The sequence below is a fragment of the Vigna angularis genome, chromosome 3 (assembly GCF_016808095.1).
Source record: "Vigna angularis cultivar LongXiaoDou No.4 chromosome 3, ASM1680809v1, whole genome shotgun sequence".
Taxonomy (NCBI): domain Eukaryota; kingdom Viridiplantae; phylum Streptophyta; class Magnoliopsida; order Fabales; family Fabaceae; genus Vigna; species Vigna angularis.
This window is the reverse complement of record NC_068972.1, coordinates 13,541,853-13,610,965: the sequence shown is the minus strand read 5'-3', so window position 1 is coordinate 13,610,965 and position 69,113 is coordinate 13,541,853. Positions and strand designations below refer to the sequence as shown.

The 69,113-nt window shown below is 31.2% G+C and overlaps 6 protein-coding genes across 18 annotated transcripts; 4 read left to right on the top strand and 2 right to left on the bottom strand.

The window, feature by feature from the left end:
- Positions 1-1,359: 1,359 nt before the first annotated feature.
- On the bottom strand, positions 1,360-4,690 carry LOC108322795 (heavy metal-associated isoprenylated plant protein 30). The gene is made up of 3 exons (XM_017555040.2): positions 4,423-4,690; positions 3,620-3,695; positions 1,360-1,816 (listed from the first exon to the last, which is right to left on the bottom strand). Exons 1-3 carry the CDS (start codon positions 4,579-4,581, stop codon positions 1,494-1,496), a joined length of 558 nt encoding a protein of 185 aa, XP_017410529.1. The 5' UTR covers positions 4,582-4,690; the 3' UTR covers positions 1,360-1,493.
- Positions 4,691-13,621: 8,931 nt separating this feature from the next.
- On the top strand, positions 13,622-24,201 carry LOC108322806 (putative lysine-specific demethylase JMJ16). Of its 6 annotated transcripts, none has more exons than XM_052874368.1 (13): positions 13,622-13,912; positions 14,751-14,812; positions 14,903-15,269; positions 15,399-15,470; positions 15,896-15,973; positions 16,075-16,587; positions 16,696-16,920; positions 17,978-18,139; positions 18,375-18,743; positions 20,229-21,651; positions 21,749-21,852; positions 22,503-22,700; positions 23,420-24,201. In XM_052874368.1, exons 3-13 carry the CDS (start codon positions 14,952-14,954, stop codon positions 23,726-23,728), a joined length of 3,771 nt encoding a protein of 1,256 aa, XP_052730328.1. In that variant the 5' UTR covers positions 13,622-13,912; positions 14,751-14,812; positions 14,903-14,951; the 3' UTR covers positions 23,729-24,201. The 6 variants fall into 6 exon arrangements, with proteins under 6 accessions (XP_052730328.1, XP_052730327.1, XP_052730329.1 ...); XM_052874367.1 differs by having other exon boundaries at positions 14,898-15,269; XM_052874369.1 differs by having other exon boundaries at positions 14,894-15,269.
- Positions 24,202-27,860: 3,659 nt separating this feature from the next.
- LOC108322811 (uncharacterized) lies at positions 27,861-31,922 on the top strand. Its single transcript, XM_017555070.2, has 5 exons — positions 27,861-28,399; positions 28,473-28,649; positions 28,744-28,827; positions 29,771-29,852; positions 31,152-31,922. Exons 1-5 carry the CDS (start codon positions 27,995-27,997, stop codon positions 31,589-31,591), a joined length of 1,188 nt encoding a protein of 395 aa, XP_017410559.1. The 5' UTR covers positions 27,861-27,994; the 3' UTR covers positions 31,592-31,922.
- Positions 31,923-39,283: 7,361 nt separating this feature from the next.
- On the top strand, positions 39,284-43,996 carry LOC108322804 (granule-bound starch synthase 1, chloroplastic/amyloplastic). Of its 4 annotated transcripts, none has more exons than XM_017555056.2 (14): positions 39,284-39,387; positions 39,625-39,956; positions 40,921-41,001; positions 41,096-41,194; positions 41,297-41,386; positions 41,700-41,763; positions 41,855-41,955; positions 42,050-42,159; positions 42,254-42,497; positions 42,601-42,777; positions 42,885-43,076; positions 43,182-43,268; positions 43,355-43,483; positions 43,582-43,996. In XM_017555056.2, the coding sequence occupies exons 2-14, from the start codon at positions 39,636-39,638 to the stop codon at positions 43,696-43,698; spliced, it is 1,812 nt and encodes a 603-aa protein (XP_017410545.1). In that variant the 5' UTR covers positions 39,284-39,387; positions 39,625-39,635; the 3' UTR covers positions 43,699-43,996. The 4 variants fall into 4 exon arrangements, with proteins under 4 accessions (XP_017410545.1, XP_017410546.1, XP_017410547.1 ...); XM_017555057.2 differs by having other exon boundaries at positions 39,304-39,387; positions 39,628-39,956; XM_017555058.2 differs by lacking the exon at positions 39,284-39,387 and adding an exon at positions 39,468-39,540.
- Positions 43,997-48,431: 4,435 nt separating this feature from the next.
- Positions 48,432-51,912, top strand: LOC108322805 (glucan endo-1,3-beta-glucosidase 11). 2 transcript variants are annotated; one of them, XM_017555060.2, is made up of 4 exons: positions 48,432-48,767; positions 48,842-49,950; positions 50,997-51,063; positions 51,716-51,912. In XM_017555060.2, the coding sequence occupies exons 1-3, from the start codon at positions 48,713-48,715 to the stop codon at positions 51,048-51,050; spliced, it is 1,218 nt and encodes a 405-aa protein (XP_017410549.2). In that variant the 5' UTR covers positions 48,432-48,712; the 3' UTR covers positions 51,051-51,063; positions 51,716-51,912. The 2 variants fall into 2 exon arrangements, with proteins under 2 accessions (XP_017410549.2, XP_017410548.2); XM_017555059.2 differs by having other exon boundaries at positions 48,435-48,767; positions 50,921-51,063.
- A 1,134-nt stretch (positions 51,913-53,046) lies between these two features.
- On the bottom strand, positions 53,047-67,044 carry LOC108322802 (ubiquitin carboxyl-terminal hydrolase 9). Of its 4 annotated transcripts, none has more exons than XM_052874237.1 (14): positions 66,829-67,044; positions 66,513-66,751; positions 60,573-60,827; positions 59,947-60,091; positions 59,084-59,143; positions 58,881-58,976; positions 58,209-58,595; positions 57,523-57,663; positions 56,869-57,039; positions 56,231-56,488; positions 56,014-56,156; positions 54,199-54,732; positions 53,819-54,089; positions 53,047-53,717 (listed from the first exon to the last, which is right to left on the bottom strand). In XM_052874237.1, the coding sequence occupies exons 2-14, from the start codon at positions 66,665-66,667 to the stop codon at positions 53,559-53,561; spliced, it is 2,775 nt and encodes a 924-aa protein (XP_052730197.1). In that variant the 5' UTR covers positions 66,668-66,751; positions 66,829-67,044; the 3' UTR covers positions 53,047-53,558. The 4 variants fall into 4 exon arrangements, with proteins under 4 accessions (XP_052730197.1, XP_052730198.1, XP_017410540.1 ...); XM_052874238.1 differs by having other exon boundaries at positions 66,513-66,710; XM_017555051.2 differs by having other exon boundaries at positions 66,513-66,697; positions 66,829-67,043.
- Positions 67,045-69,113: the final 2,069 nt, after the last annotated feature.

Sequence of the window (69,113 nt, the reverse complement as noted above, 5' to 3'; positions counted from 1 at the left end):
CTCCTCTAACCACAACTACAGGAGATCAATTATTACTAATCTTTAATGTTATTTTATGTTTAAAGATTCATCTTCAAGAATGGTTAAACCCAATGTTAAGTAAGAAAAATATCCACAATTTCATTTTCAATTGTTGGACACTTGAACAGAAAAAATCATAATAATTATTTTTTACAAGGTATGACGCTTAAAAGTCTGAAATATTGCTCACACAATAAATTTTTCGTTCAAGTAATTATATAGTTTGAGTAAAAATAAGTCGTTAATTTTACTTCTTTTAAGTGAAAGAATATCGTTCAGGTGAACTATCTCTCAAATAAAACTTTAAAGTTAAAATTTTCCTACTTTAATAGATGAATGATTTATAATCAAGAATTAAGAATGGGAATTTTTCTACAAAATATATAAAAGGTATTGCGATTTTTAATTGATAAAAAGAAAACTTACAAAATTATCATTTTAGTAATATTCGAAATGAGATATTCTCTGTTATGAATTGGCAAAATAATAATGAGTTGTGTGACTCTAATATTTAAAATCTGAGTATCTCTTTCATATTATTGTAAAAAAATCTCATTTCTTTTACAATATTTAAAAAATTATAACATATAAAATACAGTGTGAAAAAAAAAATGAACAATCCTGGAAATTATTTAGGTTTATTGATGTACAATATACACTTAATTAAATCTGTATTTTGATTTAAACTTAATTGAGATGCAACTTTATAAAATGTTAATGGTTATATAATTATAAAATATTAGTAATCATGGAATTATATAATAAAACTTATATTTACTTATAAAATAATTCACTTTATTATTTTTGGATATTTTTGTTTTATTACAACAATCAAAATCGCAATTCATATGAAATATTACTCGATAATATAAAATTGATGAGGAAAATTATTCAAAAAAAAAATAATATGAGAATTTTCCCTTTTCAAATATAAAATAAAACTTAAACTAATACACTATATGTGTCTCCATAGACTTTTACTATACACTCACTTGTTTAATTCACCTATACATAAAAATTATATATATATATATATATATATATATATATATATATATATATATATATATATATATATATATTCGTCAATAGACATTATTATTATCAATAGAATAATAACTATCGATAATGTGTGTTTACTACAAAATTTGATTGTTTCCCGACAAAACCAGTTGTTTTAATTTTAATGTGTGTATGAACAATGACAATACAAATAAGGATTTTATAGCTATTCAATTTTATTATAAAGTAATACTAATTAATAAAATTAACAGATAAAGTATACTATGATATAATTTTTTATTTGAATCTACGTTATTGACAGAAGTACAAACTACGTTTGACGCATACATATGATAGTATATTATATATACATAACAGTCTGTGGAAATTTACATGAAGTGTTGTGGCGATTAGGTATAGGTATTAGGTAGTAGCAGAGACTTAATTATATATATATAATAAGATGATGATTACATGACAGAACAAGCATTGACATTGTCATCGTTGAACATGTTGCTAACGTTGTCGTCTCCACGGTGAGAGACATGAACGGTGCCGTGTTTTTCTGGGAGGTTATAGCCATGTCTGTAGTAGTTATAGGTTTCTTTGAAGTCATGGGTGGTGTCTTTGAAGTAATGATCAGCAGTGGTGAAGTAAAGCGGTGGGTTAGGGTATGGCCAGAATTCTGCCCTCTTCCCAGCCCTCCTCACAGCCTTCAGCACCTTGTTCCGATCAACATATCCACCAACCGTTACCCTTTCCATCTCCAACTCAACCTCCACTGAATCAATCCCTATAAATAATTTTCAACACTCTTATAACTAATTTTTCCTTTACATTCTTTATATACATATGGGTAATTATTTAGAGAAATGATACAGACACAATTTTTTTAAATTTTTTATTTTTTATATAGAATAAAAAAAAATTATGATATTTTACGTATAATATCAAATAAGTGTAAATTAGTATCATTCTATCATTATTTAATATTTTTTTACTATATATGTTAAAATGGTTTATATTGTAAAGTTTTTCGAGAAGAGATAAAGAAGAATTTGACATTAATAAATTATGAACAAGAGATCAAGATATTATGTTAAATCTAAATCTTAAGAAATTATAAATAATTTTATTTATATATCACTCATTTAACTTATTTTTAAATAATATGAAATTTTTAACTTGCACTCCTAATACATGTTCTGAAAACTTCTTTAACATTGTTTCACATTATTTTTTCTTATTTTTTATTCTTTTAAAAAATACAAAAAGTAATATCTTTTATGATTATTTTATTTTTATAATATATGTGAAAATAAATTAGTATCAGTCTATCATTACTCAATCATTTATTTATTTTCTTTATAATATATGTTAAAATGATTTATGTTGTAAAGCTTTTTTAAAAGAGATAAAATAAAATTTAACATTAATAAATTTACAAGCAAAATAATCTAAATCTTAAGAAAATATAATTATAAATAATTTTATTTATATATCATTCATTTCACTTATTTTTAAATAATATGAAAATTTTAAATTACCTTAGAGTCCTAACTCATGTTCTGAAAACTTATATATATATATATATATATATATATATATATATATATATATATATATATATATATATATATATATATATATATATATATATATATATATATATATATATATATATATATATATATATATATATATATATATATATATATATATATATATATATATATATATATATATATATATATATATTTGATCATATAAATGTCTGCGGATTCACTTTCTTATCTTAAAACAATAACTTTTGCTATCAATTTTCTTTCTTTTCCTCTCCCATAAAGAGGACAATTAAATACAAATTCCAAAATAAAATAAAGTAAAAACATAGTAAGTTAATTTTTATTTTAACTAATTCATCAAAATAATAATTCACTGGTTTCTTTTTTAGTGAATATAATATAATATATGCTGATAAAAAACACACTAATATAATTATTATGAATTTTAGTGTCATAATTTAATAAAAAGTTATTATTAATTCACATGTTTATTCACATGACTATATATATATATATATATATATATATATATATATATATATATATATATATATATATATATATATATATATACTGTGGTGTTTTTAATGATTGAAAATGGTATAAAAATTTATGAAATTTGAACTTTTTTATTTTTCTAATATACACGTGTGTTTGTGTAAGAATGAGAATACGTAATGGAGAATTTGAATTGGATTCCAAAAATATTTTTTGTCCTGTCCAAATGTTCCTATCATTATCATTTTTCCTTAGCCCATTTGAGCCACGAATAGAATATGTTTGAGGTATGAAAGAGATTGCCGAGGGAAAGGGGCATAGTATATATTTTGTTTTTATTTATATTACCACAAAAGAAAATTAGGATTTTTATAGAATAAATTAACAATTTGATAGCTTATATATATAACGGAAAATTCTATTTATTCATTTTTCTAATTCTCTTAATTGATTAAAAAAACTTATTCTTTCTTCCATTTTTCTTCAAAAATACATAATCCAAAATTATGAAGAACTTTTAAGATTAGACATACCTTTGAGCTTGTAAATGGCGTTTTTAACAACTCTCTCGCAGCCAGTGCAGCACATCCTTACTTTCAGCTCAACTGTCTGAAAAGAATAAGTATCTCATATGTCAATTTCAGTTCGCATCTCACTTTTTTCCTAACTATATTGCTCATATACCTCATATTCTGATTCTTTCATAAATCAAAAACCTCTCCAAAATTCAGGTAAACAATGAATTTGAATAGCTATTTTCTTAAGTCATTACCAGTTACAGCTTTTAAAGCAAGTAATCATCAAAATACTATTGACAAGTTCAAGGAAAAACGAAACTCTGATGGTTCTATTTTCATATATTCTCTCACATGTACTGATCTGAAAAGTCACTTTTTTTCACTCTTCTACTTCGTGTCTGACAAGATCATTTAACCAGTCGTATAATAAATTATATTCTTACTCTCTTTTTTTTCTTCGCCTTCAATTTTTTAATCAAAAGGAGATGAATTCATGTATGACATATCGCTTTCTCTTGTACCGATGAAAGGTTAATTTTTGCAGTAAGTTTGAATCCAAGACCTTACATAAACTTTAAAAGTTTCCAAATATCATTAAAACCAAACTCTGATGAAACTAATTATTATCATCATAATATTGAGCACCCAGATGCGAAAAAATCTCAGTTTCATCAGTTTCGCTACTGTTCCAATATATATTTATCTGATAACATCCTATGATCGTGTCCAGAAATGAAGAAAAACGATCGATGAGAAAGATTGAAACATCTAACATGAAACATCCTTAACAAACAAAGTAATTAATGTTGAAAGTGAACCTGTAAGGAAAGTGGACGACCCTTCTTTGGCATGTTGAAGTTTCTGTGAACGTCTTTGCTGTGATGACGATGGTGATGATGATCTTGATGATAAATGAAAAAGCGATATATAAAGGAAGAGATGTCAAAGCGAAAAGCTTTGTCTAGCAAGGAAGCCATGGTAGATAAAAGGAAGAAAAGAAGAACAACTAAGGAAGAAACCAGCGATGGAATATATTCCTCTGGGGCATTTACATGTCTTAAAAATGATAATGTTTTGTAATCAAGGTGAAGCTATTGAGTAGAGTAACATATATAAGGAAAAGTAATGGGACGGAAAAGAGTATAAATTCTTTTTTTCATGTGTAGTGTAGATATTTATATAAATGGCATTTTGTGAGCTGAACTAAACCAAGTGATGTTACAACCTTTCAGACAGGAATGGTATCTAGGTGCATGGTTGGTGAAATGGGAATAACAAGTGTCGTGGGATATGGATGAGGTTATAGAAAAGAAAGAAGATTTTAGATGCTAAGGAAAAATATATTCTGGTAATCTTCTTTTTTTAGACACCATCTTTGAAAATGGCTAAACAAAGTTATATTCCCAGATTTCATTTACTTACTCTTTCAACGCCGTTTCCCATATTTTACAGGAGTTTCGAATAAAAGAATATATCTTTACCTCCTCTGCAGTATTTTCTGGATTATATCTATTACATAATTTCATAGTTTTCACTTCACTTGCCATGCTGATTAGAACAACTCGTAACAAAACATTATTCTCTAACTTCTAACTCTTAGCCACACAACCATGCATCAGCCTTGTCTTCACAACTCTTGATGCCTTTGCAAGATTACTTACAGCTGTAGGTTTTTTCATAATATTATTGCAATTTTTTATAAAATTATCGAAATTGAAAAGGCATATTTGTACAACGCAATGACAAAATCATGTATTTATGGCATGACTTTAGACTTGTAAAACTGAACTCCTATTAGCCCTATAATATTTCCTAAGAGAAGTCCTTTGGGCCGAAGATGATTTAGTTATACTTAATTCTATTTTGTTAATTTTTTTTAATTTAAATTGAAGTCTTACACAGATGACTCGATTTGCGTATATCACTTATGTCTAAATCAAATTATACTTTAAAAAAATTATTTTGATACAAATTTTTTACATTCATTTATACTATCATTGTTTTATTCTCTTCTTTCTTCAAAAAATATATAAAATTTTATTATTTTATGACCAATTTATCTTTATAAGGTGTGAAATGAATATAAAAGTGTTATTATCTACTAAAGTTATGTCATTTTTATAAAACCCAACTTAAATAATATGAAGTTCTATCATTTTTATCTTTAAAATAATCGATGTTGTATTTACATGGCGTTGTTTTTCAAAGCTAAAATCGATATAATAATATTATTTGAAATCATGAGTCATAAGAAATAAATCAATTGTCTTAACATATATATGGAGTAAAAAGAACATGATAAAAAATACATTGTTGATATTCATTTCTGATCTTGCATTTTAGAGAGCTTAAAGAAAGTACACACCATAATAATTTGCTTCTAGCACCTAGTTGTATATTTTAAAAATAAAAAAAAAAGTTATTATATATTAAAATATAACCTTATGATCGAGGATCTGTCCAAAACTATATGAACTTGTGGTGGTCTAACTTGTTTTCCAATTTTTTTTTACAATAACTTATTGATTACTTTTTAAATAATTTAAAAAAAAAATACTATTTCAAGAATCCATGTGTTAGGTTGTAAATCTTATATATAGTGAATACGAATTTATAATTTAACAGTTATACTTAACGAGATTTAACCTAACAATAGTGGACCTAATTACTATAAAAAAATAACGAAAAAATAAAAATAATCCCCCGTTACAATTTAGTTTAAAAGTTGGAGACTCCAACAAAAATAAAAAGATGATTATTATTGGCTACAGATAATTGGCTTGTTTTTATTCGTTGTTGTTGGTTAAGAACGTTTTTTTCTCTTAGTATGTTGTGCACATACTCACCATAATGTACTTAGCGCGACGTGTCGCCATGCGAAGTGGCTAACATTATCATCGTATAACCATTGCCACAGAAGTCTCCATCTAAACAAACGAGGTAAGTTAATTCAATTCATGTAATAATATTATTAATTCAATATTACCATGTTTGATTGCTAATTATATTATTTAACTCACAAATGCTTGGTTTCAATAAGTAATTAAAACCAGCTTTAAACTAGTGATATATATATATATATATATATATATATATATATATATATATTTTCTGATTTTGTTAAAATTATTATTAAGTATCTGAAAAAAATTATGCATTTTTATTGATTAAGTGACTATTTGTGGATTGATTGATGAAAGCTTCTAATAAGATAAAATTATTTTAGCATTTTTGTATTTTAAACTTTGAATGAGAGTATTGATAAACACTAAGTAATTAAATGGAGATATAAAGTTGACTTATTATTAAAGTTAAAAGGAATAATGAAAAAAGATCATAGGTTCAACTTTTTCAACTAATAAATATTAATAATTAACATTATTGATAAAAAAACAAATAACCTAATGTCCATGCTTTGTTCGAATAATGATTGTTATTATTTGAGTGATAAACCGATAAAAAAATTAACAAAATGTACAAATAAAATACATAATGTGCTTGAGAAATATTTAAAATGAAAACCTTCAACTTTTATTACACACAATTTTGACAATAAACATGTTTCCAAAATTTAACTGGTAAAATCAATACATGCACTTATTCAAACATAACTAACACATTTCACCTCTTTAATTTAAGCAAACGAAATATAAACCTTTCATATAAAAAGAAAGGAAAAAGAAAGTAAGGATGAGAAACTTGTCTATAATCTACTTTATTTCAAATATCACAGCAAATGTGTGACATAATAGTTAAAAAAAAGGATAAGTTGCAAGCAGATAAACTAAAAGACTACAAAAAGTTTACAATTCTAGAAACACGAAATTTGATAATAAATTAAAAATATAATATTTTTAATTTTTTTAAACACGTCTTCATTCTTCTTCAATTAGGTTAAACTTTATTATTATTTTATTTTAAATAAACCAAGTCCTACATTATACATAAAAATAATAATTAACCTTTGACATTAGTTTCATGGAAACAGATTTAACTAAATTAAGTCTCAGTAGAAATTGATAATTAAAAAACAGTAATTAATCTGTGAGATTACTTTCAAACCTACATAAACACTAACATAGGTTAATTCAAAATTGATAAATAATAATTACTTTCAAACCTTCAAATTTTGCAGTCTAAACAAGTGTTATTTGGCCAGCAATTGACTTGAAATTTTGTCATTTAGTATAACACTTTTTGGTGACATACACTTTTGATGTCTATATGTATAGGTTTGTTCAAAATGTTGCTAAATCAATAGAGACTACACACATGGTTGGTCACAAAAGCTTTGAGTAACAGATGTCATTCAATTAATCATTGTGATTTATAATTGGATTATCTTCTTCTTTTTTTCTTAGGGACCACACATAACACGTTTTCATAAGTCAAATATGATTTTAATAAAAAAAAACAGTTCAATGACTTTGTATATTAAAAAAATATAAAAAATTAATAATTAAAAGTGAAAGATTTTTCATAATATATAATTAGTTAAAGAACCAAAAAAGTATTGTATCTTCATTCATTAATTTTCTATTGATTTATACTTTTCTAAACTTTTACACAATAAGCAACAAATTCAATAATTAAAGTTTTAATTTATCATTGTCTTTGAATTGAAATTTTTTAGATGGATGGGTCTATTATAGATTCAATCAAAGTTGGAATGCAGGTAGGTCAAATTCACCATAATAAAATTTTATGTCATTTTTCAACTTGATTTCACTCGGACATACGTGAATCAAGTTGGTCCACTTTATTAAATCGATTTCAACGAGTAAAGTAGAAGTAAATGAAATATACAATAATAACAAAAAAGTACTAAGAAATTGTTTTGAAAAATATTTATCATCATGAGACAAAAGTTCATAGAGTATTAATGGACGGGAAATTAAAAGTTCAAAATAACTATACTAATGTTTAAATTCAATTTTTGATTTTTATAGTTTTATTAAGTATGGAATATTGGTTCTTATTAATTTTTAATTATTGATTTAGTCCTTTAGTCTTCTAAAATTAGACAAATATATTTAGCTTAAATTATTGAATGTTTTTAACTTAGACTTGTATATAGCTTTAACAAAAGCAATTGGTAATAAGAATAGTATATGTACGAAAGTGATAATAATTTCAATAATTAACACTTGTTAGTTTGACAAATATATTAATATTTTATGTTATTATATATCAATGGTAAACCAAAATTATTTAATTTTAAAAAATTAAAAAACAAAATCTACAATTTAAAATTTTATAGAAATAAAATCTACAAAGCTTTTATTTGAGAAACATTTGAGTACAAAGTTCCTTGTTGTATGGAAATGAGACGATAAACAGAATTACCATAGTCGCGAACTACAATTATTAACAATAGAGATAACAAAAAGTTAAAATGCAGAAGAAATAGAAGGAAAAATATATGTTATTTATAAAAATTGAGTGAAATAAATAATAAGTAAATTATATTATAATGTCCATACATCAATTTATTAGTTGTTTTTTACTCTGTTGTTTAAAAAAGTTTTTTTTTGGAAGATACATACTGTGGAAAATTATTTAATATTTTAAAAATTATTATTTACACGTTCCCTCTCAAATCATGACTAAAGTGAGAATATAATATGATGAAACTCACAAATTTTCCTTTTTTTAACTTTTTGTTCCCTATTCTTCTTTAATAAAAAGCTTCTACATTATTCCTGCGTGAATTATTAAAATTAAATATGATGTAAATGAAGGTATCTCGTTGGGCAAGGTTACAAAAGTAAAATAACAATTTAACAAAGAGTGCTCATAAAAGAAAATCTTTATTTATAACAACGGAATTCCCTTATTCTACATATTTTTATATTTCTATTTTATTTGTTATTATATATAAATTATAAATTTAAAAAAAAAATATCCAAACATGAAAATTAGTTATACATATATGTAAAACATAATATGACATTTCATTTCTTAAAATATTTAAATATTCTATTAATAAACATTAGATAATTAAATATTATGTTAACTCTAATTTATATATATTATTATAATTTATACAAATGTCATTTCTTTAATAAATAAGAAATTGTAAGACTCTTATATATATATATAGTACAGTTATTCTTTAAAATAATACATTAAAATTATTATTTAAACCTTTTTATATGGTATCAAGAGTTAAACATCGATATTCTCTACAATATATAAATTAATGTTTATTTATTTTATTGAATATTTCCAAATTTTCGATAAAAATCAATCAGAGAAACATGATTATGGGACTTTCAAGCTTTGAAAGAGTCATATTTCTACTATTGTCGGATTTATAACCTATTTAGGTACTTAATCTTTCTGTTGTTACTAGGGGTAGTGATTGATAATTGATTCAGATGTTATTGATCATATGACTTGTGATCCTCATAAATTTACTAATTTTTGTTCTAATTGTTCTAAAAATGTTATTATTAATGCCAATGAGGTATCATTTCTTATTGAAGGTTTAAGTATTATATTCTTTCACCCTCCTTATTAATTCTTGATGTTTTATTTGTTTCTACATTGAATTGTAATTTTCTCTTCATCACCAAGTTAACCAAATCACATTGTTGTGTTGTCTCGTTTTACCCAATTCATTATCTTTATGAGAACATTCATTCCAATGAGAAGATTGCTAGTGATAGAGAGAGTAAAAGATTGTATTATCTTGAAAATGTCTCACAACAAACCCATAAAGAAACATTGATTTGTCTTACGAATGAACACATACAAAATAAAATCAAAAAGGAAATTTGATTGTGGTATAGATGGTTGGGACATCGTCCTTGATCCATCAGTTGAAGGGTGGGTAGGGGTTCACTTGGGGAACTTTTCCTTAATCGACCTGTTGATTGCCTTGGCCAAGAAAGTAAGGCTAACAAGGTAAGACCAAGCTTTCAAGAATGAACTCGAGTCAGATATTAAGGTCGAAAGGTTGGGGTTAACTGCTTGATGTCGAATGACTGAACTGAATGGCTAAGCCTGAACGGGGTCGAGCTATCAAGAATGAAGTCGACAGGTTAAGACTGAAAGAGACCAAACTCTTGTTAAGGCTTATTGGGCAAGCTTCCAATATGAGAAGTCAAAAGTTGAACTTAAAATAGGCTTAGACGCTCTTGAGGTCGAACAACCGATCCGTCAAGACTGAAAAGTTGATAGGTTGAGGGCAAAAGAGGCCAAGACATTCTTAAGGCAGAACAGTCAAACTATCAATACTAAAAAGTTGACATGTTGACGCTAAAAGAGGCCAATATGTAGATGAGGTCTAACAGCCGAGCTGTTAAGACTAAAAAGTCAACAGGTTAAGGTAGAAAAAGGCCAAGACGTAAATGAGACCAGAGGATCAAGTTGTTAAGACTGAAAAGTTAACAAGTTGAGGTTGAAAGAGGTAGAAACACTCTTGATGTCGAATGACCAAAAGGCCAAGACGTAGATGAGGTTGAATGACCTAACTGCTGAAGCCAAAAGAGGTTGAGATGATGAAGCCGAGTGAGGCTCTATTGAGGCCAAACGGCCGAGCTATCAAGACTGAAAAGTCAACAGGTTGAAGTTGTAAGAGGCCAAGACTCTCTCGAGGTCGAACTACCGAGCTATTAAGATTGAAAAGTCGACAGGTTGAGGTTGTAAGAGGCTAAGATGCTCTTGAGGCTGAATGGGCAAGTTGTCAATACTAAAAAGTCAATATGTTGAGGCCAAAAGAGGTAAGGACGTTCTTGAGATCGAACAACCGAGCTATGAACTAAAAAATCAAAAGGTCGACATCGACAAAAGCCAAGATGCAAATGAGACTGAACAACCGAGTTGTCAAGACTAAAAAGTTGATGCCAAGACCAAGATGCTCTAGAGGTCAAACAATCGAAAGACCAAGACATAATAAATGAGGACGAATGACCTAGCTATTGAGGCCAAAAGTGGCTAAGACGATGAAGCCAAATGAGGCTATGTTGAGGCCAAACGACCGAGTTTTCAAGACTAAAAAGTTGGCAGGTTGAGGCCAAAAGAGACCAAGACGCTCTTGAGGTCAAACAAGCAAGTTGTAAAGACTAAAAAAGTCAACAAGTTGAGGCTGAAAGAGGCCAGGATGCCTTTGAGGCTGAACAATCAAGCTGACAACTAAAAAGTTGATAGGTTAAAGTTGAAAGAGGCAAAGACACATGAGGCCGAACTCCCGAGCTATTGATTGAGAATTCGACAGGTTAAGATCGAATGAGGTCGAGACGAACTTGAAGCCAAAAGAGGTCATTATGTCCTTGAGTTCAACTAAGACCATGCAGTAGAGGTTGAATAAAGCCAATAGGTTGGGGTTAAATGGTTGAATTTCATTATACAACTGATCTTGTTCCTCCACAACTATGTTACTTGTCATGTTCCTTGTGGCTACCAAAGGTTTTTCAAGTTGATCACTTAGCCCCACGGTGGGCACCAAACTGTTTCAAGTGTGGGGTTAAGGTCAACTGCTCAGTTTTCGATATGTCATACAAAGTCCAAGTCTTGTCCATTAAAAGTCTCATATGTGTCCAAACTACTAGGATAATACCTGTAGAATGTACTTCGATGCTAAAGTCATTACACGCTTGATTGATATAATATTAATGCAATGATGTATGTGTTTGAAAGTCATACCTTTGAGCATTATTTATAGTGGTTATTATGAACTTTTACCTTTTTGTCGGCCTACAAATCAAACATACCTTAATCAACATTGATTCGTGATTACCATTATGTTAATTTGACCATTCTGTAATTGGTCGAACATGGTGGTCGACTATAGGTGATACGTCTAAGAGGTCAGCCAAAAGATAGACGACGAAAGGTGGTCAGCCTAGAGTGATCGATTAAGGATGGTCAATGCCGACGACCAAATGTGATTAGCCAAAAGTAGTCCACTAAATGTGGTCGACCATGAATGCCCAACTAAAAGTATGATAAATCTTGGAGTTAAATCATTTGATTAATAGTTAATGATGGACGACCATATAATATTATTTTATTGATTGTAACTAATATGTAACTCATCCATTTTTATTACATATAAAAATAATAAAAAAGGAGTAAATTTAAATATGACTGCAAATAAACCATAGATAATTAAGTGATATCATTATTAAATTTCTAAACGAGTTTTTTCTTGTAATCATGATTTATTATGATTTTTGCTTATTAAAACAAATCTCAACTATTTATTTTTGTTTTTTAATTTAAAGTAAAATAAAAATAAATATTTATTAGATATGACCATGTTTAATGAAAATGATTTAGATTGATTAATGTCAGGCATTATTGTTTAAAGAGAATGATAATGAGTTTGCATTGCCCATACAAACATAAATGCTGATACAAGTAATATTGTTTAAAATTTGTTCGGTCCGATTTTCAACTTTAAATAAAAACATATAAACAAAAGTACAACATATAGGATGGACTATAAAATTTTCAAAAATTAGATTAAATACCCACTTTAATAAATTTATCATTGGAGTGAGTTTTATTAACAAAAGGTTTAAATGTATATAACATTATTATACCCACGAAATTAAGTTAAAGAATCCATCATAATATGCTCTAAAAGTGTTATTATAAGTAGACTTAATATTCACACACTCACATTACTTACTTAGTGATTCAATAATATGCCACCTTTGATATATTTTTTAAAATAAATATTATACAAGTGAGTAAATTTCTTATACATATGAATCTATAATTGGATACTAGTGTAAAACTATTTAATACTGAATATTTCAAGATTTTATAATTTAAAACTCTAAAATGTTCGTAGTTTTAATATTATAATTAAAAATGTATAATTTATAGTATAAGTAACTGTTTCAAAAGATATACATGAAAAAAAGTATCGCTAGTTATTATGATGATTGGTTAGGCTTAGAGGTGACGGCAAAGACGGAAAGATACAAAAATCCGAAAATGTCCTTGGGCTATACTTTATACAAATTACGCACTATTGCAAGTTTACCCCTAAATAAAGTTGACCAAAAAAAAAAACTCAAAAGATAGGGAAAAAAATTTCATCTAGACATTAATGTAGAGGATACAGATTTATCTATGTTGCTTCCTTCATCGTCTTCTTCCCCCATCTTGTTAGGGTTTGTAGAGTTTGCACTTTGTCTTCAAATTTTCTCGCTCATCGTTCTCACCACCGGCCATCTATAGAACTTCGATTTTTAACTTTTTTTTTTATCGATATTCCATTGTATTAACCCCAATTTTCCATGTATTGAACCGTGCAATAGAAAATCGCAATTCCTCCAAGATTTCGTAAAGGTAACTCCTGATAGGATGTGGTCTTTTCTTTCCTGTAAGGATTAGAGCTAATCACTACAGAATCGCTTGATTAAAGTAAAATTGACTAAGGTTTTTTTTATTAATTAGTATTAATTATTAGTTTTTGATTGGTGTCTATTCATTTAATATTTGCAAATAATATTGTTGCAGTGAGTTTATAATGATGTTTGTTTTAGTCTGTTATGCATCTCTATTGTTAAGTTCAGGTAATGGCAGCCATAGTTTGTGAGATTCTTTTGAACATATTTTACAGGATCTTTTAGGTTATACCTGGAATCCTGTCAGTGATTACTATTTTTTTTTTTCGAAATTATCTCATGATCTGGCTGTTGAAATGTAGTGAGCTAGGGATTTGGTTCTGAGAAAAAGTATATAAACATTCAAAGAGGGATAATTGAGAGAGAGATCAAGAATGCTTGTTGTCACGTGCATTTAGATTATGAACACTTCTACATTAAGCTTGGTTCCTCATTTATCAATTATTATTATTATTTACTATTCGATTCAACAAGAATATTAACAAAAAAGAACATATTGAAGTTTCAATATGCCTTTGCTTTCAGATCTACCGTTCTGTTTGACGAATGCTAATAGCTTTATTGAAAATAGTTAGAGTTTTAGCTGAGAGAGGATAACAATTTTGACTAAATAGTAAATAAAGTATTGAAAGTGAAGATATGTTGCATGATGATTCATTATCTGAGCTGATTCTATTTGTTTATTTTGACTTATTTCAGATTGATGTATTCTAACAATTTATGAAGTTACCGGCACCTTGAATTAGCTTCCGTTGTTTTGATTTCCTGCTACTTTGCAGTGGAAGTGCAGATAACCCACAAACTCTACGTCTTTCACTTCATAAGTACTCTTCTTATCAAAGTATGTTTAATAAAATCCAAATTAATTTTTTTTTTGAGCTGGCGTGGGTGAGCAGATTATGGTTTTATGCTGACTCCTTAGTTAGCGCAGGGAAGACAAACCAGGGACATTATTGCTTATTGCCTTTGTGCATGAGGTTATGATGGGGACTGAGCTTATGAGAATATGTGTTAAAGAAGACAATGATGATTTTCCATCAGTTCCGCCAGGTTTTGAGTCATATACATCTTTCTCTCTGAAGAGGGTAGAAAACAATGAAAAACAAGATGATAAAAACATGATCAGTTGTTCAGCCTCAACAAGTGCTTCTGAATCACCATCAACTCAGGTGGAAAATGATGTTCAAGTTCGTGAAACTGCAAAGGTTCCTAGATCCCTTCGAAGAAGACCGTGGATTAATTATGGACAGTATGAGAACCATTCAGAAGAAGACTCTGACTGTGAGCGGCTTGATCAAGTCAGTCTCAAATTGGTTTATGTTTTTATTTCTATTTTTTATGTCTACATTTTGGATATACAAAGCACAAGTTTTCTTAAATTTCTTACTGCACTGAATTCTGGTTGGTACATACAAATGTCAATGCAGACTTTGTCCTCTAGGGCTTGTCTTCCTCGAGGAGTCATCCGTGGATGTCCAGATTGCAGTAATTGCCAAAAGGTCTATTTATAAAACATACATGATTTATTTCTGTCAGAAATTATTATTGTCCTCATTATTGATGAATTAGCTCTAATTCGACTTCGTTCTCATCTATTACTGTCGTTTCTTCTATTATTGTTATTATGTTAATAACTAAGTATAGACATACATCGATTTCTTTGAAAGATGAATTTATCAAGAGAAAAGTAGTAATAATGACGTTTGTATTGCCAAGTTTTATGAATTGGGATGGTCCTTTATTGAATGTTAAAATAGAAGTGGCTTGGTCTACCTGCTCATCATTGAGCTGGTTATTGTAATAACAGCAATGAACTTGAGTTGGTCATTTTGTCATATATTATAGGGGTTAATTCATCATAAAATAGGTGCTATTGGGCATCTCTCTTGCGTGATGAGTAATTGACAATTGAAGTTTCTGACAGGTTATTGCCAGATGGCGACCTGAAGATGCTCGTAGGCCAAATATTGAGGATGCTCCTGTTTTCTACCCCACTGAAGAGGTCTTGTGCAGTTCCTGTGGCAGATTTGAATTCACTTCTGTTTAGTTCTGTCAGTTTGCTTTATCAGGAAATCATACCTCTGACTTTTCATTTTTATCCAGGAGTTTCAAGATACTTTGAAATATATATCAAGCATTCGCTCCAGGGCTGAGCCATATGGAATTTGCCGCATTGTTCCACCTTCTTCTTGGAAACCCCCCTGTCCTCTCAAGGAAAAAAGTAAATGGGAGGGTTCTAAATTTTCTACACGTGTACAGAGGATTGACAAACTTCAGAATCGTGATTCAATGAGAAAAATGTCAAGGGTTCAAAGTAATATGAAGAGGAAAAGGAGAAGATGCACAAGAATGGGGGTGGATAATGGCACTAGAAGAGGACCCAATACAGCATTTTGTGAAGTGGAAAGGTTTGGGTTTGAACCTGGTCCAGAATTTACCTTGGAAGCATTTCAGAGATATGCAGAAGATTTTCAGCTCCAATACTTCAGAAAAAATGAGAACGTATCTCATTTGGGTGGTAATACAACAATTTTAAATGGTACCTCAGAGCCTTCTGTGGAGAGCATTGAAGGTGAATATTGGCGGATGGTCGAGAGTCCTACTGAAGAAATTGAGGTCACATTCTGTAGAATCTTAATAATTTGCTGCTGCACGAAACTATTATCTATTTGTTGCCCTTATTATATGCTGCGCTGCTTACATTTAATTTTCTATCACTTCCAGGTGCTTTATGGAGCTGATCTGGAAACTGGAATTTTTGGGAGTGGTTTCCCTAGTAAATCTAGTCAGCTAGGTTCTGCTTCACATGAAAAATACATAAAGTCTGGCTGGAATTTAAATAACTTTGCAAGGCTTCCTGGATCTCTGCTCTCTTATGAGAGCAGTGATATATCTGGTGTTTTAGTGCCGTGGTTGTACATTGGAATGTGCTTTTCCTCCTTTTGTTGGGTAAGGACTGCATATTTTCCTTATTTTCTAGCATGTATTTCATTGAATTAATCACAATTTGTGTTTACAGTGCTTGGGACCAAAGAAAAAGAATGGAAAAAATACGTTATTTGTCATTGATTTAACTGTACAAAAGGATACATGGATAATGGAATATATATATACATATATGTGTGTGTGGACACCTATATAGAAACAAGAAGCTAAAAGTAAGAAAAGTATTGAGCTAAATCTAGGTATATGATTCTATTTACATAATTGTTAGGGATCCGTCCCCAAAGTATGGGAGTTGAGTTCCTCATTGGTTGTATCAGATTCTAGAGTGAGGTTCATAAGGCCTTGGGCTTTCCAGCTACCGTAGCTAGCTTTTATGGTGTGGTTCTCCCAAGGTTCTTATGAATTGGTATCAGAGCTTCCACCGTGTTAGTTGCATAGGTTTTCCTTGGATTAGTAAAAGGGATAGTTCATAGCCAGTCCTCGTGGGAGCTTAGGCTGCGATGTCTGATGGGATGTTAGTTTCCAATTGTAAGGTATGGGACTTGAATCCCACATTGGAAATATGAGATTGTAGTGTGAGGTTCATATGGTCTTCGTCTCTCCAACTACTGCTGCTAGCTTTTTTGGTGTGCGGTTTATAATGCACAGTAAATATTGCCAAAATAGGCTATTTACGCAATACGAGTGAAGTCTGATATAAATTGAATTTAATTCAACTAAATTAAATCTGTATCAGATATCTTGGAATGTATCTGTATCTATGTAGTCTATTGATAATAGGTGTCAGTTACATACTTGCGTGTTTTTTGTGTCTTCGAATGTTCTTTGAGGATGGAAAGGATGTGCATTTGTGTGAGAGTAAAGGGACACATAGCATAGGTGATATCATTTTGCTCTGATTTGTTTGCTAAACCAAAATAACAGGACTATTTTTGTGTTGAGTGGCAATTTGTTGATGTTGCATGAGTGTTTATGTGTGGCAGAGTGAGTCCTTAGTTGGCATAGGATCCGTAGTTTGTAACAACTATATATTTTCTCTATGGTTTAATTGTGAATGCAGCATGTTGAAGACCACCATTTATATTCATTGAACTACATGCATTGGGGAGCTCCAAAATTGTGGTATGGAGTCCCTGGGAGAGATGCCTGCAAATTAGAAGAGGCTATGAGAAAGCATTTACCAGAACTTTTTGAAGAACAGCCTGACTTGCTTCATAAGCTGGTTAGTAAAAGTTTTTCTATTACTTGGCAAACAACATTTGATCTTGTTTGTTTTATCTGCTTCAGAGGTGGCAAAAAAATTAAAATTATGTTTTCATTTAGTGGAGTTCCATATTTTACATCTCCATTACCTGTCCATATTTTTACTATTAAGCAGTAAATAATTATGTTGGATGATGTTGTTTATTTCTTTCGGCGAATATTTATCTGCTGCTTGCATTTCTAACTTGTTGCAGGTCACTCAACTTTCTCCTTCTATCCTCAAGTCTAAAGGAGTACCAGTTTATAGGTGTGTCCAAAACCCTGGGGACTTTGTTCTGACATTTCCTCGAGCCTACCACTCCGGGTTCAATTGCGGTTTCAACTGTGCTGAGGCTGTTAATGTAGCTCCTGTTGACTGGCTGCCCCATGGGCATATTGCTATAGAGTTGTACCAGGAACAGGGGCGCAAGACTTCTATATCACATGATAAGCTGTTGCTTGGGGCTGCAAGGGAAGCAGTTCGAGCTCAATGGGAGCTTAATTTGCTAAAGAAGAATACTTTAGATAATCTACGATGGAAGGATGTCTGTGGAAAGGATGGCTTTTTTGCCAAAGCACTTAAGGTATATTATGCTTCTCCCTAGTCCCTGTAATGCAGTACCGAGTGGATGATATTTATGATTTTGTATTAACTTATGTCATGACCATAACAAGGGAGTTGATGTTTAAATAGTCTTGTTTATAGTTATAAGAATCTTCTGGTTCACAGTTTAATTCCTTCAATATGCCACCTATTGATTCATATCTAAAGATGAATTTCAGATGACTTTGAATCTTATGACGTTTGAGTGACTTGGTACAGTTTCATATCCTTGACACAAATCATACTATTCAAAGATTCTTCATTTTTGTTTTCATGTTTTTACTGTTCTTGATTCTCAAGAAAAAAATTGAAAATTGACACGAGCTTAAATTGTTAATGAAAAGGAAATAAAGGACCTCTTCTAAATTTATCCTATTTTATTATTCCAATACTTTGTTGCTTACTCAATCAGTGCATGCACTCTATTAGGCTATTTCATTGTTTAGTTTCCATTTTCTAAAATAGTGGTTTCACATATAAATTATACTTTTTTTGTATGATTCATGTTGTTAAGTCGTTTTATCTGTTTCAAGTTTAAAATTATTACATTGAGCATTGTAAATCATCTATATGATATGTTTGAAAATATTTTTACATTATATTTGAATCATGCCATTCGATACAAATTGTTAATTACGATAAAAATCAGCTTGGCAATTCACACTTTGCTGAAAACCTCACTCACCATCAGTGCTTTTGGATTTTGTCTGTTCATCCCGTTCTCCTACCCCACCTTGGCTTTTTTTTTTCTTCTGTATTGTGTTATTTGATTGTGGAGAGTCTGTAAACTGAAAGCATAAAGTGCTAGATTGAATTTAAATGTTTTTTTATTAAGTTTATTTTTAGAGGTAGAAAGATATTTCCATACAGATGAACAAGGATTGTTACCCAAAATTGCAATAAAAAGAAAGAAAAGGAAAAATCAAAATTCAATGATTCCTGTGTCATTAACTAGTTATCCTAGGAATTTCGGTTTTTATTTGAACATTCACTCTCATCAATGTCATGCACCGCTATAGATGTTTTTAAACTTGAAGTCTAAATAATGCATAGGCCTTCTTTCCTTTTTTGTGAGATTCAAATTTATAAAGAAAAATGGGGGTTGCCAAGGATCAGGCTCCTGAACACTGGAACTTTTGTTCTAAGTCCCCAATATTGTAATTAAATTCTGGAACTTTTGTTCTATTTGATTAACATTTGAGGATCTTGTTTTAATAGGAACCTTTTTACGGTAGAGCAATTATTATCTGTCAATTACAATTTCAAAAAGTAATTGAAATTCATTCTTCTGATTAATAAGTGTTCTCCTTCCCCTTCTCCACCCTGCCAAGAAAAGACTAAAATATTGAAAAAATTAATCAAAGTTAAATGCAAATTCTATAAAATTACATCACCACCAGTACCTTCTATTTAATTTTAATATTAATAATCTCTTTTCCTGTGTTACTTGTGATTTCCTATCTAGATGCGTGTTGAGATGGAGCGAGCAAGAAGAGAATTTCTCTGCAGTTCTCTACAGGCATTAAAAATGGAGAGTACCTTTGATGCTATGGATGAAAGGGAATGTAACATATGCTTTTTTGATTTACACCTATCTGCAGCTGGCTGTCGCTGTTCCCCAGATAGATATGCTTGCTTGGATCATGCAAAGCAGCTTTGTTCATGCTCTTGGGATTCCAGATTTTTTCTCTTTCGGTATGATGTTGCTGAACTAAATATTCTGGTGGAGGCATTGGAAGGAAAATTAAGTGCAATCTACAGATGGGCAAAATCAGATCTTGGGCTGGCACTATCATCTGATGTTTCATCAGGGAAGGAAACAATACTTAAAGAATTGAAACCACATTCATCCAGTTTGTCTCATTCTTCCAGGGCCACTTTGAATAAAGAGACGGCTTTGCATCCACCAAATAAATATATTGATGATTCTCAATTGATTGACGTCCCAATAGAGAATCAAGCAAATAGCAAAGATCAGAGCTATTTTCAACAGAGAAAATCAGCTGAAGCTATTTCATTTTTGAGTTCAACGAAGGACTTGCTAACATTTAACAGCTCAAAACCTACATCTGATATTCCTAATCATAAGATCTGTGTTAGTAAGGAAGAATCTGTCATTTGCAGCTCAAAGAGGCAAACACCTGGTTGTCAATTGTCTCAGGAGGATACATCGTATGCTTTATCTACTCTAGCTCAACAAGGAGGTGAGAAAAGTTCACTTTACAGGCATAACAACGTTATACTTCTTAGTGACGATGAAGAAGACGAAAAGATGTCTGATTCAAATAGAAGGAAGGAACTTTCTTCTATGCTTGTAGGTCCTGGAGATAAATCAAGCCCATTTAACAATATAGAAAGTACAAACTTGACCATTTCTGTGACAGATACTGCTGTGATGGGTGAAAGGGATGCTATGACATTACCCCATGAAAATATGAGTTCTGATTCAATTCCGTCTTTGCGTGTGAAACAAGAATGTCATGAGTACACAGGAACAGTTCTAGCCTCTACCCCACTAGATCTTTCTTGTCATATTGGTCTTACAAGTGCACAATGTACTAAAAATATTTCAGCTCCTTCAAAAGTAGAAGCAAGTGATCATTGTTTGGAAAGTTTGGTGATGTCTCCTCTGAACCTACAACTTTCTGGCACTAAGGTTAAGACTGAAGATAATCACGAAAAATTTGGAGGATGTTCCACTTCTAATGTAGCAGACAATGCGAGAGCTGTTAATGGAAACTTTTCTTCTGGTCCAAACAATTTCCGACAGAAAGGTCCTCGGATAGCGAAGGTTGTCCGGCGCATCAACTGCAATGTTGAACCATTAGAATTTGGGGTTGTGCTTTCTGGAAAGTCTTGGTGTAGCAGTCAGGCTATATTTCCAAAGGGTATGTATACTTGGTTGTAATGAATTGCAACTTCTATGCCACTGATTAATTGAGTCTGTAAGACGTGTATTTATGCAAACTAAATTAATTGATGCAGGATTTAGAAGCCGAGTTAGATACATAAATGTCTCAGATCCATCCAGTATGTGTTACTATATTTCAGAAATACTTGATGCTGGACGTGGTTGGCCTCTATTTATGGTACTTTCACCTCTTTTTCAATTGGTAGCTTTTGTCATGCAATTTGGGCATATACATATATACATACATATACATACATATATATATATATATATATTACTTATGTCTGGGAGGGTATTTCACATATCTGATGTAAATTTGATGTACTTATAATTTAAATCCTTTGTTGCTAATATCTTGCAGAGTTTTACCCCTTTTTAAGTTGGCAAAAGTTTCCTAGATCCTCTACTTTGCACTTCTGAAATGTTGTAGGTTTAGAGCCACGTATGTTTGTTTTTCGGAAGTTGCTCCTTTTGACGTGTAATGTTTTGAGAATTGATTGCGCTTTTATCCTAGTAACTTGATTACCGATTATTCTGGCTTCTGGGCATCTAGTTTTAAGAATGGAGTCATGAAAAAAAAATGCAAACTAGGTGTTTGGTATTGTGGGGGTAAACTTTAATGAAAGCAATCATGTGTTTAACCTTAATAAGCAACTTATTTCCTAATCAAGTTAGATCAAAATGGATATTTTAAAAGCCTTTTAGGTGTTGGATGGATTTGGTTAAAATTTTCTTTGGATATCGAAATAGGTTGGTATGAGTAATTAGTTGACTGTAACTGGGAATAGCTGTTGTGTGAAATAACGAAAATCTTGTTTTACCCCGCAGGTTTTCTTAGAAAGTTGTCCAAGTGAGGTCTTCATCCATATGTCAGCTGCAAGATGCTGGGAGCTCGTCAGAGAGAAAGTGAATCAAGAAATTGCCAAGCAACATAAGCTGGGAAGAAAGGGCCTTCCTCCTTTACAGCCCCCGGGTAGCCTTGATGGCTTAGAAATGTTTGGGTTTTCTTCACCAGCAATAGTGCAGGTAATTTTACTGATAAAACACTTGAAAGAAAATAAAATAAAAAGGTTAAATAAATTGAACGTATCTTATAAGCATAAGCAAAAGTGAACTAATGCATTTCAGATTTTGGATAAGTTATGAAAGCTTTTGTGAAAGTTAAGTATGACAGTTGATTTTAGCTTAATTATATGAGAAGCTCAAACATTATATTATTTTATTTTCTTCTAGTATTAGTGTATGTGTATATAATTTATTTTTAATCCAAATAGGACCTAAAACCCATACATGATAACATGAGCTGAAACAAGTCACCTTCCACAGACCAATATGTAAATTATGTGCGTAACAAATTTTATAGCTTCTTTTAGATGGACATGATAGTGATTCAGGATTGAATTACACCTATGAAGTAGGTATTTATGTTAAAGAAATAACAAAAGGCGTTTTCATGAAAATGCAACAAATAATTTTCTAACTAGTTTTCTGATTTATTGATGCACAAACCAAATACTCTCTTAGCTAATCTCTTTCCATTAGGGCTAATGAACTCTAGGAGTGCGTTACGTCTGGATTTTAAAAGTAGTCTTATTCTTAAAGCCGTGTTTTAGGGATTGTAAGCTTCTTTCTGGTTTTCCATCCGTATAGTTATCTTATGTAACGCATATTTGATTTTGTTTTCCTTGGGCATAGTTTTGAATTTTGATAGCTATAAGTTAAAGATACCTACTTTCTTTGAACAGGCTATTGAAGCGCTGGATCGAAGTCGAGTGTGTAATGAATATTGGGACTCACGGCCGTACTCCCGCCCTTTAGGACAGATTTCACAATCATGCCAAAGCAGTGTTAGTGGTGGCAGTGGTCAAGGTGTTCTCTTGAATAAGCAAATTCCCGTTGATGTTGTTGCAGTATTAAGGAGCCTATGTAAAAAGGCTAATGCAGAAGAATTGAACTCGTTGTACAGCATTCTTAGTGAAAGTAGGCCACAGGCTGACAGGAGCCAAATTGCGCAATTTCTTAAAGAAGAGATGCACAAATCACAACCACCCTAGGTAATTCATTATTTGGACGGAATTGTTCATTCGCCTAACCTTCTCACGTGTATATTGTAGTTCCTCCGAGGTTGCACATGCAATTTCATGCAACCTTAATCTTTTGATTTTTTTTCCCATCTGAATGGAGGTTATAGAGAAAGAGAAAGAAAAAAACGAAAATAAAATTAGAAAAAATGTGGGTGGGGGAAGCCTATTTTTCCCTTCAAAATTTTGCTCTTTACTTGTGGCAGCTAGAAGATGTGGAAAGTTATCAAGTGCCACTATGGCTGTCTCATCTGAAACTCTGAAGGGCGAGGCTACCAAGCCTTTATAATTGATTTTGATTCATATGTTGTACACGCAGTTTTAAACTACATGTAGGTTCATGTTTAGATTTGATTAATTATTTTAGAAAATAGCTTTTTACTCGTATTAAGCTGTTTTCCCCAAAAAAGTACATATCTTACAAAAGGGTTTTATTTATTTATTTATTCCACTGTTCATAAAAGATTATTATCGCCTTTAGAATGTAAATGATTTTAAAAGTTGAGATGTATCCTATTTTCCTTAACCGAAATATTTTTTGCCTAGTTAATGTAATTTACTTAAGTAATATAATTAGCCAGATTGTCTTGAAATCGATAAAGAATTAGCACAAATGGAAAACATTAAAAAATTTATCCTATAGTCACGTTGTAAAATAACTGTTACAGCATATTCAAACAAAAGGGCTTTATCTGTTTTTATTTATTTTGTATTGGTTGCCTTTTTTATTTCAATTTTATGTAAATTTGTTATCTTTGTTAAACAATTTTTTAGTGTGTTCAGTTTCAATAGTTTTCATGTAAATTACACTTATCTCATATAATTATGTAGATTTTCCTTCGGTGACAACTAAGGTGAAGAACACTCACACAAAAGATGCATTCTACAATGACTTTTTTTACGCAAGAATTATCATACTATGAATCAAACTATATCCTTAAATTCTACCAAATATTGGATCAAATGTTTACAGCTATGCAAAAAAAATTTAAACCAATAGTTAATACACAAATATTTCTACTTAAGAGTATACTAACTTAAATGCTGCTATTAAATTATGACTTGATGACATAATTGTTTTACGGTATAGAACAATTGATACGTTCTATAGTAGGTATTTGATAAATCAGCAATTTGTTATTTTTTAGACCATTGTAACATAAGATTTGATCAAGAAACACTAATGCTTTAGAGCTTGATTTTTTGTTGTTTAAGTCAATTGTTTAAGAATACTACATTTGTTTAAAAGATGTTTGATTTTGATACCAATAAAATAATATAATAAACCAAGATGTTTGAGAGAAAAATTGATATTTAATTAATGAATAATGGATTGCACCAATTGAGAAAAGTTCCCTTTAACAATACTATCATTAACGTATGCAAGTAAGTAAGACATAAGTTCCTTAATTTTGTAATAAAAAAAATGGAGAATCGCATTTGTTTGTTTTGAAGCCAAAGTTAACTAACGCTGATTATAGTTGTTCAAACCACTCTTCTAGAGCTTGTTTTAAATAATGCAAAAAATTGTCGTGTTTAAATACTAAGGATTTATCATTTTATTAAAAAAATATGTGATTTTTGTATATATATAATTTAATAAAAAATATTATATAAAAATGCATTATTCACATCTCACATCTAACCATAAAAGACCCCAATTATTAGTAATACTATGTGTGACTTGTTTTACATTAAAGTCAACCATGTTGTTTTTGAAAATCTTTTACTATAATTCTAACTTTATACTTCTTCAAATAACCATTTGCATTTTTTTACTATAAATCCATTTACACAACTAATAGTAAGAAACATTCAAGTATTGTTTTTATTAGGCTTAATAACACTGATGATCCATATTTTTGTCAAGTTTGTTCGAAATGATCCTAGTTTTTTTTTCTGTTCAATGTTGTTCTAAAAAATATAATTTATGTTCAATTTAGTCCTTTTTACAAACAACGTTTAAATAGTTAACGACACATTGTCAAAGTCACCAATAAGTAAATGATGTAAGCTATTTTATCTGACGTGGCTGTCTATCTTCATCTTTATCCTGACCACTTCATCATCTTTTATGTTTTAGAATTTGGGAACCAAGCCTCTTTCACCTTCGCCTTCTTCAAAATTCCCCCCCTTTTCCTTCACGCTCTTTAGACCTACATCCATCCTGGTTCTCAATCCCAATCTAATGGCCTTAGAGCCGTCATCCGTCGCCCTAACATCGATGGCTACCAGCCCCTCTCCTCAAAAATTGTTGTCGAACTCAAGAAGAGGAACAAGTCCAATCACCCCTGAATAATGGGTTCTTCGCCAACGGGTTTTTCATTCTCATTATTTTATCCATTTTGAGTCTTTACATGTGGGGGACGCTGCTCATTAAGGTCACGTTTGAGAGATCCACATCCAGGAGGTTCGACAAGCAATTGAACATTTTTTTTGGGTTTCTGGGGCTTTACTCATGCGATCCTTTATGCAAATCAAGGGTTATTTATATTTGTATCTTTGTTGTGGATAATCCCCTTGGCTGAGATTTTTGTGAATAGTGGAGATGGTGCGACAAAGAGTGGATTTGGTAATGCGGAGAAATTGGTGGGAAAAATGGGGTTCTTGCCTTCTGATTTTGGAAGCTTTAGGAAGTGGTGGTTTGGGGGTTTAGTTTGTTGCATATTGTGGCTTTGAGGCCTAACCTGCAGATTATTGCAAATGGGGATTATCCCTACCCCCATTGAACCACCACCATGTAAGGAATGAGAACTTCGGTGGCCCAAGCTATTGCAACAAGAAGAAGAAGAAGATTGGGAGCAGACATGACTCATCAACCACCAAGATTGGGAAGAAGATTACTTAACCTCGAACCTCACTATGACTTTCACAGAAGAAAAGTAAAAAACCTAGTGGACAGTTAAATTTCATCTCATTTAAACATAAATTACATTCTTTAGGATAACATTGAACAGAAAAAAAAAACTAAGAACATTCGAACAAATCTGACAAAAATAAAGACCATCAGTGTTATTAAGTCTTTTTATTAAAACAATCATTTATATTTCATAACTAAATCTAATGAAGAGTCATAAATAATGTCAAAGAAAGGGAATACAAAAGTTTGTGATTATCCAATACAATAAGCATTAAGAAAATCAATATTTTTACTACAAACAAATCTATAACATTGTTGTAAAGCAAGACCTAATACATGTTGACTTGGATGATAAACCTATAGTGGCAAACTGTTAAAGGCTTATCTATATTTCAAGAATTTTCAAAAACAAAAACAAGAAAAAAAAATTAGAAACTAAGAAACAAAATCTGATGAAGAATACCATATCTTAAGATTTGAAAAAACAATAAATTCATAATTATGTGCACTAAAACTTTAAAACTTTATTTGTGACCTGAGATTTGACATGATAATAAGTGTCATGGAATTCAAAATAGGCATTGTTATCTCTAAAATATTCACTAACAATTTTTCTTTTTAAAATGGAAGGTATGTTAATAAGTTAATTTAACATATATATTTCCACAATTACTTGAAATTCGGGATAAAACCAAATATAGGATAAAACCACGAAAAATAGATAAATATATATAAAATTTATATTTTTCAACTTAAGGTCGGGAGTTGCTAAGCGTTACCCTTCACTGTTCATCATATTTAACATATTTATTAACTGTATCAAACACACTATTCATAAAAAAAAGGAAATTATCGATACATCATTCATATTATATAGTCTTTTGAAATTTCTTAATTAACCAAATCAATGAAAATTTAATTAACATCAATGTACATTTTAAAAAAATGAAGTGTAACTAGCATCTTTCATCAAGTTATTCTAAAAAATTAGTCCATCCATTCATTGGTTGTCCAAAACTGGTCCCAGTTCATCACATAAATATACAAATATATATAAATACATACCTCTTAAACTTATTTGAATGGTTGACATAATGAAATAAAATAGTGAAATAATTAATACAATAATTAAGAAAATGATAATGTTTGTTTGTACTAAGGGTAGGGGCCCTACGATAATCCCGGAAAGTGGCGTTGTGGCCGCTTATCCGGTAATCCTTATCCTGAATGAATCCGTCCGCAACGCAATCGAGTGAGCCCATATCTTTTTCTCTCTCTTTATTTTTCTCTCTCTTTGCCCTTATTCTGGTGGGCATTCATTCATTCTTCTGCTCCAATTCCTGCACCCAAACCAAACCAAACCCTTCTATCCACTCACCATGCCTCTTCCTCTCTTCCCCACACCCACTCTCATCATTCCCATCATCACCGACCTCGCCGTTTTTATCACTCCCCTATGGATTGCAGTCATCGTCGGAGTCATCCTGGGCTGGGCCTGGAAGCCCAAATGGGCTTTCGACCCAAAACACGCTCTCCAAAAGCTTCGACCCCCTCGCTCCCCCAATCCCCCACACCACACTGCATTCACCTACCCCACCACCACTACTGCCGCCACCGCCGCCGCCCGCGTCAAAGACGCCGGCGGGAATGCGGTCGTCACGGAACACGATTTGCTGCACTTGTGGAAGTTGGTTGAGGAGAAAGACGGAGGCCCCGCGTGGAATCAGATGATGGACCGTTCTACCCCCACCATGCGTTACCAAGCATGGCGTAGGGATCCTGAGGTACGCGTTACCGTTTTTAACTTGTTAATTGATTGATTGAACGGTGTGATGATTGAGGGTGTTTGTGTGGTAGAGTGGACCGCCGCAGTACCGGAGCAGGACGGTGTTCGAGGACGCGAGTCCCGAGTTGGTGAGGGATTTCTTTTGGGACGACGAGTTTCGGTTGAAGTGGGATGACATGCTTATACACGCTTCGACTATACAAGAGTGTGCTCTCACTGGAGCCATGATGGTGCATTGGGTGCGCAAGGTTAGCTTCTTCTACTCTCTCTGTCTCTCTCTTTGTAATGCTACCGAGAGAAGTGCTCAAGTTGTTTGTTGATGTTGTGCAATTTTGGCTACAGTTTCCCTTTTTTTGCAGTGACAGAGAGTATATCATAGGGAGGCGAATTTGGGACGCTGGCCAAATTTACTACTGTGTCACAAAGGTTCCTTCCTATCATATTAGTTGCAAATTAAAATGCCTTTTTTTTTCATGAGCCTCTTTCTTTCTAATATTTCTAAGTATTTATTGGAGAAGAAAATAAAAAAAAAGAAATAAATAAGTAAACTTCTCTCTAAACTAAAATAAAATTAAATTTTGGAACAAATTCACGTACTTGCTATTTCATAGAAGTTCTTATTCTAATTTGTAGAAGCTCTTAGGGAATGTTTGAATGAGTTTCTTCGTAAATACTTCTAAAAGAGCAATCAAGAAGAAAGAAGTGAAATTAGTTTCTCCTCAGCTGATTTGTTGTTCTCTAAATTTTTATTTCTATCTTGAGCATAAGTTAGTTTTAGCCTATGGAGGAGTTCATTCCGTTTTTTCGTATTAGTTTTTTCCTCTAAAAGTGGTTATGGAGAATTTTGTCCAAACAAATATTCTAATCTATTGTGTATAAACCAATTTTATCTATTAGAGAAACTTTTTTCTTCTATTATAGTTTATGAAGAAGTTTATCTAATTAGTGTTTACTTTTACTGTTCGCTTATGTCCATTATTAAATTAAGGTTGGATGGGTCAGCTTGGTACTTAGATCATGTACTGCTTAATTTAGCTTGTGGTTTTTGTCGAGTCCATCCTTGATGCTAATTTGTTTATTTGGTTTGGCTTGTGTGTGAAGAGTTATAGGGCTAGTTTTTATTGACCTTTCCGTGGGGCAATTAAATGTTAAACTAGTAGAGGTTTGTGTACACTGCATCGAGCTGTCTTAAAGTTACTTGACTTGAGTCTTTTTGGAAGTATTAATCAAATTTAACTTATGGGAATTAAATAAGCTGTTTTCAATTTGAAACAGTGGTTGCTTGGTAATTATGATAGTTTTCAATTTTTGAGGAACCATCTTTTATCTGGTTTGTGATATTGACATGTGGCTTGTTTTGCTTCTTCAGGGAGTACCTTGCCCCTCCATGCCAAGGCATAACAAACCTAAACGAGTTGATTTATATTATTCAAGCTGGTGTATTCGTCCAGGTAGCAGGCAGTTTAGAGCTTGATTCTTGAAAGTGCTCTTTATTTAACTGACATTTCACTTGTTTAGAAATTATAATCAGTTCGTGTTTGTGGATATCAAAATTATAAGCTATGGTTTTGGGAAAGCTTACCAATATGTAGTTTGGAATCTTGGGGTGGAAGATTTTCCTTATCTATCTTAATAAGGCTTTCAGATATTTTATTTGGAATGGTTCTCTTGTCTTCAGACACGTAGTATAGTTCTACTTCAGAACCGAAATGCTCATATTCAACCCTTTACATATGGTTTACCCTTTTCTATCTCGGTGATTTTGTCGACTGCTGCTGAGCGTTATTTCACCTTAAATTGATTACTCAATGTCATCGAACTCTGTTAAGAAAAATACAATTTATGTGAAACCATTCAGAGCAACATTATTTTAATTGTTTCTCAGTATTTTCTGAGGTCCCATTCCTTTGAATTGTGACCATTTTATTATACTTTTCTCTATGGAGCCTCTTTTTGGTCTTCTTTAATGACCAAAGTACCAAACGTCCTTAGGTTAGTTTGGCATGCTATAAACTTTCTCTCGTTTACATTCATATAATTTGATTTCTCTTTTATTTCATTCTTCTAGCTATACAATCAGCATCCCATTCTATGCTGCATATAGCATTTTTCTCTCTTGACACTTCACTGGCTAAATTTTTCTACCATGCATCATGTTGGTCTTATAGATGTTTTAGCATTTTGATAAGTTAGTCTCAAACTATACTTAAAACGTAAATTGCGTTGTGATCCCTAATTTCAATTTGTACCAACTTGCATCTGACTGAACCCGTGTTCCATGTTCTTTCTACTCCAACTTGAACTCATTTTTTGAGTTTACTCCCTCCTCATAAAAATTCTCTTAAAATTTGAAATCCAACTGGGGTTGGATTGAACTGGTTTTGGTTCATAATATGATGGAACATGACCATAATATTTTTGTTTTCCTTAAAGTAGATTTTTATCTAGGGATGCCAAAGAGATCTTTAACGGGTTTTTCTTCTATTTTTTGCTTATTGGTCTTGGTCTGAAAACATTAAATACACCCTATAAACTGCTTTAAATTACTTAAATATTAAATGTCTATAGGATTTTTTATGTAATAAATACTTTTCTGAGTAAGAAGTTTTTATTTTTGACTTCTCATCTTGTGCCAATGGAAACATAACATCATACAAAAAAACCATCTATAAATTTTGTATCATGTTCATTAATAGTTGTTCTATAGACAATAGATACTTATGTGCATCTTTTTGCTTATCTGGATCCAGTTAAATCAAGGAAAGATGGCCAGCTGACTTCATGTGAAGTATTATTGTTTCATCACGAAGATATGGGCATACCCTGGGAAATCGCCAAGCTTGGAGTTCGACAGGGTATGTGGGGAGCTGTCAAGAAGTTTGATCCTGGACTACGAACATATGAGAAACAAAGGACTTCTGGTGTACCATTATCACCCTGTGCTCGTGCTGCTAACATCAACACTAAAATCAGTATGGACTACCTTAGTTCTCTGGAAAACACGACCACCGATTTGTTGGAGATTGAAAATGAAGATTCTTCTGACAAACCAGTTGGGAGAAACATACCTAAGCTTCTAATTGTTGGTGGAGCCATTGCTCTTGCCTGCACTCTTGATCAAGGACTACTAACTAAGGCAGTTATATTTGGAGTAGCCCGAAGGTTTGCGAAAATGGGAAGGAGATTGTGACATATTATGCTTTTTGCTTTCAGAAATGGCCGGCGAATTCCCTCTTGCAGTGGAATAAGGAATTGAGATGTTACCTCTTGCTTTGGAGCTACTACTGTTTATTGTGGATCTAGTTGGCAGCCATGGTTGAAGAGGATGGTATTATTCTTTCTTCATTTGTTTGATCTTGGAGGCAGCTTTTAACTGGAAATGCGAAATAGGAACATTTTACCTTTATGTCATTAAAGATTCTGGAGCTGCAGGAATAACATCAATATCCAGGTTTTTCTTCAGTTCATGTCCTTTTATAATCACGATTTTATATGTTAAATGACTATTAGTTAATTTATAATCACGATTTTATATGTTAAATGACTATTAGTTAAGTAGTGCGCATATATTTTAGAATTTACCAACAAACATTGAGTTGTATAAATGTTATAATTAGAAAATATTTTATCTTATAATGCAAAAGATAGGACAATTGGTTGAGTTTATTATGTATTAGAAGTGAAAAACATTAAGTCACAAATATACAAGTGTAAGATAAATTATTGGAATTATTTAAGAATTTAAAAATTAATGAATTGTTACGTAGGGTATAGATTCATTCAGGAGTTTTTATTTTGAATCATTGGTTTGATTGAAGTACTTAAGATAATTTAAAAACTGTGACGTTATGGAGAAATATGACATTATATAAAATTAAAAGCTATAGTATTTAGCTGAAATGGACTAATGCGCGTGTAACCTAAAAACAGGTAAGTTAGTACCAAAAATTTTCATCATAACATTTAATATTATATATATATATATATATATATATATATATATATATATATATATATATATATATATATATATAAGTGGCATCTTAAATAATTATAAACCTATACAATCATTCATCATATTCAATTTTAATTCGACTCACAACATCATCAAAGTTTATTCACTCATAAATTAACTTATAAAAGGTCAGGATAACTATTTAATTTACTTTACTTTAATAAATATCTTTGCAGAACTTTTTGACTTCTTATATCTAGTGTGTGTGTGTGTGTGTGTATATATATATATATATATATATATATATATATATATATATATATATATATATATATATATATATATATATATATATATATATATATAGTATATTGGTTATAAAAATCGTTAAGAGAAATATTAAAATTTTAATATTTATATCTAATATTACGATAATTTTTAAATAAGTTTTAATGTTAGATATTATTATGAAGTTTGATATTTTAATTATAACATTTTAAAATTATAAATTATTTGTTATTACATAAAATTTTATCAAAATAAATAAGTAAATAAATATAAAGTAAAGGAAATTTCACCAAAACTAAAATAAAAAATTACATTTCACAAAAATATAGACAGATTATATATATTATTAATTTTTTAAAAACTAAATATATGGAAGTAAAATACTAAATTACTTATACTCTATTAGTAAAAACTAAATTAGTTAACTTATTTTCATAATGAATTTTTTTAAAGAAAACATTCATAAAAAAACATGAGAAACTTTGAATTGTTAAAAAAAAAAATGTAAGTATCAATGTCATTTCCTTTTAACTTCAAAATATCATGACAAACTAAAGTGTAATAACTATTTTTCAGCCAAAATCTCTAAAAGTTCTTTCTTCAAGTGTGTTCTAAAGTATAAACGACTTCTATAAATGTGGTACAAATAAATAAATAGAAGTTTGTATTCTTAAAAAAGCTAAAACATTACTTACATATTCATCTTGATTTTTTTTAAATATTAACACATGTAGCTAAACTAAGACAATTAGTTGTACCATTAAATTCACCTTAAGTCAATTAGTAGATGGAATTTGTCACATTATGTCTGTAAATGAAACTATTTTACCCTTCTTAGTTTGCACATTGAAAAACTTTAACACCAAAAGATCATATATGTTTCTTAGATTTATTCTTAATCATAAGCACTAATTTCTTAATTTGAAAACTAATAGAAGTAAAAACAATTTAAACCTAAAATCTACTATTCATCCTTATATCATGCTAAATTGAAGACGAGGTAAAAAAAATATTTTTAATAATGAAACTTCCAATCTAAATATAGAATATATATTTTCTAAATGAATATTAGTAACATATAAAGTATCATTCACTTTAGAACCATGAAAGATAAATCATTTAATAGTGAACAATCATTATTTATATGTATTCTTAATTTAAACAAAATATTGAGTCCATTATTTCACTTAAAGAAGAAGTTTAATAAGTCATTTATAAACTTGAAAGCTATAAAACAATAAGTCAACAACCATCGAATTTACTAGTTGAATTTTTTTCATACACTAAGCAACTTTCTTTTTCAAGAAGTAAACATATTATGAATCTTATCAAATAGAGACTTAGCTCCAACAAAAACTGTCACATCCAAGTAAGTAAAAAAAAGAAATCCTTGATTACAAAATATAAACATCTTAAGACGTCTAGCAAAAGAAAAAAAACATCAATAATGTAAAATTGAATTTTAGAATGAATCATCCACTAACTAAAGAATGTGTCATACTAATGCAAGAATGATGTCAAATGTTACAAAATTATAGTATCTCTTCTAAAAAAAGATAAATATATTGTTACATAAAGAGTATGAAAAGGAAATTACATCCCTCTAAGACTAACCATAAGAAGCATAAGTTTCTTAAAAATATAATTTGAAATGTCGATAATGAAAACCTCCTTGGCAAAATAAAAAAAACAGAGGAAAAAAAATCTACTATCTAACCCTTCTACCACAAATGAAACGAAAATTTATGTAGAAAATGAAAAGAAAATTTCTGTAATGATTTTTGAAATAAATGAGTTACTGGATAAAAAATATTAGGAATCAGAGAAAAAACATTTGAATTCATATAAAAAAAAATTCCAAATTTGATCTACAATATTAAATCCTCATTTCACACAAGATTGGGAATGAATAATAATTTAAAACTTTTATTATAATAATTTTAATAGTAAGGTAAAAAATAATGTGATTGTGACCATTATATATATATATATATATATATATATATATATATATATATATATATATATATATATATATATATATATATATATATATATATATATATATATATATGGGTTTGCTAACACGCGTTCGCCTGTTTTTCAATTGGTACATTTTAGCAATGTGTACCGGGTTTTAGTAGACAAAAATATCCTTATATATCATGGATTCTAAGTTTTAAAGTTAAGGGTATTTTAATAATTTTAATTCTCAAAACTAAAAAAAAAAAAAAAGAAACCCCCCAAACCCTTACTCACATCTCTCATTCCTCTCAACGCTTTCTCTTTCATCTTTCTCACTCCAATCTTTTCTCTAGTGTAGCCCCAATTGAAAAAATAAAAAACATTTGCCGTTAAACAATCTTACAAAAAAATGATTTTATAATGAGTTTTCATCTTATAATTTTTGTCTTATCTAATTTTATCCAATTTTCACAAGCATAAAGGAATTGGTAATTGACTTGGAAAAAATCAGAAATACTCGCTGTTAAACAATTTCTTACAAATAATGATTTTATAATGAGTTTTTATTTTATAATTTTTGTCTTATCTAATTTTCACAAGCATAATGACATCAAAGAAATTGGTAATTGGCCTGGAAAAAATCAGGAACACTCGTTGTTAAACAATTTCTTACAAAAAATGACTTTATAATGAGTTTTCATTTTATAATTTTTGTCGTATATAATTTTATCTATTTTTCACAAGCATAATGACATCCGAAAGAATTGGTAATTGGCCTGGGGTTTTTTTTAGAGATGATGATTCAACATATGCAGATGATGAAATTAGAGAGGTTAGTGAAGATGGTGAAATTGAAGAGATCTTGAATGAACCTTTGTCTGAAGATGAATATGTCAATGACTCAACTCTTTACGAAGGCAAATTGTTTAAAGGCAAGTGTTTATGATTTTTTTCAATTGGGGCTACAGTATGGATGACAGAGAAAAGGTTGGAGTGAGAGAGATGAAAGAGAAAGGATTGAGAGGAATGAGAGAGGTGAGTGAGGGTTTGGGGGGTTTCTTTTTTTTTTTTTTTTAAGTTTTGAGAATGAAAATTATTAAAATATCCTTAACCTTAAAACTTAGAATCCATATATATAAGGGTATTTTTGTCTACTAAAATCCGATACACATTGCTCAAATGTACCAACTGAAAAACAGGCGTACGCGTTAGCAAACCCCATATATATATATATATATATATATATATATATATATATATATATATATATATATATATATATATATATATATATATATATATATATATATATATATTTGCAAAGTATATCAAGTTTTATCAGACAAAAAAATCTTCATTGATAAAAAAACATACTTTAAACTAAGATATTTTAATAATTTTCATTTTTAATTTAAAATAAAAAAAAAATCAAAAACACTCACATAATACTAATCCACATTCCTCACTTATCCAATTTATTTCTTTCTCACATCTATTTGCTCTTGTTTCCTTTATTTATTTATTGGAAATTATTTTCCAAATTCATTTATTCAAAACTTAATTATAAATTTTAAAATATTTATTATTTCCTTTTATTTAATCTTTAAATCTCTTTTAATAAACACATAAATAAATATCAACCCATATATAAATATGATGTTAAAACTAGTTTATTTTAAGTTGTGATAGGTTATAATTTGTTATTTGTAAAAAAAAAATTATAAATAAGGTAAATTAAAAGCATAGTTGCATTATGGTAATAAATTTGGCAAAAGAATCTGACTAAATTAAATAAGAAGCTGGAAAATTAAAAAATTATTTGGTATAATTATCTTGAAAAGTCATTGATAGTAATGGAATGGATATGTATTTTCCATTTTGTTGTTGAAATAGAATAGAGTTAGAAGTAGAATTAAGTAGTGGATGATGTTATGAGAGTGAGAAGTCAAAATTAGGGCACAAAATTAAAGAGTGGGAAATATGAAGTGGCAACAAATTGTTGTGCTAAAGTTTCTGATTTTTTTAATTTTAAATTAAAAATAAAAATTATTAAAATACTTACTTTACTAAAATGTATCAATAAAAAAGAGTTTATATATTAATATTATTTATTTTGTAATTTTTATTTATTTTTCATTTAATTGTTTTTTATATATTTTTTGAAATATTAAGCCATAATTTTGTGGAAAATGATACCATTAAAGTTTAGTTATTACATTTTTTTAATTATGTCCTTTTTTTTCAATCTGTTTTATGGAATATTTAAGGTTTGATATTGGTTTTGGGAAATGTTATGAATTTTCTAATATACTCTTTGTTTGTCTACTAATTCTTAATTAAAGATAATTCTAAAAAAATATATTTAATACTCTATTAATGTTAAAAAATATAATTAATTTTAGCTTGTTTTTTCGAGAACGTATGGAACTGAGGGAGTATTTAATTACAAGTATGATACAATTTTTTAAAATATCACCTTACTACATAAATTAATTACTAATTGAATGGATAACATAAATGATCATGTATTATAATAAATTAATAATATATTGCTATTTTTTTTAATAGTAACCAAAAGTTATTGAAGTTACACAAAGTATTTTAATAACATGCAATTCAAATAAATTTAAAATTAAATTACGAACTGGGCCATTTGATTGTATTTTCGACAATGACAAACTTGTTCTTAGAAACAATCATTTTTATGTTCATTAGTAATATTGTCATTCAGTGCCATATCAATTATTAGAAGTGTCACCCAGTATACCCTTATTACTATTGTTCTGTTATATTGTGCATGAAAATCACAGTGATAATTATTACCAACATTATTAATAATATTATTATTATTTAAAAACATATATAACATCAAAATAAAATTTAGTATATATATATATATATATAAATATATTTATTTATTGATTATTTTGAAATTTATTATTTCACAAGATATAATTATGTTTAGGGAAATATATATGAGTGAGTAAATTTGGTGACGAATACTAAATAAATATTCTTAATGAATATTTATAAATTATGATATAAATATTTAATTATATCATAATATCCAATTCGTAGATATATACTACTTATTTTTTTATATTTTTTAAATAATATTGTATAACACTGTATAATTAATTAAGTATTAAAAAATGTTAATTGACAATTTCAAATACAACATATTTGTTTGTGGTGATATAATAGCATGTCATACTTAACAAGAAAAGACTCTTACTATTCATAATATAGTTTTAATTTATTATGCTTAAAATAAGGGTAGAAGACTAAAAGTAATGATTTGAAAATTTTGAGAAATGAAAACAAAAGAAAATATTTTATATGGAATAAAATTAAAATTCACATGTCTTATATAAAAATGAAGAATAATAATTTTAAATTCTATAAAACTGAAAAAATAAAGAATTTTTGTTAATATACAGTGTACCCTCAAGCAAATTTTGAACCTTCGGTGTCAATTATCAAGCTTTTTCATCTCATCAATCAGAGACTAATTATAATAATCCATTTATGTATTAATAATAAATAGGATTCCACTTACAAGACTAAAATAAAAATTTACTTATTTTGTAAAGATTAAAAATAATCGTTTGAAATTTTACAAAAAAAAAAACACAAGATACCAAAATTAAAAATTATTATATCTACATAGACCAAAAATATATTTAATTAGTATATAAATGAAATTATCACAGGTTACTTAATTGTGCAGCAATACTAAGATAAGAGCTTGTTGTGCATACATTATTATATTCTTATCCAATTATTTAATCTTAGAAGTCTTTTACTATAATTTCTTTGACTTGTATTTATATGCTTCAAACCGAAAAACTTGTAACAATTAAAAAATTGTCAGACAATAAAAATTAATTATTAAACTATATCTAATATTAGGTAATTGCCTTTTTTATAAATTTAAATTGATTTTAAATTTTTTTGTAATCTAATTTTTTTATATAAATTAAATTTCAATAATAATTATGCAAACAAATATTTTTTATTACAATTTAAATAATTATCATTTCTCAATAATTAAAATATAGCACTGAATCAATAGTTAAAAAAGATGTAGCAGTGAAATAATGATTAAAAACCTAAATAAATATAAATAGACAGTAAGGTTTTACTTTAAGAGATAAAATTAAAAAAATTAATTAAATAAATAATTTTAAGAAATAAATTAAATGCGGTGGCTGAGAGATTCTCTTCACTGTATGCTCTTGAGTTGTATTTGATGTGGGACTCTAAATTTTTTGTTTCATAGCCAACGAATCTCTGTCACACTCTTGTTACTTTCTTTCTGCTCCCTTTTTGATTCCTTTTCTCCCCACAGAAAAATCGAAATCCCATTTCACTTCCATCAGAAAATGAAAGCCGTTCTTTCAGTCAACTAATAATAATTCAACACCCATTGCAACACATTCTTCATTACGCTACACACCTGGCTCTTACGTGTCTCATAGCTAATCAATCTTTTGGTCACACTCACAAAATCAGCATCAACCAAACCTGGGTGAAAATAATCTAATTTTTCTTACCTATACTCGCACGTGCTTGATCCCACATGCTATGATTTTCGCGGTGCGTAAGCGTGAAATTTGTCACTGCCTGCCACGTTTCGCTACACTGCAGGATCAGGAGAGGCTCCACATTGCTACAAATAAACCCTACTCAGATTATCTTCCTTCACGCCAAACACTCTCTTTGCACTAACCACATTCATTCTCTTGTCACTGTTTCTTACAACTCCTCCGTAACCCGTGAGTCACTTTAACTTTCTCTCTAACAAACTCTAATGCTCTTTGTTCATGTTTCACACTGATTTTCTCTACACTACTACACATGTTATTCGATTGTTTAGATCTTGAGCATTTTCTCTCAATACACTGCAATGCTAACGATGTGTTGTTCATGTATATTGGTTTGATCTCTTGGACTAGTTTACTGCCATTGTTATCATTGTGTCGTTAATGATGAATTTCTGGTGTTGCATGCAGAAGGCATTAGCATGGCAACAATGTCGATGGCATCCTACGCGTCAAACCGCACAGCTTGGAGTGTGGAGGCGAAAGTGAAATCATCGGTTTCGGTTCCGGTGAGCCTGAAATACGATGGATTGAGATCTCTGGACAAGGTGCACGTGTTAAGCACGCATGCGACCAAAACGAGAAGCTCTTTGTCTGCTAAGAGTGGGAAAAGTGGACGTGAGAGGGTTTTGGGGAAGATCGAATGCGGGATGAACCTGATCTTCGTGGGAGCTGAGGTGGCACCTTGGAGTAAAACAGGGGGACTTGGTGATGTTCTCGGAGGACTTCCACCAGCTTTGGCCGTAAGTGGATTAATTGATTTATTTCTCTTGTCTGATTTAATTGTTTTGTTATTAAACTGTCATTAAACCAGGTTTTGTGGAGAAAATCTAAGTTAGATCTGTAAAAGGTACTCTGTTAAATCCAGCTCAAAGGCCAAAAACTCTAATAAACTTAGTTAGAAAAAAAAAATTGTACAAATGGAGGAATAGATCTCATAAAATAAAGGTGCTTCCATTATTTTATTATATTGGTTCATGCAACTGATTTCAAGTGTTTAACATAAATAATATTTTAAATGTTTTTCCTTCAATAAAATCTTATTATTTTAAGTTTTTTTTTTTCTGAAATCTTACCTAAAAGTTGCCAATTTGAAAAGGTTAAAAGATCTGGTACCAAACGAAAAGGTTAATCACTCAAGTAAATCTCAAAGAAAGACAAGTCCTGAGTTCATAAAGAGAAACATAAAAATTAATATTATTCTGAATTTTTATTATATTACCTTATGTTAATGAGTTAAAATTTAATATTTATGTTAGTTTTAATTTTTTATATTTATTTAAATATAAATATATGTACTATTATTTTCTATAATCTATAATTTAAATAAAAATAGTGCTAAAAAATAATATAATCCGAAGACTTGCATAAAAATAGACTTGATCATCTATTATTATTTTTTATATTTGATGTGTAATTTATAATTTGAATAAAAATATTATTAGAAAAATAATATAATTTACAGATTTTCATGAAAGAATAAGAAATAAAAAATTACAATTATATTGATATGTCTATATTCTAAGTAGATGAATGGTTTATTTCTATTATTTTTCATTGTTCTATATTCAATATTATAGTTGGTTTGAGGTTTAAAATATTAAAAAATTTAGATATAATTTTAGACAAAATAATAAGACCAACTCTGTGTGTGTATATTTATAAATAATTCACTATTTTAACCTAGTCTTGTGCTATTTGATAAAGGGGCATGGACACCGTGTTATGACAGTGTCACCGCGCTACGACCAATACAAGGATGCATGGGACACTAGTGTGACGGTGGAGGTACTTTTTTTGTTCTAGCAATGTATCTGTACAAATCTACTTAACTCTTGGTTCTTGATTGAACTGTTTCATTTTCTTTTTTCTCTTTTGGTAGGTCAAAGTTGCAGATAGAATAGAGACTGTTCGTTTCTTTCACTGCTACAAGCGAGGTGTTGATCGTGTTTTTGTGGACCACCCATGCTTCCTTGCGAAGGTTATAATATACTTTTGTTGGCATCAATATTTATAGGATAGAGTACTCTATAACACCTTCAAATTAAACTAAGCATTTTTCTTGCATTTTTTATTTCAAAAGGTGTGGGGCAAGACCGGTTCAAAACTCTACGGCCCTAGAGCTGGAGAGGATTATGAAGATAACCAACTTCGATTCAGCTTGTTATGCCAGGTAACTTCCCCTGTAGTTTAACCTGCATAATTTTTTATTCATGATACACTGCATATCCTATAGCTCATAACTAATATTACCGTGGTAATTCGCTTCCCTTACTGCTAACACACGCAATAGTCTGAATCTATTGATTTAATTTCTCAAAGAAATGCCACCTTCTCTTGAGACATGTAACATTGTCGACTACCTCAACGGCCATTTTCAGTTTTAATTCGTCATCGCTGATTACATTTTATGAGAGCATGGATTTGAATTGACTATAAGATTTGATTCTGGATATGACGTTATCATTGCGTTCAACAACTTTCAGGCTGCACTTGAGGCACCAAGGGTTTTGAACTTAAACAGCAACAAGTACTTCTCGGGACCATATGGTATGGCTCTCTGGTTAATTCCTTGATCTTCGATATTCGGTTAAGGAAAACCTTTAAATTTAGTTTACAAGGTTTCTCTGTCTTCGGGCAGGTGAAGATGTGATCTTTATTGCCAATGATTGGCACACTGCTCTTCTTCCATGCTACTTGAAATCAATGTACCAGAACAGGGGGATTTATAGAAACGCAAAGGTAAGGATTTTATTAACTTTCTGAACGCTTGTCTTCATCAATCACCATTTAATCTTTCCAGGGAAACTGACTTTCCTTGGTCCAATCATGGCAGGTTGCATTTTGTATTCATAACATAGCATACCAGGGTAGGCATGCCTTTGAAGACTTCCCTCTTCTCAATTTACCTAATGAATACAGGAGCGCTTTTGACTTTACTGATGGGTAAGACACCCTTATCTGTTCCTAAAAGACTTACATGTTCTAAATTTAGTATTTTACTTATAACATCTTTAATATTCTTATGTTTCATTCTCAGGCATCTTAAGCCTGTGAAGGGAAGGAAACTTAACTGGATGAAGGCTGCAATAATAGAATCGGACCTAGTGCTCACTGTAAGTCCATATTATGCCCAGGAACTTGTTTCCGGAGAGGATAGAGGTGTAGAATTGGACAACATAATTCGCAAAAGGGGCATCTCTGGTATCGTGAATGGCATGGATATTCGGGAATGGAGTCCAAAAACTGATAAATTCATGGATATACACTTCGATACAACAACTGTAAGTGTTATCTTCCCTGTGATTAGATATGGTTTGCTCAGTGATATGGAATTGTGGATCATATTTAGAAATTAGCAAGTCCTTATCAAACTGCCGTTCTTAGGTCATGGAAGCAAAATGCCTGCTGAAAGAGGCCCTTCAGGCAGAGGTTGGCTTACCTGTAGACAGGGATATCCCTCTGATAGGCTTTATTGGTAGGCTTGAAGAGCAGAAAGGTTCAGATATTCTTGTGGAAGCTATCCCAAAGTTCATTGACCAGGATGTTCAGATCATAATTCTTGTAAGTGCCTTGATTAGATCGTTCTTGTGGTATTAATCCATTTTACTAATACAGCTAAAAGATAAAAGTTATATATGCTCATGGTTCTATCCCTTTTTCTTCCCCAGGGAACTGGCAAAAAGAGCATGGAGAAGCAAATTGAGGAACTAGAGGAAATTTATCCGGACAAGGCCAGAGGGATAGCAAAATTCAACGGTCCCTTGGCTCACAAGATTATTGCTGGATCTGACTTCATAATAATCCCAAGTAGATTTGAACCCTGTGGTCTAGTTCAGTTGCATTCTATGCCATATGGAACGGTATAGACTATTGGCCTCTTTTTCTCTATTTCCTTAGCATCTACTACACCTTGGTGTTACGGGACAACATTTTCTGACCCTTTAAACAATAAATGTTTTCAACAGGTGCCAATAGTTTCTTCCACAGGTGGACTCGTAGACACCGTTAAAGAAGGCTTTACTGGATTCCACATGGGTGCATTCCACGTAGACGTAAGTAAAGTAGAAAAATAGTCTTGTCTTGTTTCTATTTTATAGAGAAGCGAATCTGAAAGATTGTTACTGGGGTTTTTCTGTAGTGTGAGGCAGTTGATCCTGATGATGTGGAAAAGTTAGCATCTACCGTAAAGAGAGCCCTTGAAACCTTTGGTACCCCAGTCATGCAAAAGATTATCAAGAACTGCATGGCCCAAGACTTTTCATGGAAGGTAAGCATGTGTGATAAAAAAAATGGTGCATCCTCTAAGGCATAAACCAAGGAGGCAAATTCTGTTTATCTTATACCATTGAGATTATTATGATACAGGGACCAGCCAAACAATGGGAAAAAGTGTTGTTGAGCCTAGACGTTGCTGGCAGTGAAGCTGGAATTGAAGGTGATGAGATTGCTCCTCTTGCAAAGGAAAACGTGGCCACTCCTTGAGCATCACCATTGAGATCCTCTTTCTCAATCAATACTTGCCAGCAATCTGCAATCTGATTATAAACGTAGCCACCTTCAGATATTTTATCAACCATTTCTAAGGGAGGGGCGAAACTTCAATTTCAAGCAAAGTATGAAGCTAACTATCATAAAGCTTTTTCATCAAGGAAATTTGAAGTACATGAGTTTTATAAGTTAAAAATAATATAGTATAAGGTGAATAAATGTCAATCTATGCTTTCAAATAGTAGTTTATGTACATATTACTACAAATCAAATGAGTAGTATGTTTGCCATAGATATAAAGTATTTACATGTGTTCCAATCCCAAATTGACACCTGAAAACCGAAAAATCTTTTTATGATAATTTCTTGTTAAAATTCTTCAACAAACTAGTATCGATTCTCATAATAAAAAATTGAAGTGTCACAATTACTATTTTTTTTATCTACTCTCTATGATAAAAACAATGGCTAAGTGCATGTGAGAGGAAGAATACTAATTGCAGTTTTCTTAATATAGATTATAACTTCACTGTTCGAATAGTTCAATTATATGGGATAACCTAAGACATAATATAAGTGGATGTCTTTGTCTGAAGGCTATATTTGATATTTATGATAAGACTAGAGTAATAATGGCAAAATGATGAACCATATTAAAAAATGCAGCACTATAACAAATATGATATTTTATTCTTCATTTATTTTATTTTATTTTAATCATGCGCCAATATATCTTTCCAGGTCCTTTTTTATTTTTTAAAAATTCTGATTCCTTTATTTCTTTTGAGCAATAGCAGACAAATAAGTTTAGGCTTTTTTGTTTTCTAATAATAAAAAGAAGAGTGTAGATGAAGTCTTGTAGAATCGTGGCTGTAAAGTTATGCATCAAAAACAAAAGGCGTCAGTTTCCAGTTTCCTAGAGGTTGGGTTTGGGAATGCTGATCGCGAAAATGTGAAAGTGAAAGTAAAATAGTGAAGAAGGATTGCTTTTGATCCCTTCTACATTATCCAGAGTTATCGTCCTCATAAATCTATCAGTCTCAAGTTTATTTCAATTTCTTCATTTCTATTAATGAATTTCTTCATTAATACAGTAGGATGTCAAACTATTATAAAGTTAAGACTTAACTTCGCAGTCACATGACACTGTTACTAAATTTTTTCTTCTCATAAATAAATTAATTTTACAAAAAGTTAAACATTCAAATCATAAATATTACTAATTAACTTTAGTATTTTGAAACATTTAATCATAATAAGTATTAACATTATTAATTATTTTCAATAATTATATATAAATAAATGTGTGTATAAAGAAAATTATTCAATGTACAAATTAGATTTAAATTAGAATATATAACTGTATTATCAATTAACATACATTACCATTGATTAATCATGATGAAATAATCACTTTAAAAAGTATTTCTTATAAAAAAAATCACAATTAGTTTATTTATTTTTCACATGATAATTGTTTTATAATTGTAAAAAGGTTTTATAAAATGTAATAAATTGATTATCATATTATATAAAATTATGGTTCATGTACATTTATGTAATTAATTAAAATTATAATAAATATATATATATATATATATATATATATATATATATATATACTAATTGTAATCACCATAAATATTATAACTATATATTCCGAAAATAAAAATTATTGATTTCAATAAATTTTGGTAAAAGAAATCTTCATAATATTATTATATAATATTTATTTACATAAATAAAATTCTTATATATATATAGCTTTATATTTTCATATTTTAAATTTAAAAATAGACAGATAATTCAAAATTATTTTTAAATAATTTTACACATAATTATGGTGAAGTTTAAATAAAGTTTAAACTTTATTTTATATATTAATTTATAAATTGAATAATGTTTAATAAAATTGTATAGTATGAGCCTCACTTGAGAATATGAATTGGTCAAGTAGATACCAATACTTAGAATCGAACTTATCCTCAACAAAAATTATTGATCAATGGTACAATTGGCTTAGTTAAGATTATACGAGGAGATTAGATAAATTAACCTAAAAATTATGATTAAAGTGTGATTGAATCGTAATTATATTGGTGGTAACTAAAATTTCATTACAATTTCTGTAGATAAGGTTTCAAATAGATGATGATTATTGATTGTTGCATTTAATATATGAACATTCAGACTCTTTCTAACTTAAGCATGAAAATAATTTTTATAGACACCATCCGAGTGGATATAAACTAATGGAAGACTTGTATTATCGAACGAATTAAAAATAATTACAACAGAACGGTAGAGAAAGGAGTGAAGGATTGAATTATATTGAAGTTGTTGATAGTCAACCAATCCCCTAAAAACAAAAAGTATATTGAGCATTTCAATTAAATTAATTACATTCTTTCTCGTAAGCATAAAAACTTATAAAAAATGGAGCCTGAAGTGAATGTATAAAGTTAAATAAAGTCTCTCTCTATATATAAATATATTGCAACAAATACAAATTATGTGAGTGGAAGTAGGAAAAGAGATTAATTAAAAATAAAATAATAATAATAAAAGATATGAATAAAAATTGATAGGTTAGAAGAAAATATAGGAGAGTACAAGTAAAATAAGATAAAAATTGTGATTGGTAGATTTTTTAGATACATGTACGCTGGTGTACATGTCCGACTCAAGAATAAGTTTTAACTTTTTATTAAAGCTCAACATTTTTCACTAGTAAACAAATATTTAATGAATATAGTCTGGACTTATTTTATGAGATGGTTATTTGTTATTACTAAAATATTCAACCACAATAATCATATCTCCTAATTTCATATAAAAAAAAATACTAAAATAGAAAAAGAAAGTACTAGGTACATATTCATTCTTCATACTTTACTTTCACTCTAAACAAATTCATAAACTTGTATTTACTTAAACATTGGAAAATCTTTTATATGTGAGTCTAGAACTAACCTATCATCTAAAACCATTTATAGGATTTTGTATGTGTCTTGCAAACTTAGAATTCAAATTCAATAACAAGAATTTGGGTAAAAAAATAACTTTATATTTATATTTTATGTTATTGAATATGTATACATAATTTAAGTAGTTTTTTAAAAAAATATATGTCATTATAATAAATTATAAATAATTACAATATGCACATAATTAATCAATTATATTTATATATAATTATTTGTTATTTTGATTAAAAGAAAGATGATGAAAAATGAAAAAAATATGAAATGATAGTTTATGAAAGTTAATAAATAATGTAATAGGTTTCATAAATTAAAATAATATTTTAATTGATAAAAATAAAAATTATCATGGAGAAAGAGGAATTGATTATCTATTCATATATCACCCTACTCCACAAACAACTCTCCGCTCTCCTTCAACACTTGATTATGAGACTTCGAAACTTCAACTCTTCTATGTTAAAAACAAATTTGATCGTCTCATTTCCTTTCAAACACCTCACCACTTACTCCAACACCCACCAACACACTAACAATGGATCACACCAACTCATCAAAACCAAATAACAAAAGAGAATCGATTATGTAAATTTAAATAAAAGAAAATAATCAATTCTTAAAATCACATGACCATACATTGTATTTTTCTGGGCATACATATCTTTCCTTCAAAATCATATTGTTTCTGCCAATAAATTGCTTACATTTTTCTTTAAATTAATTGAACCAAACAAACTTCTCATTTGTTCTTCCTCACTTGTGATCAGAAAAATAGTCTAAACACCATAAACAAATCATAAAATTTTTAAAAGTCATAATTGATCATCTTTTGTACTAATTTATTATCATTATTATTTTTATATAATTGCATAAACAAGCCTACATTTAATATGTAAAATGTATTATATCTTAAATATAACTGATTATACCTATAAGATAATTAGCTGGTGATAATCAAGTGTTAAATGCTTCAACTCATCTTACATAAACTCATTCCACCCAATCAAAACCTATGATTTAGTTAGTTAGCTGGTGATAACTTATTGGTTTTATGTTTTAACTGAAATTAATTTCTACCTGTAAATCCAATTATCTTCCATCACGCGGTTCCGATTCATCACGAATCACAACAAATTTTAATTAATACATCCAATTTGGTTTTTATTAAATTAAATTCATAATACTCTTTCTTCGTAAACATAAAACAAGTAAAGAAAAATCTTAATATTCAAAAAAAAAAAATATTTGACAATTTTTTTACAACACAGCTTACGTGGTAACTTGTGATTGATCCATTTTAAATATACAGATTAATAAAATAGTAACACATAATCTATTGTTAAAAAGTTGTTAACATGGTCCTTAAAAAAATGGTATTATGATATAATTTTATATTCATTTGATAATGATATAAAGATAAAATTGTCATAAAATGTAAAGTTTTATATTTTTTTAAGAAAAAAAAAAGTAAAAATAGTGTATGAATGTAAAAATTTAGGTACGTGAAATTATATTTTTCATTTTCAAAATGGAATGAACCTGATAAATTTTGAATTGAATGACAAATAAATTTATTCCATTCAATGTTACTTTTATAACTGAACTAATTAGTTGACCTTGTTTTGTCTTATTTTTTCCATACTATTACTACCACCATTACTGCTAATAATAATAATAATTATTATTATTATAATAATAACTTTTGTTTTGAAGAGGAAGAAGTAGGAAACATACATAGATGAAGAGGAGGGTTACATGAGGAAGCATCTTGTTCCTCTTGTTTCTAAACAAGCGAATTTGTTGCTCTTTCCGCGTGTCTCCCTTCCCATACTTTTCCAGGGAATCTTTTTCTTTTATCTGTCATCATTTTTTATTTTTTCATTTCCATTTTCTCTCTAAATTAAAATATCTACCACCTCTTCGTTATCTCTCTCTGTCTCTCTTCTTCCCGAGACTCCTCACTCACACCAAAACACTGTTTCTTTCACTAATTCTCTTCACATTCCTAGTTTATCCAAAGATCCATGGACTACCATTCCACATTCCCTCGCTTCTTCATCATCTTCTTCTTCGTTACCAGTAAGTTAATTAACTAAACCATTTTTTTTTACTTTTTCATCGGAATGGAAATTCACAATGCTGTTGTAATGTAGCCGTAGCACTTCCTGCAACCACCGTCGTGTCCATTGGGATAAACTACGGTCAAATCGCCAACAATCTTCCCTCACCGGACGACGCAGTGGCGTTGGTGAAATGCGTCGGAGCAACCAAGGTGAAGCTCTACGACGCAGATCCGAGGGTTCTGAAAGCGTTCGCCAACACCGGAGTGGAAGTAATGGTGGGTCTGGGCAACGAGTACTTGTCCAGAATGAAAGATCCAACGAAAGCTCAGGCATGGATCAAAACCAACCTACAACCCTACCTTCCAGCCACTAAAATCACCTCAATCTTCGTCGGGAACGAGGTTCTCACCTTCAACGACTCTTCCCTGACCTCGAACCTCCTCCCAGCCATGCAGAGCGTGCACACAGCGCTCGTCAACCTCGCCCTCGACAAACAAATAACCGTCACCACCACGCACTCCCTGGCCGTGCTCCAAACCTCGTATCCTCCTTCGGCCGGAGCATTCCGTCCGGACCTGGCTCCGTGCCTGGCTCCCATCCTGAGCTTCCAAGTGAAAACCGGATCTCCCTTCCTCATCAACGCCTACCCTTACTTCGCCTACAAGGCCAACCCCAAACAGGTTCCCTTGGACTTCGTTCTCTTCCAACCCAACCAGGGGATGGTGGACCCCTCCAGTAACCTCCACTACGATAACATGCTATTCGCGCAGATCGACGCAGTGTATTCCGCGTTGGACTCTTTGGGCTACGGGAAGTTGCCGGTTCACATTTCGGAAACCGGCTGGCCTTCGAAGGGGGATGAAGACGAAGCCGGTGCGAACCTCGAGAACGCAAAGAAGTATAATGGGAATCTCATTAAGATGGCTATGAGTAACAGCAAGAAGGGCACACCGTCCAGGCCCAACTCCGATTTGAACATTTACGTTTTCGCTCTGTTTAATGAGAACATGAAGCCCGGCCCAACTTCCGAGCGCAACTATGGGCTTTTTAAGCCCGATGGGACCCCCGCGTACCCCCTCGGCTTCTCTCTGGCTTCTGCTCCAAACGACGCCGTCAATAACAGTTCCGGTACTGGCACGCCGCCGCGGCCACCCACCTCCTCCACCGGATATTTGTCCATTTCCTCTGCTTCCTCTCTGGTTAGTTACACTAATTCCACTACTACTTTCTGCTTATTATAACTATTGTTATTAAGTTAAAAGTTTTGCATTAGGTTGCCAATTTGATTCCTTATTTAACTTTATTTTAATTAATTATTTGCTTCTTATAGGTCACTATCTTTTATTTTAGTTTTCGTACGTTTTAGTTTGTATTCAAACAGGTTTTGTTTTTTTGTTTTGGTCTACCTTGTGAGAATGAAAATATATTACATAAAAATAAAATGAAAAGATTTTTTTTATAAAAATAAAAATAAAAATAAAAAAATTTAGTACATAGTGGATTAAAATAAAAGGTTAATTAATGTATTAAATCAAAGGATTAGTTAAACTAAAAATTATGTAACCTAACTCTAGTTTTGGTAAGACAGAAAGTATTCTCGGGATTATCAATGAAACTGTCGATTTCGCGTAGACTAAGGTTTTTCTTTTTTTCCTGAATATGATCGTGTTATCTATTTCGTTGATAATTCTAATCTAGAGGCTGAAAATATATACAAGTTAATTTCTTTACCAATCAATATTTATGAGATAATTGTGAGTGGACAAGGCTTTTATATCGATAATGAATAAAAAGTTGTATATGCAATAATTAAATGCTATAAAAATAAAAATTATACAGTTAATTTATCGTTTCTTTATCGAACTTATTGTATGCTTGATATGTGATTGGAATAAAAATATAATTATTTTGAAGTTATGTCCTGGATGTTTATAAATCCATAACTGGGTTCAGGTGTATACATTTTTAGATGAAGTCACACGTTTGCGTCGTTTTCTTTTTTTTCTTTGTTTGCATATTTTTAAGAATATTTTATAATTGTAAAGATACATTATAATAATATTTTACTGACACTTCTTTATTTTTGAACTTTTCAACTAACTAGTTAGTTTTTACTGACAATATAGCCGTTACTGTAATAACGTTGATGTTTGGTTGGGTTTGGGACAGGAGAGATGTTGTTCAGTTTCGTTTTGGTTTTTGGTGACGGTGCTGATTTTGAAGTTTTGAGGATATTTCGGCGCAGAATGGAGAGAGAGAAAGGGTGGTGGCGATGGGGAGAAGAGCAAAGGCAGAGTGAGAAGGGAGCAAAGGTAAAGAAAAAATTATTAATACATTTATTATTTTATTTTTTTCACTTTACTTGTCCCATACTGTTGGAATTATTGTCGCACTCCCCCATAAAGAGATAAAGACCATTCAAATTTTAAAATTTGTCATTGTTTGGGTGGTGCAACTAAATTTGATTGTAAATAAAAACTTATGAAATAATCAAGAGAATTTTTTTAAGTTTGACTGTATAATTTTAAAAAATAATTATTTAACACATCTAAATTTTTTACATTTATTTAACACTAAATTTTTATATTTTATATTTTTTTAAATATAAAAATTTACATTTTTATAATAATATATTTTGTATTAAATAAAAATAAATATAAAAGTATTAAATAAAAATAAATATAAAAGTGTCTCGTAGTATTATTATTGAGTTGGCCTAATATTAAGATTGGATTAGGTTAGCATTAAGTAGTAGTAGGTGTGGGATTAATTTGTTGCATAAGTTTGTTGGTAACATAAGTATTATTGGAAGCGTATTGAGAGAAAGAAAAGACGTGTGAAAAAGGTTGTAGTTAGGAAACAGACAGAATGAGCATCATCAGCATTAGGCACTTTTTTGTTGGCAGCATAAATAAAGAAAGTTAAGCCTTTTTCGTTGTGTGTGTTTGTGTTTCAATTTTGCAGGGAGTAGACGTGATGTTTAGGAATGATGGAAAGTTAGCTGTGGACTTCACTAGCCCTGTCTTGTCACTCCCCACACCCGGGGACTAATTTATTATTATTATTTATTATTACTATTACATTAAATTAGGAATACATGCAATTTGATTGGTATTTTTGTCGGACATTCTTTCATAATAAATATGTTTTGTAGTGTATTCAACTCTATTACTCGTCCACCTCCTCCTCTCCCACTCCTATGCAAATTTTATTTGGTGTACAATTATTTCAATTCCTTAAATAAAATATAAGAACAATACAGCTTTTGATGGAACAAAAGGTAAGCTATTATGCTCCACTTCATCGAAAGAAAGATAAATAAATAAAGAGAACGAAAAAAAAAGTAACAAACAAATGAAAACATAGATTGTTTGACTGAAAAAAAGAATGTAAAGCAGAAGATAAGTTCTTTTGTTATTAATACTTTTATGTATTATTATTTATTACTTTTTAATTATTTATTGTGAAGAGTGAAAGAATAGGCCGGATTATTATGAATATTTTCAGAACTGATGTACATAAAAATACTTAAAAACACGGCACTTTTTTCCTTGCTTTCTCACCACGTCCGTGTGGAAATAACTAATCGAGCCCACAAACTATTTTAAAAAAATCTTTCCAGATTAGCTCAAATAAACCACAATTATCCTATTTATTAACATTCCCCGTTGTCACAAACCCTAAAGTTGGAGTGAGGCAACCTCAAAAGGTGTCATACAGGGCTATTAACCCAGCACTAGGATGGAAAAATAAATATGAATCTAGATTTTCTTGTGATTCACTTTGATATATTTTTTTACATTATAGTTCCTTCTTTAAACAATAAATTGTCAATTTTCTCTTTATAATTGGTATGCTTACAATTACAATAAATCTTGTATTTATAAAATTTGAAATTATAAAGGATTGTATTTTTTTTTTCTGAATTTGTTTTACTTCACGAGCATTAGCCCGTAGAACCACAAACCTCATGGCAAGATAGACCAATTAACAGCCCAAGGAAATACTTTTATCAATACAAGAACAAAATGAAACAAGATAAGACATATTTTACATTAAAATAGTTCTTTTATATTTAAAAAATAAGTAAAATAAGAAACATTAAATTTATCACTTCATTCCTCAGTTTAAAATTATCGGTGTAGGCTGTTTATTAAAACGGTTTGTCACAAACTCCTTTCCAAACTAAAATCTGGTTGCAGAAACGATGTTGCCTACAGGTGCGGGCAGCATAGAAACAGACTTTGTTTTGGAGAAACATACAAAAGCAATAAATAAGAACGTAGACAAACGACTATTTAAAAAATAAATAAATAAATAAATATAATGAGGTGGTGTTCATCTCTTCCACGTGACACAGGGTACTAGAATCCTAACAACATTACGAGGGAAGGAGGGCACCATTGGTTTCTTTCACAAACACATTCGCCGCCCAAGGCACACGATGCGAATGCATACAATACAACATTCAAACAGCAATTATGATGAATTCAATATGATCATCTTTTTTAACCTCCGATGAAATAAAATAACAAATAGATCATAGGCTGCCAAAATTTCCCTATCAAAAAATGATATCATTCATGTAGTGATTTGAACTGATACTACCAATGATATCAAATGTTCTGTCTCATCTAAAACATTGTTGTTTAATAGCTAGCTGTTATGCCAAGGTAACATTCTGTTTGGCATTTTACGTAGCAGTTTTGCACTGCTAAGTAACTATTCAGGACATGAGCTCTGTTTCGTGCTAACTGCTAAAAAGCATACAAGCCAGGCATCAACCAACAAAACGCCCCATCATGGTCTACACTGTATGAACCTGAGATGTCTCTCCATCCAACTGGCCTTTAGTTCTAACTCTTTGATAGAACAACACGTATGCAGCAGAGGATTTAATTTCGGCTTCAGTAGCAGTAGTGACATGACTATCATCGAAATGACACCATTTATTGTCTTCGATCAACTGTTAAAAATTGGAAGAACAATTGAACAATGGATTTAAAACAAACGTCTCAAACAGCAGAATGAATTCACAAATTTAGCAGGTGCATGTTATTAACATACCTTGCAATAAGCAGTGTAATGCCCACCACCTAGACCACCGTAATGGTTGCTGATTGCATAAAGGTCATACACATACGACTGTCCATCTTTGCTTTTCACATACTTGGTTAAATCAAGATTGTGAATGGGAAAATTCACGAAAGTGTCAAGTTTGTTTTTCAGGTATCTACTGTATGAAAATCGTTTTAAGTGAAAGACAAGAATCTCGGGCAACTTCCACAAGTCAAGCTTCTTTGTAGCTTGCCTGTGTTCCTTGCATCTAGGGCAGTACCTAATTAATTTGAAAAGGGAAAAAAATAATTAAAGCGGAAATATCCCTCAAAGCAAAGCTCACGGTAGTACAGTATGAATCCTTTTCAAAAACACGAAGCAAATCTTACCACATGTCATCTGGTCCCAGAGGTTCTTCCGTCAAGAATGCCTCCAAGCAAGAAAACAAAGAAATAGCTTCTTGCCTGGTTTTCTTCGAAGCGAATCCAGTTTTGTGAACTTCCGGGAGATCCTTCAGATAGTTAGAATCATACAATTCATTTTCTCTCTCAGTCCAATCAAGACAAACTCTTATAAGTTTGGTGGGCTTTATAAAAGAAGCCTTCCCAATGGGTTCAGAACTTTCGGTAGTTAAAACAAGTTGGAAAGATGACTCCCCGCATGATGTTCCCGCTTGTTCTTTGCTTCCAATTGTTACACTCTGTGATTCGCTGTGAGTATTGGAGATGATTGGTTGCTCATCACTGCCAGCTGAGACGAAACCATTTTCCTTACCATCATGAGACTTGGTTGAAGAATGTGCTCTTCTTAAAGGTGCCAACAATTGACGTACAGAAGCCTCAATGTTGGCTCCAAATTGAGGATCTTCTGCCAAATAAGTAACCAATGGGGTTCCGAAGGACTTCTTTTCTCCACCCTTCATACTGTCCAATGAACATCAAGGTAATTCAAAAAATCAAATCAAACAGTAATAAAGTAATTGAAATATAATCATAGTTGTCTAATTCAGTGAACCAAGAACAACTTGGTGAAATGTCTATAAGCAATTGAGAAATCATGCTATGGCAGATTGCCTACGCTAAGCCACAAATGGTTATTTATACCATCCTAACTCCTATTATAAGATAGTGGTGATATCCTGAGTAATAGTTACCAACTTGAATGGTACCTGCAAGACTCCATAGTACTTAAATCACCCAATAATGGACAAAATAGAAAAAAAAAACACCACAAAATATAAAGGAAATGAATGCATCCAGAGACAGTTGAAATTAATCACCATTAAAAATCTATGGACTACTCATTCCCATCTCTGGAAGAGATTAACAGATTAATGAAAATTGCGGTGTAACCAATCAATTACTTCCAAGGGGAAAAATATATTTACGCCCTTTTTTTTGCAAAATTGCAACAGAACGAGCTACCAACAATATTACTTTCAGTTAAAAGGGAACCCTAAGAATAAATTGACCAAAAAGTTAGGAAATGTCTGGAAAGATGATTGCAAAAATTCTATCAAATTGGAAATGGATGGATGTATAGTTGCTTCAATTGAAGACTTTTAAATTTAAATACATTTTGTTTGAATAAAACAATTCAAATTCCTTGTATTTTATTCTTTGTCTTGATAAAGTTATATAATTCACATCATATGTAAAATTTCATTTTTAAATATTTATTTTTTAAAAATCCTGTAAAGGATAAATGGAGAGGGAGAAAGGAAGTAGAAAGAGTGGTGTGGAAGAAAGAGAGTACAGATGTGCAGAGACGAGCATAAGATACTAAAGGAGAGTGAGGGTGAGGTGCAGAAAAGAAATGGACAGAGGCAAAAGAGAAAAAGGGAAATGAGAGAGATAACCACAGGAGAGGTTGGGGTAGAGAGCTGCAGAAGAGAGACTTAAGAAATGAGGGAGAGAAAGAGAATCCCAGAAGAGAAGAATAGGACAAAGATGGGGAAGCGTACAGTAAAGAAAGAGGGCGAATCAAAACTTTGAGATGGATAAGTTGATACTGACGTTATTTGAAATCCCTACAATTTACTTTCGAAAAATTCCCATCAATTTCAAAAATGCTTAAGCTTTCGGTATCCATTCTAGTCTTTGGTATGTGAGATTTTAAATCCATCCTACATAAAATTAACTCATATTTCGGTAACCATGAAGCATTAAGGCTTCGTGCCAACACACTAAAAGAGGTAAACTTACTTATCTGCCCGTCGGTGTATTACTTCAAGTTTTGTTTCGCTAGCTCCACTTTTAATTCGATACGCCACGATGTGTTCATCATCCTTTATTGAATTCAATGATTCCGCCGGATCTAGATATCGATAAATCCTATGATCATAAACCTAAGAGATAGACATAAACCATCAATCACTGAAATCAAAACCAAGAAAAAGCAACTTTTATGAGAAGCACTTACTTCTGCAAGCAAAAGCATTTCATCACTCTTCAAGCAACATGAAGTGCCTAATGCTTGGCAAAGATCTCTACAGGAACCATGCTTCAGAACTGTCACGGTGTATGGCATTGGAAGACCACTCCCATCACAATAGAAGACAGTTACTACCATTGTGCGACTGACAGTGGAAGGTAGTGGCAATGATAAGTACATGAATGGATCGAAAGTGATTGAAATTTTTTCACATACTGGACAAACCAACGTTGACTTGTATTGACCCTGATCATTTTATTGTAGGAAAATAAAAAATGCCACGCTTAGTAAAGGTAACCACAATGAAATTAAAGTTGAAACTCCATATTGTCAAGCTTCTATAGAAAATAGAGTTAAAATTGATAGAAATTAGAGAAGGCTTATTGAGAAGGGAAAAAAACTTGAGAACAAAACGAATTATAAACAAAAATTGAATACAGTAAAACATACAAAATATAGTGAGTAATTCATGACTACTTCTCTTCACTTCTTGTGTCAAAACAGGGGAGGGAAGAAAAGTGAAAACAGGGCAGAAATTTAAACAGTTAACTAAGCAAAGAGACGACTAGTGGAGGATCAATTATAATGCAGTAAGTGCCAATGAAAAAACATGGACAAATACTCACCTGGCATACATCAACAATCAATGAATCATTCCGAGCCATATGATTTTTCCAACACTCAGAAGCAACCTCCTCATCTGGCCTACCGTCAGAATCCTTCATTTCAATGTAAGGCTTTTGTTTCACACGATTCAAATCTTCATGCAGACCATCCAATAAAAAGGCAAGCAATTCCTAAAGAAAGAAATCCAATAATCAGAAAACATACAACAACCATAAAAATGCTGAAGTTCATTTTTTTGTGAACAATTTAAACAACTAAAAGCTTTCACTGAACGAAATTCAAGCAATCATCAAATTTTCTTATGTGCAACTTTCACGCTACACCAGATTCCCGGGTAGGATTCTGCCAATGCAAGTTATGCAAAAGAAAAAGATAAATTACATAAGAAAACAAAAATTTACTGAGTTAGTCTCATCCCAATTCTCAACTGCCCCTGAAACAGATGACCAAAGATGTTGTTGCATTACCCATGGAAACAGCGAATGGTCGACATAAGGGATTTCATGTTACAGAAAGATTGGTGGAAGAATGCCTAAGTTGTCTGAATGTTGCACAAGGAGACAACATTCCAGTATTAAGTAATAACAGCACTTGAGTTTATACCTGACAGTAATCACAAAAATAAGGAACTTTGACAATTTGCATAAACTAACCTGAGAATCATGCTGGTTGTAACCACTGAATTGTGGAGCAAATCGGGCCAATTTGCTCTTGAATAGACGGGGTGGAATGACAGTTCGCCCTGAAGACCAAAGTTTTCTCAACAAGTCACCAAACGCAAGTGCTAACTCACCCTGCATACCAGACACATGTAACAATTTCTGAATTAATTTAAATGTTGAAAATGCCTTCAAAGCAAAGTCACCAATGATACATAACTTTTAGACTTAAAACATGTTTTTAGTTCCAGTAAAATGAACGAGTTTCAATTTTGATCCCAAGAAAAAAGTTTGTTTTAGTCCCTCTAAAATTGAAATAATTATTTATGAACCCTACCTAGTACTATATTACACTCATTAACTGCTTATGTGTTGAACTAAATGACAAATAAGCATCCTAGGTGTCACACAATGGTGCATTAACACAATGACAACATACGACGTATCTAAAAATATTTATGATCCCTAAAATAATGTTTTTATCAATTTTTGAAAAGATGAAAATCAAAGAAAAATGTTTTACAGGACTAAAATAAAAACTAATTCATTTTGTAAGAAGTAACAATATAGTTTTAAAATTTTAGAAAAAAAAAAGAAATTTTTCATCTATGCCCTATTTTTATAACCTGTAGAACACTAGAAAAAGAAATACATATAAACTAATTTAAATGGTTGCGTACATGCATTCCTAATGGATTTTCCATGTTGATTTCATCACTGTAATCCTGTAAGAAATATTCAACAAGCGGTGGAGTGTGGACTAAACATTGTATAGCACTATTCATGAAGCAGGTGTTGCCCAAGTTCTGCAGTCCTGCCAAACCACCCCTTTCACCTTTATAGATATCATGTTTATCATCCGTATTGGTCAATGACGAACTAACAGAAGTTCCCTGATACAAACTAAAACTAGATCCAGTTGAGTGACCATTTGACATGGTGGGTCCCCCGGCAATTGACACAGATGACCTAGAAGGTTCTAATGGTACCAAAGCTAGTTCATTTCCCATTGAATCCATGCCAGAATGAGAAGAATGATCTCCATCAGGTAATACTTCTAGAAGAATCTGTGAGCAAGAGATGAATCAGGAGCATCAAGCTTCTATAGAAGAATCAATACCAAGAAAAAAGTTAGGTCTTTGTATCAAAACATAAATTTAGAAGAATGCCATATTACAATTAAGTGTATGCTTGGTTTGGCGTAGGATCAAGTGAAACGTGGATTTGTGATTCACATCCAGGCCCAAGCTACTTTCAGTAGATTCCATTTTTCACATCCAAAACATGAATCCAAGGCTCCAAACGCCAAACCAAACACACATTAAAGATCTACATTACTCAAGGTCACTCACATCATGGTCCATCAACAAGTTAGCCTCCTCCAATGTCTGCTCTGAGGCTGTCAGCAGTGAATGTTTTCTCGAATTGAAGTAATCCCAGATACAGGCCTAAAATAGTTGACAACAAACAAAAAGAAAAAAGACAGGAGGAGAAATGTAAGATTTTATAACAAATGAAATAAATAAAAGCAAAAGGCAACAGGGGGGAACAGCACCTTCTTTTGTTCTACTTGTTTGATTTTGCACACCAACTCATGAAGTTCACCTATGGTAGCCTAAAATATATTACAGGAATAGAAAAAAATAAAAATCAGAATGATGGCTCATTCACACTCAATCATCAAATTATATCATGTTACAACCAAATATAGTACCAATCCAGACAAGAAGCATAATGTGTCAAGAGACACCAGTATAAACATGTAACTGTTGTCGTTTAATTGTATGGTTTGCACTTACAACTATTAAATTTAATTTTAATTTTTATGAGCATTCTTCCACAAAAACAGAGAAGCATGTGTGAAATTTCAATTTAATGACCTTCATTCAACATACAATAATTACAGGAAATAAAAATCAACTACTTTAATATATAGTATGGTAATACTAAAATTTATAGAAAATAGCATAATCAGTTCTTGTAGTGATAATCAAAGACCAACTGTTAGACCGTTATTAGTCTATGAGAGAAGAAAGAAACATAGTTAGTTGGTCTAACTGTTTGGTCAGTTAGGGGGAGCGGGGAAAAGCTTTTGAACTTGTATAAATAGTTGTGATTAGTTTGGGGGAGGGATCTTTTTGCCTTATTGAATTGTTGATCAGGACTCATTGTCCTGAGGGGGAGAGGTTAAGCTCTCTGTATTCTTTCTGTTGATTGAAAGTGAATAAAAGAAGCATTTCTTTGTCGGTGTGTGTGTTTGAAAAGTAAGGAGTGAGTTTTTCCTAGGTTCTTGGATAAAGAACCTATCACCAACATACAGAGCTTATAAATAAATAAATAATCTAGCACCCTATTACGCGTTGTGATTACTGCAAAGCTAACTAGAACAAAAGAAATTGTAATGAAATCAATCTGTACCTTTTTGCTTAATTTTACAATCAGCAAGCTGTTGTCTCTCGCATCAGTAACCTTTAGACTAAGTGGGTAAACCTCAACACTGTATTGCTTACGTCCAATACCCTGAGAAATTAACTTCCTCGGTAATGCTGGTCCACCTTCATACCTAGACAATTGAGAGAGAAATCGTTTTACACATTAAACAAATCAAGCACTTTATTGCATCCAATGACATGTTGAATTAATGTCATACATTTTTCCATCCCCAAAGAAAAAGAGGTTTCCATAATCTTACATAGGTTAGCTTCAAATTTTCAATATTAAATCTGGACATGTAAAGAGTTCAACCAAAAACATTGCTTTCGAACATTCAAGAGGGAAATTTTAAAATTAAACATGTTTTGGGCTCTTCTTTCATCATATTCCAAAACCAGTTCATATAAGCTATTAGGAAATTGCTTCCAATTTGTCCACAAAATAACCATTGCATGCTTAATCACATGTATTAGAGATTATTTTATCACTGTCTTTTCAAAGAATACAGGATCAATATAATTTATGCATGTATGCCCCTTCCTTCAAACTACAAATCACTAGATCATAAATTTTCTCCACATTAAAAAGCAAAATATTATTTTGACAATTACCATTCCAACAGCCTTTCCCACACTTTTTCGGGGACTAAAACATAGTCTGTACCCTCTTCCAACATTCGAGTAACATCTAAACTGTTGCTGTCAAAGTTGTTTCCCTTGGAAATGATATCAGAATTATCAATAGGCCCAGGTCTGTTCGCAATCTTTGTGTGTGTCATGTTGGCATGCTGGCCATCAGAAGATTGTTTGTCAATTGATAGCATACCAACACAAGGCCCAACATAACTCTGCCACCTTGAAAACCAGCTGCATGCAAGACAAGAGGAATAGGTATATATAATAAGCTTTGCACAAAAACATTTCTATTACATATTTGTTTTATTGCTTTTGCAGAAGCTACTCATTCTAGCATCCAAGAAAAGCATCTGGGTAAGTCTGATTGAGTTTTTTTGTGATAAATAATCACTTATTCCTCAAAAGATCTCTTAAAAACTGGCCAAACTACATAATAAGTGAAATCAAAGATGCAGAAACTTTTCTATAGCTTTTGGTTTTTTCTCAAAAAAAAATGAAATATCTAATTATCTTTAAAAAAAATTAGGCATTTTTAATTAAAAAGTCTTTGGAAAAAAAACACAATAAATGAAGCTCATAAAACCACAGCAGAAAACACTTGCTGAAATTTTTACAGAATTACAATGCTCAAAAATACACAAGCATAAATATAAAAATAGAACAAGTCATTCATAAATTGAGTACATGGAAAGATATCATGTAAATTGTGAAGGTCCGTAGTTGTCATCCCAAACAACATGGTGACTATAAATGCTAAAATTATAGCTAACAGAATCTTTCAATCCAATCCAATTTAGATGACTTTGTATCGTATGAAACTCTTTAATGGATCTATGTAATTTTGTATCATCAATAGGATTCATGCAATATTCAATAATTCATATGTTTCTTACTTATTCACCAATTTTCATGAAAAAGAAAAATTATGAAGTCATGTGAGCTTTAATTTGTAAATGAAAAAGTAATTCAAAAGAGCACTTGTAAACTAATCCTATTTTGTTTTCAACCTTTATTTGTCACTCACACATGCATGTGCTGTATTTAGCTATTTAATTGCGTTGTTTCCATTCTTCAAATAAAAAGGGCTTCACAAAGTTTTGTTTTAGATGACTTTGCTTAAATTGTTTAATTAGCTTTTAGTTTAAATTGTTTACTTGAATGCTATACATCATGTATATTATCTATTTGAAGTAATTTTGCATTGCAATTCACAATTTAAAGAATACCCTGGCAATTCATCTCAATCATAGAACCTTTGTTCAAATATTAAAAAATTGCCAAAACCTAAATGTCAACAGCACTATTAATCACTTTAATAAATCTAAGGCAAACTAGAATCACAACCAAACTATGGCAAAATTAAGAATTCAATAACAAGATAAAGAGTTGCATTGGACGAGGTCCAGCCTGCCATAGTGGATGCCCCCTAAGGAAGAAGGCAAAAAGAATAAGAGTTTTGTAGATGGTGATTCAGCTTAAGAGCCAGAAAAAACAAAAGGATCCACAACTAGATATGGTAGAAAATGCCAGCATGAAACATTCCAGGAAAGCTATGCGGCTTCAAGCACTAGAGAATCGCAAGGCAATGGAGGAATTGCGTAAAGAGAACACCAACAATCAGTCCAAGTTGTTTGATCTCCTTTCCAAAAAAATGGACAGCTTGTTAGGAACTCACGAAGAGCAAACAGGGAACCACAGCCAAATGAAATAAAAATTGTTGGAGCAACAAACCAAGTCCATAGAGAAGACACCGAATAGCGGTGGCAGGAACATGATGAAATTACAGGGAGACACACTTGATGAATTTCGCCAATTGGTAAAAAAGGTGGAACTACCCATGTTCAATGGGGAGGATCCAGCTAGGTGGATAATCAAGGCAGAAGTTTATTTTCAAGTGTAAGAGACCAACAATCAGGTCCATGTCAACTTGGCTCTACTATATATGGAAGGTGTATCCATAGAGTTCTTCAACTCCTTGACGAACAAGAAAGGCCATGGGAGCAATTCAAACAAGCTTCGTTGGATAGATATGGTTGTTTGGCCGAAGCGAATGAGTACCAGCTCACTGCACTTCCATAAATTGGCAATGTTGAACAATATATTAAGGATTTTGAATTCTAGATTGCCCAAGTCTCAAAGATTCTTAAGCAACAATATTTTGCTCATTTCCTCCATAAATTGAACAAAGAGATCAAGAGGGTGCAAAGTTTACATGCTTTGAGATCGTTGTCAAGATCACGCATCATTAATGTTACAAGGGCAGTGGACAGATTAGTCAATACACAAGGGAGAAACCACCCGTGTTTGGTCACAATGGACCATGAGGCCCAATTTGACTTTCCTTAACAAAGTTTAACAAAATGTTGATAGGGGTGTAAAAATTTATGGGTCAACAAGAGGTACAGAGAGGCCAAGGCCCAATAAAAAAAATGTTAGAAAGGTCTACAAGTGGTCCAAGAGATAAAGGGGTCCTATGGATACTTGTTAGACCAAAGGCATAAGGGCTTATGTTTTAAGTGCCGTGGTGTGTATACTCCACATGTTTGCCTAGAAAAATAGTTAAAGTTTACATTATCTGAGGAGTTGGAGGATGGCAAGGAAGACCTCCTGCAAAATAAAGGTGATATGTCATCGGAGGAGGCCTATGATGGAGAGTGTAGTGCCATCAGTTTGCAATCCCTATCACAAACAAAAGGGAAACAACCACAAACGTTAAAACTAGAAGGAAGGATTCACAGGCCTAGTGTGTGTTGGTGCATAGTGCAGCAACACAACTTTATCTCATGAAATATAATGGACCAATGGTGTGGAAGAAGAAGGATATGAAAAGCATGCACATCTTGATGGGGGCATCAAGACAAGGCGTATATATCGCAATCTTGTGATGCAGTTGGGTAGTTTGCATTGTGTATTGCATGCTTTTCTAATTGATCTCGAAGAGATTGATATGGTGTTGGATTGGAAGTTACATACCATGAGAGAAATGGTGGTGGATTGGAAGTTACATACCATGAAAGTAAACATGGGAGACACTTGGGTACTGCTGCAAAACAGGGGGAATGTTGTGTAACTCAAACGACTTTACAATATTTGGTTGGAGGAAATTCAAAAAGGATAGAGGGACTTATGATGCCTATTGCTATTTGTAGACCAAAGGAAGAAGAAAATCGATTAAGGCCTCTTAATGAGCAATAGCAAGAAGGATTGGAAATGATTTTGGGTAAATTTGAGCAAATTTTCCAAGAGAAAAAGGGGCTTCCACCATATGAACCAAGTCCCATGGTACAAACTTGTTACACGGTTAAGGGTCAATGAATGTTTGCCCTTAATGGTATGCACATCACCAGAAGGATGAAACAAATAGGCAGGTCAACAAATTATGGGTTAATGGAGTTATAAGGTACAACAACATGTTCTCAAGCCCAACCATTCTTGTTTGAAAGAAGGATTAATCTTGGCTCATGAGTGTTGATTATAGGACATTGAATAAGGTAACTCTCAACTTTGGTAATAGAAGAGTTATTAGATAAGCTTCATGGTTCTAAGTTTGTTCAGTAGCTAGACATAACATATGAGTACTAGCAAGTGCAGATTAGAAAGGAGGACATCCCAAGACGACTTTTACAAGCAATGAAGGACATTAAGAGTATCTTGGAATGTCTTTTGGCCTAACAAACGCCCCAAACACATTTAAGGCATAGTGAATGAGGTTTTTAGGCGAAGCTAAGAAGGTACCTGTTGTTATTTTTTGACGATATTTTAATATAGTCGAAGTTGGATTCCTCAACTAAAGCACTTAAAAAAGGTATGGAGGGTGTTGGAGTGAGGTTGCGAATAAGAAAAAATATTGGTTTGCTCAAAAGAGTGTAATACATTGGACATATTGTATCTAAAGAGGGGGAGACAGTTGAGCCGAAAAAGGTGCAAGGAGTTCTAGATTGGCCTATTCCCAAGAGTATTAAAGGAGTTAGGGGTTACTTAGCTTAACCTAGTATTATAGAAATTTATTCGAGATTATGAGAAAGTGGCCAAACCCTTGACAGAACTTACCAATAAAGATGCTTTTACATGAGATGAGGAGACTCAAGAAGCTTTTGAAGAACTAAAGAGGAGGGTGACATCAGCACCAATATTGGCATTGCCTAGTTTTGAGGAAGAATTGGTGGAGTGTGATGCCTCGAATTTGCAAATGGAGGTCACACTCATGCAAAATAAACACCCAATAGCTTTTTCCTGCAAGGCTTTGGGAGTGAGGAACCTAAGCAAATCAGCTTATGAGAAGGAGTTGATGTCAATTGCTTTGGCTATAAATCATCAGCGTCCTTACTTAGTGAGCCGGATATTTTTAGAGACCACGGACTCACAAGAGTTTAAAACAATTATTGCAGCAGCAAGTCATCACTCGAAGTCAACAAAATTGGATAGCTAAATTGTTTGGATACAACTTTGACATTGTGTATAAACCTGAAATTGAAAATAGAGGAAATAGTCCTTATCCCAGAATATAGAGGAGAGGGAAATGCAAGTGTTGACTTGACATATTTCCCAATGTGGTTGGATAGTCGAAATGTCATAATTGAAATACAAGAGGATACTAAGCTTAAGGAAGCCACTGAAAAGATTTAAGGATAATACAAAAATAAAGGAGACCAAACAAGGATTGAACGACATCTTTACCATAGTGGCTGCAGTTTGTCCACTATTTGTCTGCAATTCAGGTTGCCACCTCTACTCTACATAACTGTTACAAAATGCCCCTTTTATCACAACCAGGCCATAGGACCCATTGGTATAACATGACATTTACTATTCTTTGAACAATCAGATATACAACAATAATTATAAGATGGTGATTACCCCAATACCCATCTTTTTTCTCAAAGGCTTTGGCCCCAAATGTGAGTTGTCAAACTTTTATGGCTTGTTGGTCATATTCAATCAATTTTAAAAAAAATTATGATAACACCAACCATTGTAGTTAATGGCACGTTATAGTAGCATGATTGTGATTATGCCTTCAGGGCCAACCCACTCCTCTCTCCTCTGCTGCATAACAGCTAGGGTAGTGTAATCACAGCCTATGGCCTTCTGTAGGCATCATGGACACTACTGGGTTAGATACATATGGATACGTTTCAGCCCCTGAAATGGTGTCAATCATACCTTTTACAGGGGCAAACTTGTAGAATATCCGCCACATTAAATGTCAGTTCTCATTCATTGTTATCAACTCCTTGTCTCATCACCCTCTTCGTACTCAAGCCTGAACATGCTCCTTCCATATGTTGCACTCGTCCTACTTTCCTCCTGCTTTGTTCTGACTTCTGCATCCTACATCTGTTACACTTCTCTGTCACTTCTATTTTTACCATTACAATCTGTGACCAATTGTTAATCTCTCTCCATTCTCCAGCTTTGAAACAAAAAATGTATAGTTTTTGCTAAAATCTCTGCCTGATCTCCAGCCTTGATTATTAATGATGGTTAGGGCTCAAAATAGCAAGCATCCTGCTACAGCATTTTTGTGTCCATGCCACTATTTAGGACTGAATACCATGAAACGAACGACAATCAACAAACATTTGATAACTTGTATCAGCTCTCATGTGCAGTATGGCTACCCTTGCACGCCCAATAGCAACTACATAACAATATTTTCAAAAGAGCTAGCCTGGCAGTATTGTTGGGAGGGAAAAAACAAAAGATAGGATACATAGGAGAAAACATACTAGCATATGCAGGTTTAGGCACTAGCACAATACACAAAAACATAAGCTAATGTTAGAGACATAAGCTAATCGACTATATACACAAAAACAGGCACCAATAATCATAATTTTCAATTCCATCACGCACAACACAGTGTAGCATAAATTCGTCAAAATTAAAACAAAATAAAATATATAAGGTTAACACCTGTTAGAAACGACGTAATATAAGTTGCCTTCTTTCAAATAAAGTTCTGATTCCTTGATCAAATCTGATACAATCTGGTTTTCCTCTTCCGGAGAAAGCTGTATGCAACTCGCCACATTATCCATGGGAAAAACTGAATCATCGGCGATTGTCATGGTGAATTTTATGAACGCAACAACGGAGATCTTCAATAAAACCCTAATTAGTCGGGATTAAGTGTGCTAAAGCTCCAATCAGCGCTAAATTGAACAGTGTGATCAAACAGAATAACAAGTGAAAAAAGAAAAGAAGAAGATGATTGCCACACGGCAAGTACCTGAATTGAACAGATCGAAGTAAATGAACAGTGACGGAGAAATCAAACAAAAAGAAAGATTAAAGACTAAGGCAAGATACAGAATATTCGAGGAACCCTAGATTGCAGGGAGAGCAAAGACACGGAAGGTAATGTGCAACTCAACTAAATGAAACGATCCAACTCACTGCACAAACTTTTTCAACTGCCTCTTCTCTCTTTTATATTTCTCCCACCTTCATTTCTCATCAATCAAAAAATTATGTTATTTTTTCAAGAAAAAAAAACTTTTACTGAAATAATTTGTGGATTTGCTTTTAGGTAAATAAATAATGTTTTTTTTTCTGTTGCGGGTATCTCAGGTTCAGTTAAGTTCATCAATTCTTGATATAATGTTCCATTCCATGTTTTTATTTTACATTATTAACCTCAAATAAATAACAGTGAATTAGCAAACATAGAATCATGAATCTTCAATTGGTGATATTAGTTAAATATAATTATTAAAAAATATAAACACTTTTATCTTATTTAGGAATGAAAAAATGAGAAAGAAAATAAATAAGAGAAAAATATGATAAGTTTTAGAGATAAAATATACCAAGCCATCACAACCAGAAAGTATACTTCAGGTTAGGTATATCTTAAAACCCAAGTAGAAGCCCCATTACATAACCGCAAAAAGTGATGAATATGTAAGAAAGAATTTTACAAGAAAAAAAGTGTGATATATTTATATTTTTGCCTAAATATTTTTCATCTGAGGTAATGTTTAATATTTTTATAATTAAAAACTTGATTTATTACATAATGATATCTTGAACAATAAATCTATTCAGTATATTTGTTTTTATAATTTAAATGTTTCTTTTGTTTTCGGTTATGTAGAGGAACATAAATCTATTGCATACATATACATAGACATAAAAGATAAAATTGAATAATAAACAATAACATCTGAATAATTAAATAAAAAGTTATATATTTATATCACTTTAAGTGTGTAAAAAATAATATAATATTTTAAACATTTTAAATTAAACAAGTTTTGTCATTTATTAAATTAAAACAATCTCGACGTTTTAAAAAATACAAAACATGAAATCTTTTAATCAATTACATAACTTCTTATTCAAAAAATAATCCCATAACATCTCGATTTATTATTAAAAAATATTTATATCTTATTTTTATAATTTGCTTACATAAAAAATGTGAACAGGCCGAGTCTATGTTCTTCCTGATATATTGAAATGTTGTAATTTATTTAATGTAAAAAAATATATTATTTTTTATAAAAAAAAAGTATATTATTTTTTATGTATTTATGTTTGTACTTTTAAATATTTAAATGTAAAAAAGTTATTTATTATTTTATCTTTGAACAAACTAACTTTAGCACTGTACTATCATCACCTAATTGCTTAATATCAATTGAAAAATCATACCACACAATACCACGGTACAAAAGGTTTAAAAGAGGTAGGGGACAAAACAGGTAAACTTTGAAGGAAAAACACTGGACAAAATATGAGAAATAATAAATAACAATTTTTGTTGACACAGGCAGAGATGGCATCGGGCGGGTCGGACACGGATAGTGCCTACTCATAACTCGACTCACCGAATAAAATCATATACACTACCCGTATGGGTATCTGTTTACAAAATATCCGTAGGTACTTTAAAATTCGCGGGTACCTGTAAATATCTGCATAAAAAAATATATTTAATACATTTTTAAAATAAAATTACAAAAAAAATATATAATATAATATAAATTAAATTTTAATTTTAATTAAATTTAACTTAATAAAATATATTTTTATTTTATTTTTAATTAAATTTAATTAAAAGATATATAAATTATTAATTTCTTTTTAATTTTTTGTGAGTAACGGGTACCCGCGGGGCGGATAGTATATTACACGTACCCGACTCATTTAGAAACAGGTATTAAAATACCCACTACCTGTTACTCGTGTGTCGTAAATACCTACATATAGTAACTACCCACCGGGAATTTTACCCGCAGATACCCGTACCCGCGGGTAAAATTGTCATCCCACACATAAGAGAAAAAAAAAAGGAGAAACTCTCTTTATATTTAATTTTGAAAAAGATATTGATATTGTATTTAATAATGATGTACACCATATTTTATAATAATGAAAATTGTAACATAGATACATAAACATAAGTAAAATTATGCAAAATTTTCAAAACTCCACATAAATTCTTAACACTTATCTTCCACTACAATGAACTTTTCATTAGCAGATTACTTATAATTACTTATAGTTTAC

Excerpts from the sequence above, each read along its gene's own strand:
- LOC108322795 (XM_017555040.2), bottom strand. The coding sequence starts at position 4,581 with ATGGCTTCCTTGCTAGACAAAGCTTTTCGCTTTGACATCTCTTCCTTT. Across the intron at positions 3,696-4,422 it reads GTCGTCCACTTTCCTTACAG|ACAGTTGAGCTGAAAGTAAG; the intron begins GTTCACTTTCAA and ends TATTCTTTTCAG. Across the intron at positions 1,817-3,619 it reads CGCCATTTACAAGCTCAAAG|GGATTGATTCAGTGGAGGTT; the intron begins GTATGTCTAATC and ends AATTATTTATAG.
- LOC108322806 (XM_052874368.1), top strand. The coding sequence starts at position 14,952 with ATGATGGGGACTGAGCTTATGAGAATATGTGTTAAAGAAGACAATGAT. Across the intron at positions 16,921-17,977 it reads GCTTTTCCTCCTTTTGTTGG|CATGTTGAAGACCACCATTT; the intron begins GTAAGGACTGCA and ends TTGTGAATGCAG. Across the intron at positions 21,853-22,502 it reads GTGGTTGGCCTCTATTTATG|GTTTTCTTAGAAAGTTGTCC; the intron begins GTACTTTCACCT and ends TTTACCCCGCAG.
- LOC108322802 (XM_052874236.1), bottom strand. The coding sequence starts at position 66,667 with ATGACAATCGCCGATGATTCAGTTTTTCCCATGGATAATGTGGCGAGT. Across the intron at positions 57,040-57,522 it reads ACAACCAGCATGATTCTCAG|GAATTGCTTGCCTTTTTATT; the intron begins GTTAGTTTATGC and ends TTCTTTCTTTAG. Across the intron at positions 53,718-53,818 it reads ATTACACTGCTTATTGCAAG|TTGATCGAAGACAATAAATG; the intron begins GTATGTTAATAA and ends AATTTTTAACAG.
- LOC108322804 (XM_017555055.2), top strand. The coding sequence starts at position 39,519 with ATGCTAACGATGTGTTGTTCAT. Across the intron at positions 41,387-41,699 it reads GATTCAGCTTGTTATGCCAG|GCTGCACTTGAGGCACCAAG; the intron begins GTAACTTCCCCT and ends AACAACTTTCAG. Across the intron at positions 42,160-42,253 it reads GCTTTTGACTTTACTGATGG|GCATCTTAAGCCTGTGAAGG; the intron begins GTAAGACACCCT and ends TTTCATTCTCAG.
- LOC108322805 (XM_017555059.2), top strand. The coding sequence starts at position 48,713 with ATGGACTACCATTCCACATTCCCTCGCTTCTTCATCATCTTCTTCTTC. Across the intron at positions 48,768-48,841 it reads CATCTTCTTCTTCGTTACCA|CCGTAGCACTTCCTGCAACC; the intron begins GTAAGTTAATTA and ends GTTGTAATGTAG. Across the intron at positions 49,951-50,920 it reads TTTCCTCTGCTTCCTCTCTG|GAGAGATGTTGTTCAGTTTC; the intron begins GTTAGTTACACT and ends GGTTTGGGACAG.
- LOC108322811 (XM_017555070.2), top strand. The coding sequence starts at position 27,995 with ATGCCTCTTCCTCTCTTCCCCACACCCACTCTCATCATTCCCATCATC. Across the intron at positions 28,400-28,472 it reads CATGGCGTAGGGATCCTGAG|AGTGGACCGCCGCAGTACCG; the intron begins GTACGCGTTACC and ends TTTGTGTGGTAG. Across the intron at positions 29,853-31,151 it reads AAGCTGGTGTATTCGTCCAG|TTAAATCAAGGAAAGATGGC; the intron begins GTAGCAGGCAGT and ends ATCTGGATCCAG.